Here is a 72,089-nt window from a genome sequence, read left to right on the forward strand (position 1 = left end):
CATGCTGTAAAGAAGAAAACTGTTGGATAGGGCTGGTTGCTTATGATCAAGGTGATAAGTGTCCTGTTTTCACAGTCCTGGGCCAGCCAAAATGATGGACACAAGTAGTCTTAAATGGTTTGGTGGGGGGAAGAGCTTCTCTGGAAAGGAAGATGATGCAGAATTATCAGAGTCTTATTACATGTGAAAAATGTTTTGTTCTTATTTAGTGACTTCTCTGTTTTTTTTAAGTTTTAGTTGAGGGCTTAAACAACAGTTTTATTCTGCTTTCCTCCTGAGAATGGTAATACTCTGCATTGGTTTTCTACAATTTAACCTCTAAAAGTTGACAGTTCTTTGGTGTAGGTTGTGAGAGGGGGGTACAGACTGTTCAACCCCATCCAAGGCTCAAACCATTTTTCTTAGCTGGGATCAGAATGAAAATGAGAGACTTGTTCATTCTTAAATCAAACTTCTGGGGGAAGCTGCTGAGAGGAATCAGAGGGCTGCCTATCCATACTAACCAGTCTGCAGACGTGTTTTAAGCCAACATTGCAAACTTGCATTAAACCTGTATTTTTGCAGCTGAATTGCAATTTATGTTCATTGACTGTTGTGGCTGCATTGAATTCTCTTGTACCATTTTTTTTTTTAAAAGGGAAAACACACAACCCAAGCCAAAATCAATACATTAGAGTAAACAGCCCTATTATCCAGGATGTTTGGCAATAGGGTGGTTCTCTAGATAACTCTGAACTGTTCTATGGCTTATCACCTTTTCTAAGGAATTAAGCCTAAGGGTTATTAAACAGGTTTATGTGATATGCAAATCTAACAAGGGAATTATAATTAATAACCGATCAATGAAAATTCTGAAGATTTGAGGCCAAGGGCATATAAGACAATCCAGTAATGACTAGGCAGCTACAGAGAAATCCTCTGCAGTTGATAGTCTATGGGAGAGAAAGTTGAAGAGTGAGTTCAAAGGAAGGTGGAAGAAGCAGGGCTTTCAAGCAGAGATTACTCTAGTTCAGCTTCAGACAAGGAAACTAGAAAAAGAAAACTGCAAATGAAGAGGTTGTTTTACAAAGAAAGCAGGAGATTTATAGGGGTAACATTGAAGCTTTTGGTACAGCAAAGAAAGTGAGACTAAATTCAAGCAAGAACAGCTTCCATATATATTACACATTACGCAGCAAGGCAAAATCAAACATTTAGAGCATGGTTTCTAAAATTTATGTCAAAAGCTACTGCAAGTCAGTTGGAGAACAAAGAAAGGGGAAGTCAGAAATAAAATATTTATCTGTATTGTTTTTAAGGATGTTTTTCTCTTTTTTTCCTTTCCTTCCCTTTCTTTTTTCCTTTTCCTTTTCTTTTTAATATTTATAAACAGTAACATAGCGGAGACTTTGTTACTAAGCTCAACATTCCTATATCTTTTTTCTTTTTTAATATTATGAAAACAAGACAAAGTACTTTGCTTGGTATCTTTTATTAATGTTATATTAAGCATCAGTTGTACAATCATATCATAGGAACTATCTATCCATCTGTAGATATTATTTCTTTTGAAAATATATTTCTTTTAAATTAAAAAAAATGAAATGTGAGCATTCAAACATACACCTAGGTGCTAAAGAAGGTACTTGAGGACACCACATAACACACCTTAATTTGGGATTAGAGAAACAAAAGAGGAAACTGGATTTTGGGTGAGAAAGGGAAAAGGGTTTCTGCTCCAAGAGGGAAAGAAATATGTGCACTCACAGAATTACTTTTCTGGGCAGCCCTTGGCTGCTTTTGCTGACTTTGCCAATAGATCATGGCTTAGTTTCTTTTGGAGAAAGAGAAGGGGGAAAGAGACAAAGGGAAGAGTTGCTCAACTGAGCAGGAATCCCTCTTCCCGTTTGCTTGGATGGTTGAGGGCCAATGGTATGTTTTTTAAAAGGTAATTTAGCAATTTAAGAGAAAACAAAATACTTTGGGATTTGGGAAATCATCAGTCAGATGTCAGACAGAAAGAAGGGAAAATGCTTTTTTTCTTCTCTCTCCTGGACTGAAAGGGAGAGCAAAAGAGGCAATAGATTCTTTAGCATTATGATCGATGATAGAAAGGATATTGTCAACCATTATCCCAAACAACTAACCTGAATTACACATTGTTCCATTGTTTCAATGCTTCTTTCACATTTAACATCAGGACACTGTAAGAATTCTGTCCGTTGATATATACACACAAACATACATTCACAATCCCAGCATCTCCCTCCCTTGTACCTCAATTAGGAAGGCTCAAATCACCATGGATCTTTGATAACTATTTCTAGGCTCTTAGGCAATATTTGTAATTTTACCCATGTTAATCAGAGGGTGAAAAGCAATAAAAGGGCTTGTGGGGTAGGGGAAGGGAATGCTAGCAGACCCTCATCTTTGTTTTTGATACAGCAGATCAAAGCTCTTCTACCCCTCTCACCTTCTCCTATAGTTACTTACATGCCAAACTTTTGCAGCTAGCCAACTGCACAAGGAAGCCTACTAGTCTCCCAGCAGTCAGCAGTCACACTGCCATCAAGGCTAATAGCCATTGATCCCCATGACTTCTAGACAATTGGAGTTCCCAAGGCTGTTATGGTGACTTCCTAGGTAACTTCAACTTCCATGCCTTGGGAAGGGTTTTAGTGTAGTTTATGAATGCATGGCCTCCATGGACTTCACAAGAAATTTTAGTCCCAATTCACATGGGAGGGTACACACTAGATATGATTTTTACTTCAGAGCAGATGAGATGTGACCTGAAGTTGGAGGATTTTAACATACAGTATATCCTTTGCCATGGTCAGATCACTTCCTTGTCAAATTGCAGATCATGGACACTCTGAACCCCTGCAATAGCAGAGGACCAATTAAAATGCTCTGCCCCAGATGCCTACAATTTCCAGAGAGTGCTTTTTCCTGACTCTTTTGTGGGTGACCCTGGTTGAACAGTCGAATACAGAAACAGCCAGGCTACCTGATGAGCTTGCTCTGGCAGGGCCTCTTTCCAAGCCGGTTTACTGAGGAGCTTAAGGAAATAAAGCATCTGAAAAGATGCCTAGAGTAGTAATGTTGATGAAAGAACAAACGTGGACGTAAAAACTCGTGTTTGAGCCTACACAGTGGTGATAAGAATGGCAAAGCATAATTTCTTCTCTATGCTTATTGACTCCACAGATTTCCCCCTTAACATCTCTGTTCAGGATTATCCAGGTCCTTTCAGAAAAATATGGGTGGAATAAAATGCCTGCAAACATGCCAGATGAGTTCAGGGATATCTTTGCTTATAAAGTCACTTGTATCCACTCAGAGTTGGATGAGAATTAGATACAGCCCACTATGGTGACTGAGGTAATATCCTATGTAGTAATCTGACCTTATTTTGAGCTTGTAGAATCCAAGGGAGTGGATAAGGTTCAGTGTGGCTTGAACTCCACCAAAATTGACTTGATTTATGTCCATCTTTGTCTCTTTCAGGCAGCCAGACAAGACATAATATGGTGATCTATGACTGTAATAAAGATTGATTTGATTTGATTTGACAAGGCTTAAATAGTTGGTTCCGAGACATCATCAGTGCTTCTTTGAGGGCGAGCATTATTTTGCCTTCCTTGAAGCAAGCAGTGATCTGCCCTATTTTGAAGAAGCCTTCTCTAGATCCAACTGTTTCAGATAACTTTTGTTTAGTCTCCTGTCTTCCTTTTTAAGTAAACTTGTTGAGAAAGTGATGAGGAATCAACTGCAGAGGATTGTAAATGAATGGAATCTTTGGATCATTTTAAATTGGGATTCAGGGCAACTCACGGGAGAGATATGGTGTTGGTTGCTCTGGCTGATTATCTTCATTGGAACCTAGACAGAGGCAATGTGCCCCAATTGCTCATATTAGATCTCTTGATAGCATTCAGTACCATTGACCATGGTATTCTTCTGGCCTACCTATGAGAGTTGGGGCACATTACTGCTATGTGGTCTATGTGGGGCTGCCTTTGGAGATGACCCAGAACCTATAGCTTTTACAAAATGTAGCAACTAGAGGGCTGGCAGGTCAGTCCCACCAGTGCAGAATAGCACTTGTTTTGAAGTTACTGCATTGGTTACCAGTAGACTTCTACATGGTTTGGCTCCAATGTACCTTAGGAACCATCTTCTCCAAGTGGAATCTGCCCAGTCCATGTATGCCCATGCAGATAAAAGGCTCAGGCTCCAGGAGAATGGGGGCCTGAAGACAACCTTTCTCCATAGCGGCTCTGCGACTCAGAACAACCTCCCACTGGAGCTGCATCCTGCTTTCCTCCTAGTATTTTGCAAGGCAGTCAAGACTGCAGTATTTGATTGGGTATTTGGTGGATGATTTTCATAGTTTTTCTTTACTCATGAATGGGCTGCCATATTATTTATTGCTGAGTTTGGGCTCGGAATGATTTATTTCTATATTTTTAATCTTATTATTGTGAACTGCACAAAGGTGTATGAGCTGGGTAGTATATACTGTACATATATTAAAATAAATAAAATCAATAAGTGAAACTTCCTATAGCTGCATATAATACAACAACACAGTAAAATTAACTAGCCTGGACTAGAAATAGCTTCTGGTCTAGTAAAATTCACTTTTAACAGAAATAAAGAGAAAGGGGGACTGTTCTGTTGTATCCCAATGCTCCTTTTGTCTTTAAAAAAGTGCATCTGATCTACTGGGTTTTGTTTGTACAATCTGTTGCAGATATCCCAGGATCTGTTCCGATGGAGGGTGCATGAACCTAAAACATAAAACACAGAAGACAAACTGTTACTTCTTTATTTTATTTATTTATTCATTTATATATCACATTTACATAGCCACCCATCTCACACAAAGTGACTCTGGGCAGAGTACAATGATATATAGGGAGAGGTTTCATATAATTCCTCTGCCTATTGATCCATACTTCTGTTGTCATTTTTTTCCTTTGGGAAAAACATTTTGATTTTTCACCACCCTTCCAATTGTTTCCCTCCCCCAAGGCCACTTTGTTAATGTTCAAGTGCTATTTTTGTCTCTCATGGTAGGATAGAAAAGGAATCTTGGACACCAAAGTTCCCAATGGATTTCCATTATGGCACTTAAGCATGTGCCTCACTCTCCCAGCAAAACTGGTGGGTTCTTAAAGGGTTAACTCTGAGTGCATTTTTCCTCCCAGATATTTTTACAGGTATATCTCAGTGTTTTCTTTCCAGCAAATTGGCTCAAATGAATTATAGTGTGCACTCCTGTATTTGGTTTAGTTTATAGGTACAATTGTACAAATTCAGCATTTATTAAGAGGAAAGAGGCTGAGCCTGCTATTCTGAAAGGAGGAAATGCATATACATAGAAAATGCCATAGGTGTAATTTGGCACTGTGATGCAGAAAACTGAAATGAAATGTGACCAGAATGCTCATCTCGATTGCAGTGCCTTACTTGAGTTCTGGAGTGAGGAAGGGAAAATGTAAGACCCCTTACAAGGCTCACCACTTGACTCACTCCACTCCAGACCACCTTCTCCCCTTACACCTCTTCATGTATGGTAACAGCAGATTTCTCGTGCTTCTCTTTGGAGAGAATTTACTGTAGGCCAGGATGAGCCTTCAGACCTAGAATCTTCCACAGACCAATCATTTTGGAGGAGTCCTGAACTCAGACTAATATTGTAGCCTTTGAAGGGAAGTTCTAGATTCAGAACTTTCTGTGCTTGGGTCCTCCTCGGTGGGTTTGGAGCCTGTAGCAGAGCCTGGTCCAAGCTAATGTTCAGTCCCCCCCAAAAAGGCATCCTCAGAAGTAAAAGCTTACAAGACCTTACTCACAAGTAGGAATAACTTCTAGATACTTCGGCTGATATGGGGGGCTGGGTTTTGTAAGCCCTTATTCCTAAAAGCAAGCATGGAAACAAGGTTTCTGGGTTGGTCTCTTTCACTGCCCTTGGTTTTCTGGGCACAATTGAACCTCTGCATCTTGACATCTAGATTTTTCTAGCACTTCACCTTGGAACCTGATCCTTCTTAATGCCTTGCTTCTGTTTGGGAGCCCTTGTTTGGCCTTTGGCTGGGCCTCTCACCTTTGAAAGCTTGGCTACCTTGCAGCCTCTTCTGCAATCCTGACATTTTAGACTTTGGGAAGAACACAGGAAAAAAAAAAAGTGTGTGTGTGTGTGTGTGTGTGTGTAAATGGGCTGGGTATCACTGATCTCTCTTGCTCCTACTTTAAAACAATTTAAACTCTGCTGACATGAGAAATATTGCAGTGCCAACTGACTTGACCTGAAAATGTTGTGTACAAGAGCAACCCCATTGTGATCACTCATGGCCTACCAAGAAGCAGCCCATCCAATCTTTGTAGCTTTGGGACCTGGGCTCATGGAAGCTGAGACCTTTCCACTGGAACAAGAAATGTTTATATTTTAATGCCAGGATCACACAGTTGCAGTGCACCCACAAATACCTCTTTATCACCCTTCTTTTCCTTATTATATGCTTCTCTACATATTCTGCACTTTTATTTCCTGCACTTTTATTTGCCTCACCACACAACGGATGCTGTCTTTAATCACATGGATTTTGCTTTTTGGATCAAAGCTCTTTCTGTGGATTCTTCGGCAAAAATCCATCAATGAAGTGATGCTCTGATAAAGTAAACCCCTAGAGTGCTTCTTGCAGCGCACTGCAGACACGGCATGAATTGTGAGCAAATAAACACGAGCTGGAGATTGTTGGGAGCATAAAAGGGCTGTAATGGTTTTGGGGGGATATATATTGTCCATAGGGAACAAGAGCCTCCCCCTCACCTGGCCACATCACCAAATCATGCCCAGATAACCGATTCCCAAGGAATAATCGTCCAACTTCCCCCTAATACAGAAGTTATTCTCTGGCTCTGCTTCTGCAAGAATAAGATGTGCTGCAGCATGAATATTCCCATCAGCAGTTAGCAAAATCTGTTATCATCTCAGAAAGATTTCAGTCTTCCTGTTCTTAAGAACAGCTGGACTGCTGCTAATGGGCACCTAGGATGATTGTAAGGCTTACAGGGCACTATATCTAAGCACTGCTTTTGAAGGCGCTCTTTCAGCTTCCCTTTTATTTACATGTTTCTGAAGCAGAAAGAAAACAAGACCAACATTAAGCAAGCTTTCTGTTTCATATGCTTCTTTTCTCAAGGTGCCTCGGACCCAAGAAGTTTTTAAACCCAGTATGCACATATGTAGGGTGCAAATGAGGAGGACTGGTGAATGGATTCAGTTGGATGTTGGGTTTCTTAGGCAGCCCGGGCAGATCGTAAGCCCTGCTGCACCCTTCTCCCTTCCTTGGAGCCAGCTACAAATTCTGCCATTCTTCAGTAGGGGGAGAGCGTGAGTCATCAGCTGCCTTTGGCGGCTTGTTTTGACAGAGTCCACCGAAGTGGTTTGCTTAGGATCTCAGACTGATGAATTTTCAGATACTCTCTCAGATCTTTAATTTTCCCCTGGGATACACAGTCTGCTTTGCTGGAAACATATGGGGGTTGACAGGAAATAGTTCTTTTTGAGGCTGCCACTTTTAGAACGTTCTGTAGCTGGATTTGTTTTTAATCATCTATTGACAACTGGAGAGAAAAACGCAGCAAGAAGGCATTTTCTTCTCAAACTGAAGAAGTCTTCCAAAAGTATAAACAAAGTGCTCTGCTGACAATGCCAGTGGGCCAATCCTGGATAGCTGAGCACCCCTAAAGAATACAACATGGAATGTCTTATATTAAGTTTATATAACCTGTGCTTTCCTTTCCAAAAATATGTGTTGTAGTACTCCAAATGCTTGAAGGTCTCCTTTTCCTCCCTCCCTCCCTCCCTTCCTCTCCTCCGCCTCCTTTTGTAGTTTCAGACAGACAGATACAACCAAAAGTTCATTCTGGTGGACCACCATACTGGCAGATTGTACTCTGCTTAGGGTCAGTAGTCACCAGATGTAAAAAACAGGATGAAGAAAGATGGCCAGCTCCAGTTTAAAATTGTCTCCAGAATTCACTCACATATTTTGTATATGGTTTTCATTTAATTAACAACAGCTGACTTTAATGGTTGTCCTCTTTTACCGAGTTTCTGAAAAGAAGCAAGGAATATTATCTGGACTGTGGAGACAACATAACTCTAATTCAGCCTTGCCCACCTTGGCACCCTCAATATACAACATACAACAGCTCTCATCAAGCCTGAGTAGCATAACCATGAAGGCTAGGGTAATGAGGTTGTAATCCAGAAGGCCAGAAGGCCCTAAGAAGGGAAACCTGTTCCAATTCATAGATTAAGTTTGCATAATCCCAGATAAGCAAATCCACAAAAAGACTGGCAATCTCTCTGATCAGACCCCCTCTCCTCCATGCATTCATTGCACAGGAGTAGGACATCCAGATTCTGCACAAAAGTTGAGATGGCAAGGTTAAGAAAGCCTCGCCAGTCACTGACATCTTTCATAATTTCCCAGTGCTATTCTAGTGCTCAGAATTTCTTCTCTTTGCCCTATAGCAGTGTTGTCCAAACTTGGCCACTGCCCTATAGTATATGGCTAACGTGTGGCACATGTTCATGAGCCTTCTGCTGGGGCAATTATAGCCACCTAACAAAGATTCTTTTGTTTTGTTTTTTAGTGAAGTGGTAGCACATACACTGTAGATGTTTTTGCCATTTCTTTCTCTTGTTCAAGGACTAAATTCCCCCTCCAATGCAACTCAGTCTTTCCCCTCATGCCTAACTTCTTCCAAGTGAGACTTCACACCACGCAAACCCAGACTGAAAAGCCCTCGGAAGAGATGCTCAGATTTTTAACATTTCTGGCAAAGATTTCTCTACTCTGGTCAATGCTATTAAGCAGCAATCAGCCTTTGGTGCACTTTTGGCAAAGCAGGGGTAGGGCAGATGTTGGAAACAATGAGACACTGTTGGAAAGCTTAGGCTTGTCTGCAGGGTCATGTTACTGCTCAGTTCTTGGAAGTGCCATACTGAGGGGGGAAGAGACTCCAGGAATTTGGGGACTGCATGCAGTGTTGCAGCTAATGTGATAAAAGCAAGGGAGAGGGGTGATTGTATTTAGGGGTTCACTGGGCTGCTAGACTTTTAATACGCCAGTGCAAGCGATGTCATTTGCCTTTTAGATTATATACTTTAGGGCAAAGTCTGTCTTGCTTGTAATTGATCTGGGAGCCTTTTTACCTAAAGAGCAAGGTAGAAATGATTCAGATAAAGAAATAAAAAACAACTGTTCTCTATGAACATATGTCAATCCATTTACAACTAACATTTTTGCTATGCTACTGACAACAACCTCAATTGTTATCAGGCTGTAAAGCAACATGTTACCCTATTTGTGCAAGTTTTAAGTAAACTAGTAGAAGCTTAATTACTCATATTAGTGATTTGTGTGTCTCTCCCCCACTCCCCTGTCACCCACATCTCAGACTTCCATGCTTCACAAATTATCTTTTCATATTATAATTAACAATAAGGGAGTGGAATTAGTAAACCAAATAATTTGCCTGTGATTCTCTGATGAATTCTGGTTGCTAAGAAGCAGTTCAGCCCCTTATGTCTGGATGGAGCATCACACCACTAGAGAAGGCCATAGGAATTCCTTACTGCAATCCAATGGTAACCAAGTCTCCAGTGGTAATTTGATTACCACAGTAAGGGAGTGCACAATTTGGATGACCTTCGTAGGACTCAGCAGGTTACCATGCCTTCCATATGTACATATCTAGCCCACAAATTGGGAAGATCTTAAAGCCAAAATTACACACAAGGCTGGCCAACAAAGCTCCCTTTTTGGGGCCCTTTCCCACATAAGTTCATTCTTCTGGCTCTGGGCTTACTGAGCATTAGCCGCAGGAAATGATGAGCGGCCATTTTAAATTCATCTCCGTGCAGCATCCCTCTGATGCATTATGGGAAATATAAACAGCCACTGCAGACACAATTCCCTGGCTTGAGGGGCCCATTGAAAGACTTTCAGCTTCTGTCTGAAGATGCCAGTATTGATAGTAGTCCTAAAAAGGCATTTTTAAAAAGTTGATAAATACACCAGCTTTTTCGATACCTCCCTCTATCTTCCCTTCCCCTTCCGCTTCCCCTTCCTCCTTCCCTCCCTTTTGATCGAAGAAAAATGACAAATCGTACAAGAACCAAGAAAACGCTAAGTACTGTTTGTCACTTTTAGGCACTCAGTTGAATTTTTTGCATTTGAATTGTTAACAGCTTTAGTATTTACTGCATTTTAGAACTATCAACCCTCCCTTCCCCCCAAGGAAACGGTGATCAAGATAGCAACAGTTCAAGTATATTAGTATAGCAAGGGCAACAGTTAGATAAAACAATCTCTGTAATGCAAAATCAATTGGATTATTTTATAATACCATAGCAAACACTCATTGTCAAGGCACATATTCAATATATAACAATATTTCTACAGTAGCTGCTTATGTCCCATAGCCATACAACATTAATAATGCAATCCATCATACAGTAAGATCTATTTGTACAATGTGCTGAAGAAGAATCCAGGCATGCCAAAAGTGAATTATGCAGCTAGTTATAACAGTTATACTTGTCTTCGCTCTTGCGATACCTTCAGGACATGAATCCACATTGGGCTCTGTTCCAGCTTTGATGAACTATGTGGATATCACAACGGCAGCAAACAATGTCACCTGTAAAAAGCAGGATGAAATCGTGGGACAGAATTGCCACTGCTCTCCAGTTTTTTACTTTTATGCGTAATTACGGTTTTTGCTTCCTTGGCAGAAAATGCCAAACACAGACTGCAATCAACAATTGATCCAGGATGCCACTGGAAATGATCTGGTATCGGCTAGCTGAAGCATGCAATTCCAGTGTTTCTCCTTCTAATCTTTCTTGACTACTTATTTCTTGCCAAAGGCTATGCAAGATGTTCATTCTTACCTTTAAAACCTCAGACTGTTGCAATTAAGAACAATCTCAAAGATTGTTTTCTCCCTTACACTTTCTCTGTACTTCAGATTAAGAGCAGAGATCTGCTCAGTCATGTTGCTGGCTACAATTTTCTAATACAGCGGGGCCTTTTTGGCTGTGACACCCTTGTTATGCTTTTTGCCAGGTTAAAATGTATTTCTTTTAAGATATTTTGGCGAAATACCTTAAATGGATGCATTTTCTTCTTACTGTTATGACTGGAAGTCAGCTCCCTTTCTTTCCGAACATTTTGATTATGTTGAAATATTATGTTTGATAATAGTCATGCTGGCTGGAAATGGAAGGAACAAAATAATAGACAAGACTGGGTCAATAGGTAGAGGAATATTCTCTCACTGAAATTTCCTAGAGATGAATTACTCTCAGAAAGAACAAATGAATGTTGAACTATTCTCAGCATATCTATCGTGCCTTGAGGGCCTTCCCAAACTCATTTGAGATCCCACAGGGAGCAAAATGTTGGACTAGATATATTTTTGGTCTTATCCTGCTGGACTCTTCTTGCATTCTTTTGCACGCACAGCCACTTACAATGGAGCTATTGGCCAGTGTGGACAATTATAGTGTTAACATAGTTGGATATCTAATTCATGCAAAATAATGCATTATAGTCCCAATTCTGTGCAATAGGTCAAACCAAAAGTCTATACAGTTTTTCCTAGTAACCGCTCTGGCAGAGGTCTAAATTTTAACATAAGGGTAATCTGAGAACAATTGACTTGAACCTTTCCCCTTAGTCAACAATGAAACATGGTTTGTAGTAAGTAACATGTGGCCAGAGTTCATACACTGACCCTGATCTTCCGTCAGACTGGTGATTTTCTAAAAGTGGGGGGAAGCAGTGGGAGGAGGTATGTCTTCCTTGCTTGGTGCCATCAAATAAATGTGTCTCGTAGCACAGTATTTAGGTGGCTACACTTAGCTTCAGGAATTACTCTGAATAAAATATTTCTCTAGTTCTCTAACTGAACTTAAACTACTCAGCAGGAGAGACAGGTGCAATTACTTTCCACTTCTACCTCCCTACCCATTCTCTCTCAGACACTTTCTTTTTACCCTTTGGGAAAGCATCTGAAATTGCCACTAATGTGCTTCCTGGAGCAAAGAGAGCAGAGTCTGACGGACCTTACATGTACCCTGTAGTAACTGAGATTCTTGAATGACTGGATTAGAAGACTGACTGCTGTGATTTGAAACAGACCTCATTTGAGCAGCTGGCCTAAAACTCACACTAAGCAGGGCAGAGTGAAAGAGCCCAAAAAACAGATTATTGCTGCCCTTATGATTGATAGCAAAGATATCATGAGAAATCTCATAATGGGCCCAAACTGCATCTGTTGCCTATGGGTCCATTGGAAGAGCCTTCAGGCACAGGATCAGGTATGTTCAGAGACAAAACTCATACGCCAGCTGCAAAGATGAAGACAGTTGTTGCAGATCACAGAGCAATGAAATTAAAGGGAAGAATTTCATTAGGTGACAGATTTCATTAGGTGACACATATCATAGAAATCTAGCTGTTATGAACATAACTCCTCATGCTAGACTGTTAATCCACACTCCAAGGGACAGCCACACCTAATTCCAGACTGTCAATACACTTCCCCATTGGAGGGCACACTAGGTCACTTGCTAGAGGGAGTGAAGAGGATGACCTTGACAGAGAGAGAGATCCATTAACAAAGCAACAAAAAGCAAAGCATGACTTGAGTCCAAATCAAGAAGAAGGTATGCATAAATGTCTCAGAGACAAACCCCCCAAAGTCACATGAGTACAAGAAAGGGAGAAGGTAAAGCATAATTAGATATGCAAGATTCTGTTACAATAGTCCATCTTAATAAAAATAGCTTCCCTGGAGTTTGTTTCTTGGCCTGGTCTACATGGTGGGGCTGACACTTAGCCCAGCCCCTTGCTCTGCTGAAGAAAGAAGACTTTTGGCTGTTTTAAAACTAGGGATAAAGTTAGGGCAGGACTCTGGAAAATCTGGGGAAAGAGGCTGGGTAAGAAATAACAACTTCTAACTCCCAAAAAACTCTGAAGAAGGCTTGGAAGCCCCAAGAAGTTGGAGCAATCCAGGAACTTCGATGCAGAGGTCCATTTTGCTTTAGGAAGTCTTCTATTTCAGGAGAAATAGGCAAAAATCTTGCCAGGAACTTGTATTACGTTACTGATTTATTTTTCTATGTTGTGCAAGCCTAATGTTCTTATTTCTGTGCACAAATTATGACATTGTTTGGGAAAACTTAGCCTTTATCCATACATCAGGATGTAGATGAAGGTATGAAATTTTCACTAGATTTTAAAAAACAATCCATAATATTAATTTGAAATATCTAACCAATCTCTTTTTTTATGGAGGTTTTGGGGCAAAAAACAAATCATTTGCAGAAGATCATTACCATCTTGTCTTCTCAGAGCATTGTGTTTTCTTTTCGAATATTCCTTTAAAGCCTCTGTTTTTCTGAGATCAGAACAGCTTTTGCAATTTATCTCCTTCAACTTGGAAAATCTCCATTTTAATATTTAAAGTTTATCCCTTCATTTTAAATAAAGTTTGATTTTGTTTATCTCTTATGAGATTGAATTATCTCTCAATAGGAAAGGGGAAAAAAGGCTGATTCCTCTACCTTCAGGCCTTGTGGTTAGAAGATGGCATTATCAAGAGACGTTATTTCACTTTTTTAACCTTTTATCACCAAAATGGCTATACATTTTGTAAGATCCCTATTCCTTTCACACAGCAGGATTGGGGGAGGACATCAGGTGAGGTCTCTTATTGTAGATAATGGTAGCAGCAAGTGAATTAAGGTATTTAAAAAATCCTTTTTGGAATACCTGTGAATGATTCAGGCTTTTTTGTCTATTTATGGTTGACTGCTTTGGAAATCAAGACACTATGGACACAATTATGTCTGTATGTTAATGTTTGCTCTTTTTGGCCAATAGCTGAGCACAGAAAACTTTTAAGCAATCAGTGTTAACTTACTCTGATTTCAAGCTGAACCCCTTGGATTTAGTGGGGTCCTTCTCCCTGTTTGCAAAAATAAAAATAAATTGCATTTCTCCCTCCTATTTTCCATGTAGCTATGCTTGTGTATTTGTGAATATTTGTCCTCTGTTTTGCCTAAATAAATAAATCCATAAGGGTTTTGAAGGGAAGCAGTGCAATGGGGAAATCAGTTGGTAAATAGTACAGATTATTGCGCTGAAAATAGTAAAAAACTTCACAAATGCCCCAGCAGCAAGGCCCTATTGACTTTGAAATCTGTGTGACTTTAAATGTTGACATACCAGCAATACTGCATTGGGGCATCTTTTCCTAATCATGGCAGCACATTACTATGAACAAAGCCTAGAGGTTTCGAGGCTGGGCAAGGCAAGGCAAGAAACCCCGCCAGTGCGATATACTAGACTGCACCTTGACATTCCTGTTTCTAAAGCAACATTCAAAAGATATTTATCCATTCGGGGAAACAATGGCAGTGGCGCAAGGTTAGATCTTCTTCTAACAATATGTGATGATGGGGTTGTGTGTGTGTCCATATTATTCCAATGCAAGGATTTCACTGCCCTCCAGAAGCCCCCCAGTGTTAGCCATTACATCACATCACCTTTAAAACGGCGGTAGAATTCCTTGCCATGCCAGACAAGTGGCACAAGGTATCCTGACTCTCTGGCACACACCAGCTTCACCCCTCTCTGCCCACATGGCCAAAAAAGGTTTGCTCGCAGCCCATTTTGCAGAGACCAGCTGGAAAGGAGCCTTCCTTTCCTGGGGGCCTACGGCTTAATAAACCTTCTCCATTGTTACAAAGGGCAGCTTTAATGCATGGCAAAACCTGTGGTGCTTAGCGCTGAGGACAGCAGGAGATGATGCATTTGCTTAAGCAGGCAGGAAATGCTCTCCCACTGAAACACACACTTTCACACAGTTAATCTGTAGATAGAAAACTAAGTGATCCATCCACAAAGGAAATTAAAACAAGCAGCAGAGCCAGCCTCCTGAATATTTAACAGCCAGGAACATGCTGTGAAGGGCACAGGGGCCGTCCAGCCACGCAGAGTGCATGGTTACCATTTAAACCTGGTCTGCATTCAGAGGAGACTTTGGCAAGGGCTTAGAAGAGAACGCGAGGGGAGCTGAGCGGAGGATGGGAGGGGCTGTGCAGTTTTGCAGACAAAGGATGGGTTTACCTTTTGCGCCAAGGCATGACTTCGTTAACCAATCATTTGCTGGGTTTACATGTTGTGCTATGTGATAAAATGTGGCTTACAAACCACAATAGCTGCTTCAAATAATGTACTAAGCCAGCCTTCCCCAATCTGGTTGCCTTCAAGATTTGTGAATTTTAACTCCCAGAGTTCTTGAACAAGCAAGACCATTGGACATTCTGGGAATTGAAGTCTATACAGTATATCTGGCAGTAGCCGGGTTAGGGAAGAATCCACATACTGGCTCAGTGCAGTGTGAACTCAGTCTGTAAAATATTTGTCAAAGGACATCAGTCACACATAACTAGTAAACATTGCTTGTATTCAAATTTGGGGCAATAGGTGAATCTCTGTGTGTGTGTAAAAGAGAGAGAGAAAGGGAGACAGCTGATGTTTTAGAATCTGAACAAAGCTTTTCTGACTGCAGTTTAGATTGCTGGAGAGTCTAGAAAAGGTGGCAGCCATGGTCAAGAGACCCCTTGCAAAATACATCTTGTGTACCCTTTTCTGGATCAGGAGGCACTGCTTGTGGTCACTCATGCCTCAGTCACCTCCAGATTGGACTATTGCAATGTGATCTGCATGGAACTGTCCTTGAAGAGCATTTGGAAGCTGCAGCTGGCATGGGCAGTGATGGGCTCATCGCAGTATGCTGGGATAACACCATTGCTCCATGAGCTGCACTGGCTTCCAGTTGGCTCCTGGGTGCAGTTCAAGGTGGTGGTTGTCTCCTTTGAAAGTCCTACATGGCATGGGGTCAATTACTTGCAGGACCACCTATCTTCAATGGTATCTGCCTGTCCCATTAGATCTGGTGGTGTGTGGGGGGGCATACTCCAGGTCCCCTCAGTGAAACACGGTCACCAGGTGGGGCCTCAGAAGTGTGCCTTCTTAGTCATGGCACCTGCCTTGTGGAACAACCTGTCACCAGAGATATGGATGACCCCAACCCTGTGGGCCTTCAGGGAAGCAGTAAAGACTGGGCTTTTCCCCCATGTACTGGGGCCAGGATGTTGATGGTTGATTTATGGGTGCAAGTTTTATTGGAGCTTCAATTATGGGTGGGTTTTTTTGGTTTTTTGTTTTTTGTTTTAAATGGTTTTTGCTTTAATTGTATTGTGTTTTTATTCTTGTTCACTGCCTAGGATTCCTTCTGGTAGATGGGTGGCCATGTAAGTTTGAGAAAGGGAGGGAGGGAGGGAGGGACTGGAGCTGTATTTGTGCAGAGTTATATATAAAACCCTATCTTCTGCCTACACTCATCCTCAAAACAATCAATTACAGAGATATTACTGTTTGCATTTAATCAGATAATCATAAATGTGCATCAAATGCATTATATTTAGTCTAATGTATGATCCAGTTGAAGACCTGAAATACTAGGTCAGAGATAGATCATCATGGAGAAAACGTATGTGGTCGCTGAGTCAATACTAACCTGATGGCATGTATAAACAATAATCAATTAATGATTCAGTCATTGCACTAAATCATGGTTTGGTTTAACTGTGGTTTGCTAATAAGCCACAGTGACCAAGGTCACTCAAAACCATGATTTACAAACTGCAAAACCTAGATTCATGTAACACACCAAGCAAAGTACCTTCTGGCTTAGCATGATGTGTCTACTTGTCCACAGTCCATTAATACAGCCTAGCTGCTCCAAATTCAGGGAACTGATGAAAGCACTTTTCCAAAGGGCAGACCGTCACATTGCATTTAGAAACCTTTATTCGAAAGCAAGAAAGAGCTGCCACAAATCAGACAGCAGACCTTCTTCATCTTAGCACCGTTCAACATGGCACCATCCCTCAGCCCTTTATAAATCTCTAACCCCACCACAATGCAACAGTGCCAACCTATCCTATCCAGGCACTGACTTCAACCACTCAGTCAAGTCATTGTGCTTCTTTGTGCTACTATATAACTTATTTTGTGGCATTCTAGCTGATTCCAATAAAGATAATTACTGTGATTTTGGGATTCTTAGCTGATCAAGCTGGCTATCTCTAGAGGGGAAAGAGTTGCCAGCAAGAGTTGAATGCTAAGGGCAAGGACACTAGTTTAAGGAGGCATTTGTGGGAAACATCTTCTGGATCCTTAAGGAAAGCCAGGGGTTTAGTCTATTTGTGCACAGGACACAGTATTGATAATGTACAGTTTACTACATTGCCATAACCACATTAGCAGTATTGCAGATTCCCTTAACCCTGAGAGTCCTGGAATTACTCAGTAAATGGGTGTTCTGCCAGGAAAATCAGATATTAAGCAAAGAAAAACCAAAAGATCAAGATCAAACAAAAATGATACAAATGTTCCCTAGAGCTACATCCTCCTCTTCTTCCCTTGTTTTGTATGCAGTCATGCAGCTAATGGAGCAAACCAATATTCCCTGGGACTCTGACCCAGGGCCATAGGATTATTGACTTCCCTCTTCATGGCTGGAGTCAAAGCATCAACCTTGGAGGAGGAATCTGGCATGTGATCCCATCCTGTGCCTACCTGCCTCCATCCTTAGAAAGGCCCAAGGAGGAGAGGGGGCAGCACAATAGGAGCTGAGGATGTAGAATATATTAAATTACCCAATTTTCAACTATGTTTCTGTCCTTGGGAGGAGGGTTAAACTAGCTACTTAGCCTGCAACAAGAAGAAAAGATTGAAAACTGAAGCTAGGAGGGAAAGACACAAACTTCTCTTGCTATTCTTTTCAGCCTGTTTCACTATAGCCAGTTAAGACTTGGGAGAAGTTGGAGCCAATATTGGTGTACTCTGATTTCCAGATAAAATTACTTTGTCCATCATTTAAAGTATGCATCCTATTCAAGCAGTTCTAACTTTAAAAAACAATAAAACAATAAAAAACAGGGTAATGGTGTGTTATTGTTTACTACATGATACACCATTTTAAAAAATTGTCAAAGTACTTGAAGTAGTTTACTGTTTAAAATGATGAAGTACAAAGATGCTGTAAGAGTATTACTAAAAAAATACTGCCTAGAAAGTAGATTTTTGTGAAGCAAAGAAGGAAGCAAGGAGTTTTGGCAGCAAGGAGTTTCTGGCACATCAACTTTAATGAGAGACATGGAAGACATATTGCCAAAGCGTACTATGGTTGTCAAAAAGGGAAAGAAAGAAATGTCACATCAGCCTTGGGTGAACAAACATAAAGCTACAGTGAGCATCCAATTGACTTGGCCTTGTCAAGAAGCGCAGCTGAAGAATGGATGGCTTCAAATCAGAGATTTCCTGATCCATTTCAATGAGTAATTAATTTCAGAAGGTGGGGTAATATTGAAAGATGCACTCACTGATGGAGGCACACTTTGTTCCTCTAGAAGGATTTGAAGATAAATGTGACATACAGGCTACATGGAACAAACTCCTCTCCCTGTTCCAACATGGCGGTTTCTTCCAAAGAACTAGGACATGAATGGAAGCTATTGATCCTATTCCAGAAAGCTGCTATTCTATGCAATGGTAAAATGATTTGAGGGAAATCTCTATTTTTTGCTACAGGATTTGTCTTGGACTTGCTTCAGTATTAGAGATCTGCAAATGGTATAATTAGGTTTGCATCCCAATTCAATGAGCTGGAAAACAGATCAGTTCTGAGTGCTTTCTGTCACTCCCATGTAACAAAGGACTTATGATTTGTCATTGCTGCTTACTGGCTATTATTACTGGAAATAAACCAGTATTTAATATTCTTTGTTATTATCTTGAATGAAATATATGGGTATAATGGTATCTTGGGAAGGACTGAAGACAACTAATTTTTAAACAAATTAATACAAAGTTTTGGTCCAGGGCACCTACATTTTGATTTCAAAGCGAAAAAAAAAACCTGTTTGCTTTTCAAACATTCTTTGGAAGAATTGCATTAACTCCATAGACCGTTAACCCTTTCCAGGAGATCAGTCCTTCCAAATTTCAGATTAATAGATTCAAGGATTTTGTCCAAGACTACCATTTACTCTTTGCTATTTCAAGTGCAGGTGTTGTAGGATTAGGAGGAATGAAAAACACTTCATTGGGTTCTGCCTCATTTATTTAAAATACTTATATACCACCTGTCAGGTGGACTATCTTCTGCAGACAAAGTACAGGTAGTCCCCAGTTTAAGAAGGAGTTCTGTTCCCAAGGTCTGTCTTTAAGTCAAATTTGTATGTAAGCCAAAACAGTATTATTGTATAATACTGTGTAAGTAGTATTGTGTAGTTAACTTGAACCATTGTGCATTTAACTCGAATCACTGTGTATTTAATTCAAATTTTGCTACAATAGGCTCTGTTCTTAACTATGGTTTGTCTGTAAACCAGGTGTTCTTAACCTGGGGACTACCTGTAATGTTCCCTTTGCAGGTCATCATCTGTTGGAAATCAGCTATACTAAAATTGTGAACAGAGGCAGTAGACAGAGACCTGTTATATAGGCAACATTCTTCTTTTTCTTACTTTAGTCTCCAAGATTGTAAGGGAATGTATCAGAAAACCAGAGAGCAAGACTGCATAACATGTATTGTTTTGCTGTTAGTTTTTCCAACAGAAAAGGGTTGTTCATGAACCAGCTTGGCACAGGTATTTACAGTCCCCCGGATGAGGGCCTGCAAGGATTCTTGTTTCCCTGCTCAGCTGCTGTCACTACCAACCCCTCTTCTAACAGTCAGCTGGTCTCAAGCGTTGGCCTCAACCCCTCATACTGTTTCCTGTGGAGCTGCCTCTTCACCTCAGGCAAGGACTGCAATTCCTCTGCATCTCTCAAAAATGAACTCCGCATTCTTCTTCATAATAAAGTTAGTTTGCCTAGTTCTCTGTCCAGTGCCTCCACCTAGGTAATTCTTCATTAATTTCCTTGTAGTTATCTGCTCTACACACAGTCTTTCGCCTACTTTCCTTATCTTTTTTCCCCTCATGTTATCACTTAGTAACATATAACCTGTGCCTTACAATCTGCCTTACTGTTCTTTTTCAGTTAGCATGGATAAGAGCTCAGTTAGCCTTTGCCGACTCTTCTCATTCTCTTTTGCTCCTGTTGATCATTTCTGGTAATCTTTTCTAAGGCTGCCAATGTCCCAGTCTTTAACTGGATTGCCCAATAATAGGTGGTCAACATCACTAATATGAGATTACTACTTCAGTACTTTATCACAACATCACAACATCATCTATTACAACATCAGTACTTCTATGAGATTAATCCCTATGAGATCCACCCCCCCCCATAAATATGAACTGCTTAAAGCGCCATGTAAGAAAACATTCACAGCAAGCTGAATTGACCCTGAGTGGTGACAGGGAGAAGACTTAATCAAATTGTGAATATTCTCTGTAAACCAAATTGTGAATATTCACTGACCATATCTCAGAGATAGTATGGCTAGTATGCTGACTTAGTAGGAAGGGATAAATAATAATAATGAGGTCACATGGATGGGTTTATCTCAAACATTCCAGTGTCATGCTGTAATTTCCACTGTGTTGGCCTTTTTCCTTTGTCTTGTCTTTGCAATATAGTAGGCCAAAGATATATAAGCTCTGGTTAGGCTTTTGCTCATGGCTGCTCAGCGAAGCGCCAAAGCTTTGCTGGGGGCCCAGTATATACTGTATGCATGCTAATAAAATTATGAAGTATCTTCAAAGGGATTTTTTTTGCTTTAGGTGAGCCAGATTTTGGCCACAACAGCATGTACATGCATACAACATGTACTTATTTGATTTGATTTTTCTAGAGATGGGTTGGAGAGAAGAATTCTCAGCAGTAGAATTTAGAACCTCCCCAGGCAGTGAGATAGCCTGGAATGCTCAGATGAAGATTATTCTGGAATGGAAGTCTGCCAGTAATTCTTTTGGGGTGGGACTTTTTGAATGTCCATTTGTAGAAAAGGTAAGCCCTCTTTGTATATCACTACCAGTTTTAAAAGAGGAAACAGGAGGGGGAATACAAAATATTATACCCCTTTTATGTCTATTCTGATAAACTATATAGTAGAACTGTTATTGATTGTACTAACAAACAGCTCCAGATGTTGCTGAATTACAGCTCCCAGCAATCTCAACCAATTCAGCCAGTGGTAAGGGAAGCTAGGAACTGCACTTCAGCAGCATCTGAATGGCCAGATGTTCCCTAGATAAGAATTTGAAATGTACAGTATCTGCAAATAGTAAATGTACGGTTGCAAAAGTCTGAAACCAGGCATGTTTTACAGCTGGATCTACACACATTCCTGCTTTGATCACTGCAGCAACTTCAAGCTAAAGATTTTAACCTAGCCCAGGTTTTCCTACCTGTTCCCTCTAGATAATTTGCACTAAAATTGCCACAGCCCCTGAATATTAACCGTGCTAGTGGGGCATATGGAAATTTGATCATCGGGTTGGGGGAAGCTGCTGGGCTAATCTCTAATACATTGTAGAAATAGCTAAGGGTTTGTAAATCACTTTACAAGCACAGGGATCCACACAGGGATTAGATCAGACAAAGAAATAATCTGGTGCCATTTTGTCAAAGGGCTTTTTTGCACTGCAGCCTTAGGCAGAGGGCAGCAGCCAGGGATTGGAGGGAGGGGGTGTTCTCATGTACTGAGTCACATATGGCTGCCAACTGGTGTGGCAGGGGTCCTTACAAGGAGTTGAAGTGAGGCAGCAAAGCAGACAGCACGGCTTGAGCCAGTGCAAGGTGGAAAACTACTTTTGATGTGGAGCCAGAAAACACTGGTGAAGGTTGTGAATATATGCATTCCTACCTCTCCAGAAATGGTGGGTGGCTTGTGCTCATGCTGGGGTAAGTTGGAAGTGTGGATCTGAGTATTAATTTGAGTGACTCACCGATCCAACTACATGCAGCCAGCCATGATAGGATCATCTTGTTTGTCTGTTGAAGCAAAAATAAAAGAATTTTGTTTCGCTTATGGAATAATCAGGAAAAAAAAGTACTGAGTCACATATGGCTGCCCACCTAGTCACTTGTCACAGCTCTGATAACAGTAAATGGTTAGTCTGTAAAATTGCTGTGTCCTTTGTTTGTTTCCTCCTACAAACCAATAAACTGAAATCAATATATATAGAAATCCTTCCATGGGTAGCACCAAGATGTTCTCATTCATTTCACTGGGATTTCCACAAGAGAACTGCACTGTGCGCTTGTACTCATGTGTGCAAATAGCACCTAGACATTCTTTGTGGTTACCAAGTGATTAACACCCCCATCTTTCTCTTCACCCTTTGCAGTCATATGATGCTTCCATCCACGGTCTGCAGTAGCATTGTTAGCAGTTGTGTTTCCAGCATCACTTCTTGAGACACTATCCAGACCTCTCAATTTTCTCTTTTAACCTTGAGCTAAAAGGGAAATGAGGGGGCAACAGCCTGGCTTGACTGACAGCTAATTAAAAAGCACATTTACCTCTACTCTTCTGGTTTCAAGACACCCACATCCAGCACTGAAAGCTCTGCTACACACTGTGGCTGGTTTCCACAGCACAGACTCACAGAGACAATTTGCAGCAAGCACATTGGAAGTGGACAAAGTGGTCAAGCTGGTGGTCACAGTTCCTCCAGTGATGGGGATGAAGTTCAACCTGGGGGAGTTTAGAAGAGCAATTCCACATAGGAAGGCCTTTTCCTATTGGTTTCTACTGGGATTCATCCACTTGATCACTTCAGATTTTCAATCAGTTCTCTTCCCCTCCCTTCCACCCTCCCTGATCCTGATTTCCTTTCAAATTTATGTGGTTATGTGACAGTAACCACAGTGGTAGCATCAGCATCAGGTCACTCTGGCCATTCTTTTGCCCCAGAAGCCCTGGGCTACATGGCAGCATCCCTCACAGGGCACCAGCAAGAGGAAAGACAAGAGAGCACTGATGGCTATTGCTGTAACGTTTGCCCCAGAGAAGGCAACAGGGCAAATTTGGAAAGCAGATGGCCCAATGTCTGCATTTTTGATACTCTTTCTTATAAAATGCCAAGATGCTTTGGGGATGGGAGGATGTATCCACTTCCATTTTGTTCTCTATTTCACTTTTGTGACTTTCAAAAAATGTGTGTTTCTTTCAATAACACTTTGTTTGGTGTGCTTTCTGTAATAAAAAATGTTTGTCCAAATAATTTCCCTAATATAATAGGAGTTTGTTTGCATTTTATACCTACTATACACTTCACTAAGTGTATATTTCTCAGTGCTCCCTTATCACAATATTTTAAAAAGTGTGGATCCAGCAGACCTGGGAAGGCTGCATGTCCTATAACAGGTCAAGCAACCTATGACTTAGATTGTTTGCATCTCCAGCCTTAATTTATGGCCCCCAGAGCCAGTCAAGATGGGGCCACCAAAATGTAGTGGCAAATCATCAAATTAGAGCAGCATGTTTTCACACTGTTTCATGTTTGATATCATCCTCGCCAACGCACACTTATAGGACTGTAAAGCTTCAAATATTGAGAGATACTATAAATAATATAATATTATATTACTATTTCCTGCTGTTCCAGTGATACCAGGACATCACTGCCATGCTGCCTGTGACTCATGGAAGCTGAAAAAAAAAATGGGGCAAAAGATGAATCTCTTGATTGCATAAAGCCTTCTTCTACAAGTTTGGGAGAACAATTTTATTTGGGAGACATTTGTACAATTCTATAAAAATTCAGTAAGAACAGTTTTCTCATTAATCCCTATTGCAGCCTGTCGATGAAAAAGAAACTGATGACACACAAAAGGAGTTTCCCCTCCTATAACTATGACTCAATGCAACTCTGTGAGAATTGGCATAGTGAATACGGTGCAACCTTACTCAGGTAGGGAGAATAGCTTGGTGCTTTTCATCCAATGAATCTAAAATGATTTTTTAAATTAACTGTCAACCAAGTGAAACAAGCAGGGAAAAATGATATAAAAGTGATTTATGATTTATGATATAATTAAATATATTGAGAGACAATACAAAAAATGGGAGATTAAATAGTACAGTTAATAAAATTCAGAGTTGACTAAAGGGAGGAAGAGAAGCCACAGCAAGTTAGAAGGATGTCTTAAGTTTTCCACCTTTCCTTTTGCTGCTTTTTACACATACATTTTTAATTATTATAAAAATAGCTATAAAGCAGATAGACAGGTGGAGGAAATATAAAATAAAGATGTTACAGGTTGCTAACATGTTCATAATTATGCAAAGCAAAAAGAAGTAAAAAGGCATCAGTTTCAACTTTATGCCATCAACAAAGAAATACACTATCTGCCTACTTTCATTTGCGGAAGAATACTCCTCTTTATGCCTGGCTCCAAATATCAAGTGAGAACGTAATTTCCAACTAGTCTAGAATTCAAATGGGGATGACTTGTATATAAACAGAAGTTCAAATGAAAAGAAGAAAAGAGAATGAAGGAATTAGGAATTGCGACTATTGCATCAACAAAGAGCACTGTTAGTTCTGGTCCACAGAAATCCATGCCAACAAACATAGAGTATGGAAAACCTGAAAGTTTATCCATTTTTCCATGGATGCTGTATTAATCTGAAAAATAAAGAAACCCTACAAATTCAGTTATTACATTCCTCCATCACAAGGTCACTTTAGAGAAAATAATAGAGGGGCCATCTGGGATAAATCCAGAAAAGTAGAGCAAATGCAAATGATCTAATGTCTAGAGTAATTCTAATACAAGCAGAAGAGATACTTCCATTGATCCAAGATATACTATTTGCTAAGAAGGATCTTGCCCCCTGCAGTTTAATCTGATACATGTATTAGCATTCTGAAAGTGAATTCACTCCACATCTGTTTGCATTTTTTTCATTTTCATTTTACTCTGCTAGCTTTGTGCTCCCCGCCCCCATGAATACATGTGAAACCTAAGCTCTCTCCCCTCTTCCCAAACTACCTTGTTATTATATTTTTCCCCATGGGCATCTTAGCTTAACAGAGTCTTGGAATTCAGAACTACACTTTGAGATACCCTAACAATAAACAGTCAAAGTTTCCACATTAAACGATCAGTTCTTCCTTTCCCTCTCTTCTCTTCACACTTGTTTGAGCAAATTCCCAATAACCCAGATGTTCCTCTTGGGAGGAAGCATGTCGTGATGTTCCATGTGGGCCTGTAAATCCAACATAGCTCACATCTTTACCTGATTTGAAAACCACAACCTCAAGTGAGGGGAGGCTTCCCCAGAGTTCTTCAGTAGAAGCCACAGATCTTTCATCTTTGGCCTCATAATCTGGAGGGTGGATTAGCAGCAGAGTTCTCAAGCAGATGCTAAGAAAGCATAGGCTTTTTTAAAAAAGAAAAGTAAGAGATGGCCCCTTTTGAAACATTTAAGACTACCCTGAACCCCCTGTAGCTGTAGCTTCCAAAAAGCACTTCAAAAGTGAATAGCCTCAAGGCACCACATTTGCTGGCAAGAGATCTAACAGTGTGAACTATGAAGTAGGGGGAATGTCATGTTCCTGCTGTTGAGAGTGTCACAGTGCATTCCAATCTTGTCAGTGATCAGGGGAAGGCAAATGGTGACACAATGCAGAGCTGGAAAAAAATTCAGAAAAACAGATTTCAACTCATGAGCTCAAGGCCATAAAAGGAGTGAGTCCCCAAAATGACAAGGTCCATATTGGCATTCAAGTCAAGGCTTTTCTTTTATGAGAGAAATCCAATCTGGCAATGCTAACATCCGACCAAATTCAACTTTAATGGGTTCCAAAATAATTTAATATTTATTTAGATCCAACCTTTTCGCATGTAAAAAAAAAATTATTATGTTTTCAATATATTAGCTACTTTTACAATAGCCCTCAGGAAAGGAGAGGGATTGTTTTTTGACGATGACTTGGAAGTGATTTTTTAAAAAGCCCTCTGGCCCATTGGAACCTTCTACAAGTCCAACATACTAATTGAATGCTTTTGCATTATAAATTCAACACGGTTCATCACTTCCTGTAGATCCAGCCAGAAAGTAACTGATGCATTTACTTCTTGAAGAATCTCTAGAGTACCCAGATTCTCCAGGGATCCCAAGAAATGAGAAGGTTTGGTTTTAATAGTTCATCATGAATAATGGATTCCACTGCATTAAAAATGTCTGTGTTCAAGACATCCATAGCTAGATTAAGAATATCCTATAACAGCCTTCTCCAAGTTGGTACTGTTGCAGAGTAGGTTCTATAATTGTGCTGTAGCAATTAATAAAGGATTGAGTCAATAGTCTGTAAATGGCATTCTACTTAGTAAAAGGTAGCTTGGACAGGTGTAACAAACTTGGTAAAAAGGCAAGTCCCAGAACAAACATACATGCAGGCATATAGGAAGGGTGTAGCTCCAAGAAATGGAAAAAATAGCTTTCTTTCCCTACCCCCGTTTCTGGTATAACAGTGCCACCCAGTGACCTTGCTACCTTATGGCCATTTCATCATAATTTGCGTATTCCAACAGATATCCTGCAGATGTCTTGGACTACAATTCCCAGAATTCCTAGCAGGCTGAAATCCACTCTAGTCTTCCCTACCCCCAACTAGTTTCTGTGACAAGTCAAGTTGATAAACAGCACTCTTGGCTGCTGAACTAACCATTTCCCCCAAAGAGTTTGGATAATCCCTGTGGTTTTGAATTGGCTTAGAAGGGGATCAGTGCTTCTCCTCCTAATGCAGGCATAGCATCTCCCAGGGCTGAGACTGCCATTGCTGCAAACCTCCTCTTTTGCCCAGCAATATCCACACCTCCGGAGCTCAGCCACCTGGCAAGCATATAATCCAATTAGTTTCCCTTAGTTCTGCTAACTTACTATGAGTGTATAATATAGCATGTCATTTGTCCACCACACAGATAGAGCCTATTATGCAATCACATTTCGTGTACAAGGTTATTCCTCTTCGTTCCACTAAGAAGCTGACATCTGCAATAATCATAGCTGTCAAGAGTACAACTGGAGCACCCATGCTATGAAAGGTGTCACTCCCTGCTTTAACTTGTGTATTTTTTTTTAACCTATAAAACCTACACAATGATCTAGAATACATTATTTCTGCCAGGAATTGTTTTTCAAGGGAAGTTCAGGGTTGTCCTCTCTCCCACATGATCACTGAATTGCATTTAGCTGTACTGAACAATGTTTGATTGAGTTTATAAGGTGTCTCAGAATAAGCAGACTGAATCATTCAGTTAAGAACTTGGCCAACTTTATTCACCAAATCCAAAGGAGTAAAAACAAGTCCCAGACACAATGAACAAACATCAAATAGCATATGCTAACATCTTGTCATATAGTATATACATGATAAACCCAGTAAACCCAGCAAATCTTTCTTAGCCCCCACACCATCAATTTGCTAGGCAACATACTCTTAGTTCTGCAACCTGAATAAATTGAACTACCTTAAAGAGAAACTAATACTTATTCTTACTATCATTTCCTGCCATCACTATTCCAAGAAAGTCCCATTTACTGAATGTTTACATGCATTCATACATACTCTATATTCCTGTGTTATACTTTTGATAATGATGCCAGAACTGCATATTTAATTTCCCTGTTCCTTTTCCTGCTACTTAGAATAACTTACCTAGCCCTGGTTACATGGCATCATATATTTTGTTTTTCCTCACAACTTTTGCTGCCATTGCTGGAGACTGAAATTTGCTGAGTGCCATAATGTTAGCATTCCTAGATATTAGAGAGAAGAGAATCAAATGTGCGCCTGCTATTTTCAGCAAGAAAAACAGAGGCAACACAGCATACAGTTTTACCTAGCCCTGAAACAACTTTATATATAAGTTATGATGACATTGCTCCACTTCCAAACAATTGGTTTTGATAAGTGAGGGAGGATCAATGGGCACAAGATTTGGCTTGAACTCAGGACTTAATTTTTTTTAAATGGATAACATCATCATTATCATCATCATCATCATCATCATCATCATCATCATCATGACTTAATTGATCAGTTTAACTGGCCTACCTTGCCAATAATTTACTGTCAGGGACAAACCTGTTAACTCTCTGTTGGCTTTTCAGAACTCCTTTCATTTTACAATTGACTTTGGATTACTCTCTGTAGATTTTTGTGAAAGGGAGAACATTGTACACGAACAACAGTGAGAATACTGGATTGGATCACATAAGTTTCCCTATGTTAGTTTACCATTGTAACAGATCCTATGAGATGATGCTAATAGTAATAATCTTTCTAAAAAATAATTATGCTAAACTATAATTCCAAGAGCAGTATGATGCCTGTCAGTTCTAAATTAGAGTTCCAACCCTATTCTAGCTGGCTCAGAGGTTTTAGAGTCCTGGAGAGGAGTTTGTATTATATTTTAAACATTAGGGCAATGTACTTTTGTACCCCAAGACATTTGATTGATGTATATTACAAGATTGCTTAAAAAAAAACACACATAGACAAACACACACTGAAAATAAGGCTATCATTTATCAGTGCTAATTCATATTTGTGAACGTTATTTATCAATTTTACTTGCTTTATTAGTGTATTGCAGAGGTTTTTCTGTTAGTCTGAATTATAAAGAGACCTGGTGAACTCTAGACTATCATTCTAAAACATAAATAAATACACAACATTGCAAGAGCTGGCCTGGACACCCAGATAGGTTTCAGGATCTTCAGCACACTGACTTCAGGGTAATGCATTAAAAAGAAATATGGGACATGTCTGTAGGTTTACTTTAGTTATTAGTTTAGTGTTTGTAGGAGGAGAGCCATGTTAGTTTATGGTGACAAAAAATCAGAAGTCTAATAATATATTTTCCAACTAACAGATTTCAAGAGGAATGTGTAAGAAGAGAAACCTGCTTTGAATCTCACAAGTCTCTTACACAGCTAATGGACAAAACCTTTAGTCTCTAGGAAATTCATGGTAGAAACCTCTTTCCAACTCAAAGAAGTCCACCTTCTAAACTTGTTGCACTGTGACACTAAAAAGTTTTGCCAGCTTTGGACTGAAACTGGAGCTTCAATGGTGATTAACTCAAAAAGCACTTGTTCCCCCTAACATGCTCTAGGTCTGTACTATATGTATTTTTCCAAGACTGAGTGCTTTCTATAAACTGAATGATATAATAAACAATAATTGAAAGAAGAGTGGTCATGGCTAGGTAGAATCACATTAAGAGATAATTTATCCTTACCACCATTGAATGCATAGTGCCAGTAGTCATCCAGGTTGGAAGCCTACTTAGCTGTTCTACTTATATGTCTCCTAGGAAATGGGTGGAGCTGGGCTGAGCTGGTGTAATCTTAGTTTTAATGTGTCAGGAGCCTATGGTGACCAAATGATGTCATAGCCAAGAGCTTATTATTGCAATCAATTCCAGTGTATCTCAGGGTTTTTCCCCACTTATGCTTAACAATGACATAAACATGCCCTGGCAACATCTTTTTTTCCCGCCGTGTTCCCATGGTGTTTCTTCAACTTGTCCCCAGCCTATGGGTGAGAGAGACTTAAGTGGTCTTTAGCTGTACCTTTATTAAAGCAATGTTTTCTCTCTTAACTGAAAGCATCCAAAAGTAGTTACAAAGTGTGTAAAGTCTATTAGGTTTTATTACTCATTACACTGGAAGGAAATCAGGTGACTGCAGTGACTTGAAATGGAAGCAATAGAGGCAGGTTAGTGATTGGCAATGAGAACAGAAAATTTCATGCCAGTATAGTTTCCTCCCACTAAAGGATGGACAGAGAGCGTCAATTCAGCATCAGGAAAAGAACCTAAGTGGTTTCCTTCAGCAGAAAAAGGCCATTCCAAAGTAAGAAATGGGAAGAGAGAAGGATGCCCAAACTACTTGGAGTGTTAAAATGTTGTCTGCAAGGAGATATTTTGTTCCTGGGAACACACAGGACAGTCATAAAACAGCCTGGAGACAGGAGATCTCTCTGCTTTGATAGGGGAAGAGAAGTATTGACTTACCTGATACTGCTCTTTACAAGCAAAGGGAATGCATCCAGAGAAACTTCTGGAAAGTAAGGAAACCCAAAAGATACTATAGGGGTTGCGTTTCCTCTCTCAGCAGTATTTTCCCCATGGCAGAGAGGGAGGGGAGCACCCTCCCCCTCTATTAGCAGAGGGTGTTACCTTTCACTCATCCAGGCCTGCCCAAGTCTCTTGTCCTAAATTAGAAAATAGTCTAAATAGTTGGGATCAATTTTGTAAGTTTTAAAATGGATACAGAACAATTGGGAGAGAGAAAGGCTGGTCATCTGGAACTGATATTTGACTTGGATTTCTTGGCAGAATAGTCTACCGAGTCGACTATCTATTTACTCCATATTGCTATCACACTGTTTACTTTTAAATCAAATAAGTGTGCCATGTTTTAACTCACTGGATTCAGTTTGCTTATTCAAATTCAGTCATTTTAGGGTGAACCCAATGGATCTCACTGCCAGATAACTCATTAAGTACAGCAGTTTTAAAAGATGATGCTTAAAGGATTGTTTTCAATACTTCTCCTTGTTTAAACACCAAGGTGCCATGAAGGCTGTTAATCATTCTTAATTCTCTGGTCCCTATCCCTAAATATCTATAGGTTTACGTGTAGTAGCAAAGTGGCATACAGAAGTGGCACACATTCTAGCTTCAACTCCTGCCTTGGTGTATCAGTCTGGTGGTTTCTATTACTACTGCCGGGTAAAGATACCAGGGGGGTACCTCTACCTGGCATCCTTCCCCTAACCCTGGCATTTGAAAGAGGTAAGGCCTTAATAGCCTATGTGCCTTGAGAGAGAGAGAGGAGACAATAATCATAGAGTCAATAAATTAAAATAAATACACATGCTGTTAAAATATAAAGTAATCTCATGAGATATTGTTATCTAAATTTATTACTTCTTCCTTAAATGATGTGATGTCTGAGTCCTCTTGCTTGTTTCTGTGGACTTCCCCGCCCCCCACCCCAGCTTTTTGTGGATTTTATCTTTTTGATCAGAGACTAAAGAGATACCTTCCCAGCCTCCACACAGATTTCTTGCTACTTTTCTCCCAGAAATCTGACAGCAGTTTTCAGCTTTTCTCCATGAAAGGGGAAGGCTGTGGGATATGCCTTTTTGCTATGCACTAAAGGAAGCACCTCTCCCTCAGTAAGGTGTTGAGTCAATGGCTGGAGCTGGCATGCAGGGTAGGAGAATAATTGTGAGGGTGGAAGTTGTGTGCCTATTCACTATAGTATGTGAGGGAGAACTAGGTTATTTCATTACAAAACGTGGTGTATCCTGGTTTAATATCATACCTGATCTCCTGTTGCATAATCATATCATTATACAAGACTAAAGCCCTTCTCTTGCAGTCTTCTCCAAATTACCATTCCCACAGAGCCTTGATCCATCAATTTATTCCATCAAGATGTAGAAGTCAGTGATGGCAGATAAAATATGAGTCCTCTCACTCTCATCTCTCAAGACCCCAAATCCTAATGAGAAATTGAATACTGAAGTCAAAGTGTCCTTGATGATTGTATGTTCAACCATATCTACTCCCATCAATAGTTCTCTCTCATTACCCAGAGGTAGCTATCTATAATCTAATATTCATACACATTCATTCAGTTGTGTGCTGAAATGAGGGGATTCACCCTCATTTCAGCACACAATTGAATCATGAGCAAAAACCTATGGTGCAGTTGAAGACATTGGCAAAAGGAAAGCTGTGGGTCTTCAGCATTGGATAGTATGATAATGTAGCTGGGGATTGGATTTATGGCATGTGTCCAAGTTATTCTCCTTGCTGACAATTTGCTAACTATCTCCTAATTGATGTTAACCCCAAGAGAGACTTTCATGAGTAATTGCAAATAAAGGAATTAATGAGAGAAATCTCAGCCTACAAGCTGACAATAGGAGAAAGCAAAACATTGGTCAAAAGAGTTATTTATTCCACATCTCAGGGAAACAAATCTGCTAAATTGTAGAAGAGTCTGATATTTTGCTGGTCAGGAGAAGATGAACAATATGAGGAAGGTATTGTTTTCCTGCAATTAGCTGCTCTGTTGTATTGTTTATGCTCTATCACAATATCTTAGTCTCTGTAGTTTTAATATTAAAAGTAAATACCATATTATAACTAACTATATGCAGAGCAGCATAAGTTAAATGAGAAACAACAAAATTGACTTAAAACAGTCATCTAATCAAACCATCTAGGAAGGATACCATACCTTGAATGTGTTACTTGAAATACGTGGAATGTATTTTTTTGCCTAATTATATTTTGTGTATATAGAAAAGTAAGATGTGAGAAGAAAAAAAACCCCAAAGAACTTTTTCATATGTATGTATCTACATCAACAGAAGTTAAGATTCTATTTTTTTCCCCTGATTTGTCTTTCTGAAATTTGCTTTGAAAGCCATGTGGTAGGAAAGTAGCTTCTACAGGTATATGCAAATCAAAAGCCAATCTAGGACTTCTATATGATTCAGAAGGATTTCAGAAGAGCACCTTGAATTGGCTCTGGCTTTGGGACATTCAAGACTAAATTCCTGTTCGGTCATAACATTCACTGGATAGTGTGGCTAAATCAAGGATTCAGTGAAGAAGATATGGCTTTGTTTTTTAAGTGGTGCATGATTTAAAAAAAGTGCAATCAAAATGGAAATAAGTACAATGGTGGCTAATTCCTGACTATAACCAAATTATACTCAGGGACATATCTGCCCACAAATTTTGTGTAGGTGATTTGTAAGCTAATGGAAATCACTGCAAAGTACATCTGTATTCTTTCATGGATTCATTTCCCTGTGGCATTGTAGACAAAGGGACAGGGAGAAAATAGAGTTGAAATTGTGAAGGAAGTCTCAGAATGAATATCTCCAAGAAGGTTAAAGTGCATTTATCCAAAAAATTCTATCCATGGGTAGCCTCAGGAACATTAACAAATGTGTTTGCTCTAAAAGTTTTTATTCAGGTTTTAAGGTATCCAGCCAGTATGCAAGAGAAAGGGACAACTTTACATAATCCCCTGAGACAATGGAAACAATGAAGGAATTCATGGATATATTGGGGAGATTAAATTAGAATAGAAATTAAATTAGAACATTGTTTTGGATAGGAGTCTACATCAAAGCCAACAGATTTAGGCTGCAGTTTCTTGGCAGTAAGCCTGGCTGAAAATAATGGGATGGGTTTGTGATTAAATGTGCTATAACTCTGTTCAATAGATATATTAATCACATGAAACTGTCATTGATTAGTAGGGATAATTTTAATTGGTGAGGATAGATTTCAGTTGTAGAGTACAATTCAAGGATACCTTTATTTTACATTGCTTTTTAACACTAATCTAACGCATTAATATGAGGAATTATTAATGTTAACTTTTCAACAATGAACAGTAGTTGCAAATTATTTGAAATTATTTCTCATATATTGAGATTTTGATAAATCTGATTAAATGTGGAAAGTAATCAGATAAAATTAACCAACCAGTGTTATTAGTTGATTGATCACTCAAATGAGTACTCCTTTTGATTTGTAATTCATGTGAAATTCATTAACATATATAGTGTATCCTAATGGACTTTTGGCATAGCATCAGTGTGAGTATTTCTACTGAAATCACAATAGAACTTTTAAAAAATGGTCAGAAATTCATGAAGAAAATTGAGTTACTAACGAACAGATGGTTTGCCCGTCTACCAAAAGCTACAAAAGCTAACTCTTGTATAATCCTGACAAACAAAACACACAGAAATAAGCATTTCAATATAATGAAATTGAAATCTAAAATTTATTTGGAGTATTCATTTCATTTCAGCTGGAAGGAAAGTTGTATTTATTTATTTATTTCACTAAATTTAGATGCCACCTGACTCTAAAGTGACTTGGGGTGGCTCACAATTTACTATAAAATAAAACAAGCCTTAAAGGCCTTGAAGGGCACCCAGAATCCAGCTGGCTTCCAGTGCAATTCAAGGTGCTTATTATTGCCTTTAAACCCTATATGACATAGGACTAGGTTATTTGAGGGACTGCCTTCTCCCCTTGGTATCTTCCCTCCCCACATGCTCTGATGGGGAGGGCACACTCCAGGTTCCTTCATTGAACCAATGCCATCTTGTGGGACCCAAGAGGCACTTTCTTGGTGGTGGCCCCTATTTTATGGAACAATCTTCCTCCTGACATATGGTTGGCCCCAATCCTGCTGGCCTTTAGAAAGGCTGTCAAGACTTGACTCTCCTTGGGCCTTTTATTGATTGATTGATTGATTGATTGATTGATTGATCAAATTTATATGCTGCCCATCTCACTGTATAATGACTCTAGGCAGCTTACAAGTAAAAAGGAATGTTATAAAAAACTTTACAAAAATATACAAAGTTAAAAGAGAGAGAGCATCCTCAAACCACCAACCACCCCCAGTGCTGCGAACCCCCATTGGATACGCATGCTAGTAAGCAGAGCCAGGTCTTGATGCTCTTCCAGAAGGCCAGAAGAGTGAGGGCCAACCTCGCCTCAGGGGGCAAGAAATTCCACGGGGACAGGGGATAATGGCAGAAAAGGCTCTTCTTCTAAACCCCACAAGCCGAAATTCTCTAGCTGATGGGGTCTGTAGCATGTCCTTTCTCCTGCACCAGGTGGGACAGGTCAGTGTAATCAGAATGAGATGGTTCCTCAAGGCCCATGCCACGAAGGGCTTTAAAGTCATAACCAATACGTTGAATTGGACCCAGAAGCAAACCGGCACCTAATGCAGCTAATGCAGCAGAGGTGTTACCCGTGCAGCCCTAGAGGTGCCCATAACTGCCTGCGCCACTACATTCTGCACCAGCTGCAGTTTCCAGATACTTTTCAAGGGTAGCCCCATGTAGACCGTGTTGCAGTAGCCCATACGGGAGAGGACCAGGGCATGAGTGACAGAGAGAAGGGCGTCCCGATCCAGGAGAGGGCACAACTGGTGCACAACACGAAGTTGAGCAAAGGCTCCCCTAGCCATGACTGCCACCTGCTCCTCGAGTAGGAATCATGAGTCCAGGAGGACCCCCAGGTTATGCAGGACCAGTCTATCTGGGGCAGTGCAATCCCATCCAGGACCAAAGATGGTAAGCCCCCAGATGCAGATCAGCCCTGCACCCACAGCCACTCCATCTTACCAGGGTTCAGTTGAAGCCTATTGTTCCCCATGTAGACCCCCACAGCCTCCAAGCACCACAAAAGAACATCCACAGCATCACTTAGTTCACCCAAGACAGAGATGTACAATTGAGTATCATCTGCATACTAATGATACTTCACCCCTTGGTGATGGATAATCTCACCCAGCAGCTTCATGTAGATGTTAAAAAGGAGTGGAGAGAGCTGAGCTCTGTGGCACTTCACAAAGCAGGGACCACAGGCTGAACCTTTCACTCCCTGTCAGCACCAATTGGGGCCAGCCTCAGAGGAAGGAGGGGAACCAGCACAAAACTGCACCCCCCACTCCCAACTCCCATAGCTGACCCAAAAGGATACCATGTTCAATGGTACTGAAATCTGCCACGAGGTCAAGAAGAGCCAGGATGGATGCACTACCCACATCCCACTCCCACCAGAGATCACCTAAAATCGCAATCAATGCTGTTTCTGCCCCATATCCGGGCCTGAAACCTGACTGGAAAGGGTCCAGATAATCCATTTCATCCAGGATCCTCTGGAGCTGCAGCGTCGCCACTTTTTATACCATCTTCCCCAAAAAGGAGAGGTGAGAGACTGGACAAAAATTGTCCAGGACAGTGGGGTCCAGCAACTGCTTCCTGAAGAGAGGGTGAACCAGCACCTCTTTAAAAGGAGCCAGAAACATCCCCTCCCTCAAGGGTGAATTGACCATTGCTTGTCACCTCCCAGGTAGCCTGGACCAACCAAGAGGGGCATGGATCTAATACACAGGTGGCTACACTTACAGACCTGAGGACCCTGTCCACTTCCTCAGGCCCAACAGGATCAAACTGTTCTCAGATAACTGGGTAAGTCCACTTCCCAAGCATCTCCAAAGGACCTGCAACACACTTGGCATCCAACTGGGAATGAATCCAAGCACATTTATCCACCAGATGCACAGCAAATTCCTCTGCACAGCCCAGAAAGTAAAACTCTGAGCCCCCCTTGCCCAGGAGGGGCCAGATAACCCTAAACAGGGTCGCCAGGTGGCACTCTCCAGATGCAATAAGAGGAGAGAAATAACGGCAGGGTACAAGGTAGGCCTTAATAGCAGCTCTAACTCATGCCTGGTTGGATTCATCCCTCGTCTTCCTCCAGCAGTGCTCTAGATGTCTCTTGATCCTTTTCAGTTCCCTTAACTCCTCCATAACCCACAGGGAGTAATGGGAATGATGGGCCAAGAGGTTGCATGGGCACGATCCTATCGAAGGCGTCATCCACCTTCCTATTCCAGGCAGCAGCCAACACCTCAGCGGGACTGTGCAGCAGAACCTCAGGAACAACCCCCAGTTTCCTTTGGAACCCCAATAGGTCCATCAGTTGCCGGGGGTGGACCAATCGAATAGTTCCTGCCTCCCTGCGCAGGGGGCGGCATAAGAGAATCTCAGAGTCACCAGGGCATGATCTGAGCATGATAAAGGGAGCAAAGATAGCTCCCCCATCAGATCACATTTGGTCTTGGGTTTTGATGCATTGGAGCCCCGACTGGGTGAGGGTATTACAACTGTTTGGACTGCCATTTTGTTGTTTTTTTGTTTCATTACTGTTTGTTGCTGTAAGTGTTGCAGTTCTGTAATTTTTTTTCATTAGGTTTCATTGCATTTTCTTTTTGTGAGCTGCCCAGTGTCACCTTGGTTGGGTTGGGTGGCTGTATAAATGTTTTAAATAAATAAATAACCAAAAAACAAAATACAATGTATACCCCCCCAAAAAAAAATAAATAAAATCAACAGCCATCCAGGTGCTTTCTCTTATATTCATTGACTAACAGCAATAGTTCATTCTCAGATTTGAGTTACTTTTTTTGCTGCAACTGGGGTGGAACAGGATATGCCAGAGGTGTCCTGGAGGTGGGGGGCGGGAGGGCAAAAAGCCAAGACAGTGGTTGTGATGGCATGATCAAAGCCCCGTTGCTTTCTGATATATATCAGGAACGAAGCATATAAAAAAGGAGGAGGGCTTCAGTCAGTTACAATTGCTGTTTTGACCTTTTGACCCCCCCTGGCAGACACACCTGGGGGACGCCACAAAGAGTTTCTTTTAATTAAAAAAATCAGCCACCTCTGAACTGGATGTTACAAATGGATGCTTTTCTCCATTTGCAAATAGCCAGGTGGATGGATGATGTGCTGACAGTGTCCCAGGACTTGAGATGAGCCCATTGATTATGTCGTCTGAGAAGGGCATGGAAAAGTGAGCAAGTGCCAATTTGCTCATCTGGGCAATGACTTGCTTTGCACTGCTAATGACAGGAAGTGGTGGCCTATTTGACAAGAATGCATTAGAAAGTGATGATCAGAATTTATGGTCTTGAATGAAAACGGTCAATTTATCCAATCATTTCAAATACTGAACTGGCTTTAGATGAGCTTGCCCCCATATGAGGGCCCCTGGGCAATTGCTGCCATCCTAGAAAAGACCAGCAATGCCACTGTCATAGCCCAAAACAACAACAACAAGAACTTTGACAATGATCAATATCTACAGGGTACTTCCCACTATCAAACGTCCATGAGAAAGAAAACATTTTCTGTGGAAAAGGTTATTGTGGGTCCTTCACATAGCACATGTAGATAAGCACACGTACATAGGTACTCACTTTAAAAGCAGGGTTGATGAACCAGTGCATTACTCATAAAGACTATCCAGTAGGTTCTGCAGCAGACATAGCTAAACGTACATAGCATTATGAAAATAGCACTGGTCACTGTCACAGGCCACTCACAAAATAGATATTGGTGATAACACATATATTCTTGCTTTGCCGAGCTGCTTAACACATGACACATTAATGAGCTGACTAGGCACAATGTTTAGAGCTGAATTTCCTGATAAATGCAGCTGCTTTGTTTCATGTTGAAATCTGACTTTGAGGAGACTTTGTTCAAGAAGGGCCAAGACAAAATGTCTTAGAAGGCTGAAGCTTCCCCATCCCCATCTCATTTCCCAATATTGCCATTTCTGATGTCAGAATTATCCATAGATTCTCTTGCCCAGAGATTGTCCTGTTTATCTTTGTCAAGTGCAGCAGAATATTGATGGCATTCTCACACTGGAAAGTAGACAGGTATATGAAGTCTAATGTTATTAAGCTCTACAAGAATATTGCTAGAGGAGATATGAGGTCAGAGTTGGCATCTGGGTAACCATAAGATCCAATTCCTGGGTCTGCTTTTCTGTGTCGGGATCAGCCATTGTTCTAAAAAACTGCTTTTGGTTAGACAGTTCTCCATATGCGAGTATAAGCCTACTACCCAAGGCTGGTGAAAAGAGAGATCATTGCACAATCAAACAATAATATGCAAGGCACGAACTCATCCTGAAAATATTTATTTCCAACAACTGCACCCTGCACCTAGCAAAACAGCTGTAATATGTAATGTTGGGGCACGGGGTCTTTTTCCACAGCAAGCAAATAGAACACCATGCTGATCACAGGGGCAGCCCATCTCCCCTCTTCCCAACCATCACGTCATGAACAGATCTTTTAAGAGAAATGCTGTGCACTGTGAAAAAAATACTTCACTCCCTCCCAGCTTTGCACATCCTTGTTTTTTTTCAACAAGCTACTAAGAGCATTATTTATTGTGGCACTCAAAAATCATTCCCCCATCATTATTTGTTAGGAGAAAGGAATGAGCATACTGTATATCTTAGTTTACCATGTATCTTGTTAGGGCAAACCCTGGGACTCCTTCCTTGGCTTTTTGCAGGTTTATCCTTATTCCACTACCAATTAATCTCATTGCTATATGTTCTCCCTCTTTTCCTCCTCCTCTCCCCAGATGATTGATTATTTATTGTTATTCTCATATGCCAAAATAAAAATCTGTCTAGCTTTGATACTCTCAAAGCTTTCTACTTTTTCAGGGTTGAGTAGGGGGTACCATTTATTCCCTTGCTTCAAGCTATGAAATGCTGTGAGCTAAGCTGGTCAGAAGTTATCAGGATTGGCTATATAATTTGGGTATTGCCACAATAAGGTACTGAGAATGGCTCATCATGTAGATGTTTGTTCCTAATCATTAGGAGGCCAATGTGATGAAACTTGCATGGTGAAATCACAATACAAGTTCCTCTCTGCATCACTATGTCTCATACAAGTATAGTACATAAGGGGTGGAGTCTGTATTGCAATGTCACAATATACATTTTGTCACTTGGCCTCCCTGCCCCCTCCCCTCTGATCCCTATGGCTCATCATCATCACAGACTTTGCTGTCCATTATATTTTGCCAGACAACTTTCAAATACCAAATGTCAGAATGACCCTGGGGATGGGGGTGGGCTGTGGAACATATACTTATTTAAAAGAAGTGCCTTGATACACACATGATATATATATCTGGAGGAAAAGAGTATAAATTAACCCTTGGCTTTGTCTTTCCAAACTGATATTTCTCCTGGTCTTGTCTCAATATATTGTTACTCCAAAAATAAGGTCTTCCAATTATTTTTGGCTTGCTGTGTACCAAGGCCAAATCTGCTTCAGGCAAAATAAGGCAGCCACCTTAGGTAGCAGATGTATTATAAATAGCAGCAAATTGCTAAGCATTTATTCTATGTATTATTATTCCCCTATGCCAAAATAACAATCTGTCTACCTCTGGTATTCCTATTTCATCTACTTTTCCAGGGACAAGTAGGGGGTGCCATTTGCTCCTCTGCCTCTGGCTGTGAAATGCTATGAGCTTAGCCTGTCACAAGCCATCAGGATGGCCATGTAATTTAGCAGTCTGTGGCAGCCACTTCAGGAAATGCTCATCTTTTACTTCATTGCTATTGACTTTTCCTGCCAGGCTGGAGAGTGGCACTTGTGGGATGGTCTGCCTCACATGCCAGAATATCTTGGCTGGCTTCGGTTCCTATGTTCCTTGACTTGGAGAAGCTGTCATTTGCTGCTGTGCCTCAAGCAGTAAAACGTTTGGGGACAGCCTAGGGGGCAAAGCACCGTAAATACTTTTAATGCACTTGAAATATTAATTATAGCCTTCTCTTTTCTCGAATCCAACACATCTCCAGATGTTAGTGAAATGAAGCATTCTGAATAATTTCTTAGAGCAGTAGAATTATACAATGGAGGGAAGGAGAGGGAAAGCACAGGACTAGTAATTATTTGGTAGTATTGAATAGGACTACACAATATCTCTTATTAATGACCACTTTGGTGGAAGCTAATTACTGGCAGACTGCAGTGAGAGACGTTCAACTCGGAAGCTTCCTGAATCTCCCAAGGGAGTAATTATGCAATTATGTGAAGCAGAACCATTGTCATGCAATCCCAAAAATGCATATTATGAAGAGGATCATTATTCTTAAAATTGCTGGTAGCTTCCAATAGATTTGGCAATTCATATGGCAACCCTATCTCCACAAAAAGATGGAATGAATAATTGTTTAATTGATTAATGATGCAGAGACAGTCCAAGGTTTTCAAAATGAGAACAAGCCAAAATGTATACATGTGTTGCGGATGCCTGAAGAAAATAGGCTGTCTTGCTTTTCCAGATGCGGTTTGGGACATACATATAACCAAAGCAGAATAAAGGGGAAATGTCCCCCTAGTTCAGTGTTGTCCAAACTTGGCCACGTTAAGATGAGTGGACTTCAACTCCCAGAATTCCCCAGCCCTAGTTGGTATGCATCTTCTCGTGACCCTACCTTGGTCAGAACTCTGAGTTGATGGTGACATAACTTTCTGTTGAAAGGATGCGGATCTGGGATGGATGATAGCTACTCTACCTAATTAGAGCTCATTTTGGAGCTGTTCAGAAAATGTTAGATTTTGTGATCATAAAGTTACCCTTAAAAAACTAGCAATAAACAAACAAGACAAGGCAAAAAGGCAAGTGTTCAGGGTTTATTGAGGATTAAAGTATGAGCACCAAAAGACTACTTTCTTAGATTAACTTTTGTGGGAATTGTAATTCAGCAGGTTGGCAATGAGTGCAAATTTGCTGCTGTTTCCATGCAAGAACATGTAAAAAAAAATGAGACAGTGGGCTGAAGGAATATTTTACATGCTTATCCTCAAGGAGATGAGGATAGGAATGTAAAGTCCAGGTGGAGGTTAATTTTAGGACTATGTGAAGTATAATAATTTTTATACCTGGGCCAAGTTTAGATATAAAGGCATTCCTTATGTAACCTTGACTTTTTAAATAAACCACAGTTGGCTGGCTTCACTTATCATGTCGAGTCATAAACCATGATCTACCATAGCATTAATTGTCTTTGCAGGCTACTAGCATTTTTAGACACACCTCGTCATCCATCTAATCAATTTTCTGTTGAAGAGCTAGCTTTCTAAAAATGCTAAGTTTCATCACTGAAACCTTTATTTAATTTATTGGATTATGCAATTGCCTGCAATTTTTTTTTTACCTTGAACAAAAAAAGATCATCAAGAGCAATCCCACAAAGCTAAGACATTTGTTGCAAAAAATGACAGTAGGGATGGGTTTGGTTAACCTTTTCTACTCAACCTGTCATTCACCCCTAGCTTCATTTCCACCAGACTATTAGGGAAGAGCACAAATAGTCAGACCACAAATATTGGATCTCCAAAGCCTTGACATCATTCCTCCAAGATCCTCATTGGAGTATGGGGTGGTGCCCATGCATCCTGAAGCTTTCTCCATAAATCAGTTACTGAGATTCCTCCTCAACTGCCCAAAGTTTCTCCAAATACATTATGAATTTTTTCTTTGTGTTCTTGAACAAAAGTAGAACATTTTTAATTAAAGCTGCATTTCAAAGCCAGTGAGACTTCATAAGCAAACCAAATGCTAATCCTGTATTAGCACAGCAGCATGTGTCGATAGCATATTAGAGAATGATGCCAGCCGGTGCTAGGCTGAGCCTCATTCTCAAGGACTGAGCTCAGAGCACAGATGTCTTCCCAGTAATGGATTTCTGAAAATCAAAAGGTTTCTTTAATGTTTTAAGACAGCCTGGCAATATTTGATCGCAATTTACTTCCTCAGTTTCAGTAGGACATAATTAGATGGGAAAGTGTCCTAGCAATTTAAAGTATCCACTGTCACATAATATAAATAATCTTGTGTCAATGGAAGCTTGTTTCTTATACAGATAAGCTGGGTAGATTGAAAATCCAAATTTGTTGCAGCAGATTACTATACAGAACTAGTTTATTTAATTGCAAGCTCTCTCTCCACCACCACCTCTTCATGTAGGACTAAAGATCCATTTACCTTGGTTCACAGACAGATATTGTAATGAAGGGTGATCTCAGAATTGCCTATACTATATAGCTAGTCAGAAATATTGAACAGTAAACTGCTGATCTGCAGGAACAATCTGCTTCCCTGTTCCTTTGATCGATTCATTCCATCAGCAGAATCTTTGTACCATGTTCAGGATGAAAGCATGCCTAGCAGAAGTCTAAGAAATAGCTGTTTGTCTAATGTGTACAGGACTGGAAGATGGGAGATTCACATTCAGTGGTTTTCCCCTAATTCTGAAGACAGAAATAAAAATAATGACTGACTAGGATTCTCAATTAACCTGTTACTTTTAGATTTAGACTCTGAATACAATTTGAATGAGGATAATAAAGAATAATAACTAATTAAATGTATTCTACCTAAAACTATGCTACAAGCATCTTAATACTTTTGCTGTTCATCCTCATTTAGGCATTATTTGATTCAATGCAAATACTCAAAGATCTACTATTGATTTTCTGGAGGTGTGCAGAGGTAGATTATGGGACTTAGTGTATGTATATATGTATATGTACAGCTCCAGAGCAGAGCTTCCTAGAGACCAGGAATTTAAAATTCAATCTGAAACCCCTTGTCCAAATTTTAAAGCATTAGATCTCTCTTTCTTTAATGTCTGTGAGTTACTAAGCTTGCAGCCCAGGATAAACATCAAAAAGAAGCATTGCATATTTTTTTTAATAGAGAAGCATTGCATACTTTTTTTTTTTTAGTAGAGAATGGTGATACCCCAAAATAGAATTGTTCATTAATTACTGAGGCAAGCTGTCATAAAACATATTCCTGCAAATCCATTGCTTTCTTGTAAGTTTACTCTCTTCAGCGTTATTCCTCAAGTTCCCCTTTTAAATAGAACTTGGCACAATGGCCTTCTGAAATTCTTCATCAAATTTGTGAGCAGGGAAAAAGATGATTTCTTGGAATTTCTCCAGAAGAAGTAGAAAGTATCTTACTGTTTTGGAAGAGCAGTACTCCCACCATGGACAGTAATAGCAGTGCTCCAGAAAAAATCCAGTGGGAAGAGTCCCCCTTGTGAAACTTTTCTTGGGATTTAACTGAAATGGAGGAAGCCAAGGAAACTGCAAACTGCTAGAAAGATGATTATGTGATGAAAAACAAGATACTCATAAACAGTTTCCATATCTCAACTTAATCTCTTTTCTGAGGGTGTAGACACTAACACTGGAACTGCTCTAACATCTTTATTTTTGCTTTGTTGTCCTATGACAACAGGTACCTAAGTTCTGCCTTTGTAACAGTTGTATCTGGGGGAGGGGGGTAAAGTGAAGACCTCCAAAAGGATATCTCCAGTTTTGAGGAATAAATGTTAATATAGCAAAAGTAGTTCAGTATAGAGCAGTGTGAACTGATGTACTGTACGCTTGAGCAAAAAGGATAACATCTACATGAGACCTGTATGAGGCAGCCACAATTCACCTTGACTAGCTTTGCGCCAAGGAAGCAAAACTATTTGTCTCATCGAGGCAAAGCAATGATATGATTGGCTTAATGAAGGCATTTTTGTGGGGTTCTGACAACTTCTTCCTATATTTCCAGTCGGAAAAAGGATTGGATGCATTAATGGAGGGCAGGTCTATAAAGGTTGTTAGTCTTGAAGACTCAGTAGAGTCTCTGGGTTGGGGGAAGCATAGCAACTGCAGGAGAAGAGCGGTAGGAGATGGGATGTCCTCACCTTCTGCTGGTGAGCATTGCAAAGGCGTCTGTTTGGCCTCTGTGAGAAACGCATTTTAGAAAAAAATGAGCCTCAGCCTGATGCAACAGGGCTATTCTTATGATCTTATATAGATATAAAAAACTTCTGCATCACCGACACAAGGCATTCTTTTGAAATTTTGCACAGTCCAACATATTCTGATGGAGCCTGGGCTAGAGATGTAATTGCCAGGGAAAATATAATAGAGTTGTTGTGAATAATTTGTCTAAAAAGTTTACTCAGAATGCAGATACAGAGAAAGGCTAATTTGACAGTGGGGATTATTAGGAATGAATGAATGGGTGAATAACTAATGAAATAAATAAACATATCTGCCAAGATCAGAATGTCTTAATTCATACAGTATTATGTATAGTGCAACCACACTAGCAAGCACAGTTCTGGTCACTATATTTCAAAGAGGAAATAATGGCATTAGAAAACATGCAAAAAGGAACAGATAACATGATAAGGGGCCAAACCAAAGGTAACCAACTTTTAAAGAATTGACTTCAATTCTCATCAGTCCCAACCATCACAGTCAACAGAAAGGGACTACGCCAGTTGTCTAGCCCAAATCAGAGATCTGGATGGGTCTCACCTTGATGACGTTCAGGAAGCTATTAAAGACCTGGCTATTCCTGGAGCAGAGTGAAGGTTGAGCCCCTGCTGTTGAGTTTTCATTCACTATATGTTGTTTCTGGGGACGTTCATGATTCTTTTTTGTGTTTTGTATTTTTTTATTCTAATTAGAAGTTGCCTGGAGTCAGGCAGCCTATAAATTGTATGTATAATAAATAAAGGGATGGCGTATTCAGAATGTTTAGCTTGGAGGACACATAGGACGGAACAAATATATAAACCTTTGGCTGTACAGGAAAGGTGGATAGGGATGAAGAAGAAAGCAGTCTCTCAAAATACTAGAACCGGAAGTTATCAAACGATACTGAAAGGTGGGAGAGAAGTAGCAGTAGGGAAGGGGCAGTGTGCTGTTAGCCTATGAAATTTGTTATAAGATGTAAGATGGCTGGCAACTTGGATGGCTTTGTAAGTGGATTTAGTAGATTCTCAGAAAATTACACTGTCAAAAACTAGTGGCCATAATTGCTGTCCATTGTCTCCTGTGCCTCTTAATGGCTGGGGAACATTAACTGGGGCTAATATTGGACTCTTGTTGAGCTTTCTGTCAGTTTTTGGTTGACAACTGGGGGAACTGAACGCTGGACTGAATAAATTGTTGGGCTCATCTAGCAGGAGCCTCCTCATGTTTTTAAGTACTTGAGGTTCACTAGGCCCAAGAAGCTCTGAAAGGAAGCTGCACTCCTGGAATTTCTATGAAGTTATTGAACTATTGTGCTCCAGATCTGCAGAACTGCTTGTTATACCAAATACTTTGGGGGTAGCAACAACAAATTACCTTTTCTGGAGGACGGAAGTTCCCTCATTCAGCCCTCCTCCCAATCCTGGCTGAGTCATCGGTCTGAGAAATATGCGAAGGTGGTGGCAGCAAAACCTCTCAGCAGCTGCTAGTGCATCACAAAGGCAGCACACAGCCACATGAGTAATCTCCAGTGTTATACATCAAGGATTGCCTTGCACTGTTAAAGGCCAGTGAAATGTATGTTGGATTTAGCTGCCCTGTTTTCTTTGCACTCGGTGACTCTGCACAATACTACAATTTATATTTATGAGATTATGGAGAGATTTTAAAAGGTATTAAAAACTTACTACAAAAATTTATTTTTCTGGGTTTACTGTGAGAAGAGGGAAAATAAATAAATGTGGAGAGAGTGCTTTTTAAGTTCTGGATAGTGACATAATGTGACTATAGTCACTGATTAAAAGGAACAACCCCTCTCAAACCAACTTCGGTGGCTATGTAGTCAGTTCTCCTGCAACCCCACACTATATTTCAAGGAAAAAGCAACTCCCTGGTAGTATCGAGTTCCAAGGAAAACATACCATGATGCAGTCATGCTCAAAACCATCATATTCACACCTGGTGAATGGCACCCACTAGATATTAGGAGCTCCGTGTTGTTTTGATTTCAGCCTAGAAAGCTAAAATAATGGAACTGTAGAGTTGGAATGGTCACCCAGCTCAATGCAGAGTCCAAATTAATGCATTTTGATGACTAATATCCACTTGATCACACCAATGAAGGGGAGCCCACCATCTCTCTTGGTAACTGGTTCCACTGATGAACTGATCTTTCAGTTAAGAAGGTTTTTCTAACGTCAACTCCACAGTTCTGGGCAACCTGTCTATAGTCCTCCTGCGACTAGCTGTCTTTCCATCTCTTACATGTCTCCTTTTTTCCTGTTTTCAGATCTCCACTAAGCTGTTTGTTGAGACAGAGTGGCTTCTCCTCCTCCTCATTATAATTGTTAGTTCATTTGCTTTTAATATCACGCTCTTTAGGAATTCCCATCCATCTTGTGCCCCTTTTCCTATTGCTTTTTCCTGCCATGGGATGCTATTATACTTGTTTCGAGTTTATTAAAATCTGCTTTTTAAAACTCCTAGGTACATATTTGACTATACTCAATTTTAGTTACCTTTAAAATCAAGAACTCCAGCATTGCAGCATTACTTTCCCCCAATGTTCCTGCTACTTCCACTTGTTCAACTACAGACTTTTCCCCATGGGAATTAAAGAACATTTTTTTAAGTACACGTTAAGCATATTTATGGTTCATGGATTAAGAATTGGAAAACCCAATAACAGTATGTCAATGTATGAAAAATCCTAAATTTGCTTCCGTGGCTATAAAATTAAAACTGATCCATTAAAAGACTTTATTTTGAGTTTACTGGACACCACCAAAGAATGTATTCAAAAGGATGGACCTTAGATTTTCTCTATGTTGAGGGGTCATTAACTCACATGATGTAGTCTTGTAAATCATTGACACCTCCCCCTGCGGACACTGCTGCATCCACATCTATCACTGGCTGGGATCTTTGGAGTTCCTTTCCAAGGTCATGGCGAGTTCTGTCCACAGTGGAGGAAGCCCAGTCCTTTATCCCCTGTCAGCCTCTTAAGCCACTTTCTAGACTCTGGAAATCCTCAGGTCAGGATGTGGGCAAAAAGCGTATGGCAGGTATGAACACAAGCATGCAAGCAGGGGCTGAGGATCTGCTGAATCTAAAGGTCTTCCAGCTTCTACCATGTCTCTGATCTACAGAGTTAGTTCAAGCAACCCTTAAATTAGTTGGTATAAATAGAACAGGGAAGGAAGGAAGGAAGGAAGGAAGGAAGGAAGGAAGGAAGGAAGGAAGGAAGGAAGGAAGGAAGGAAGGAAGGAAGGAAGGAAGCTTCCTTTCAGGACAGAAATGCACAAAAGTCTTTCATCACTTACCCTCTTCCAGTCTGTCAGCAGCACAGCCAAAAAAATTTGGAGCCTCTAATGTTAGAGCATTTCAAGGACTGCATTGCTAATCTGTTTGTGTGTCTGTATTTACTTTTTATTTTATTCCTTCAGTAAACCACCCTGGCAAATTGATTACAGAACGATATAAAAATACATATGGCACATAAATAAATAACAAGCTGTTTCATTTCCTTCTCCAAATCCAATTCAGGCTAAAATGTCTAAAGCTTTCAATAAAGGCTGCAAGCACCTGGCAACTCCCAGAACCAAAGCATGACACTTCTGAGCTGTGCTTGCCTTCACTGAAAACGTTACAGCAGACATCTTGACAGACTAGGCCAAAGCCTGCTGTGATTAATACAGAAAAAAACCTGGGCAGCTACAGCTCTCCTGATACTTGGATGACACATTCTGGATCCCTCAAAATTTACAGACTGAAGAGTATTTTTCTGCCATAAAAAAGAGCCTCCCTTCAAACTGATAATTCAAGGAGAATGAAGAGTCCAGAAAGTCTTCTAAAGTGGGATGAAGCAGAGAGTCAACAAGTGCCTAGCAGTGACTATGACTGCCTGAAGGCCAGGCTGTGTTAGCCTTTCCCAAATTCCAGAATTTCTAACTTGCTCTGGAGAGCACAAGGTTGGGGAAGGCTGCTTGGTGCTAACAGGGAAATGCTGGTGTTCTAAGATAAGACGATCTAGTGAATGTAGGCATTAACTCCATACTTCATCTTTCCAGGACCAGAGACCACTGTGACTATGAGAAATAGTGTGGAAAAATAAAGGTCAGCAAGGAGGGGCCAAACCTTGGCCCCCAGAAGGTAGAAGCTCTACAAAAGCATCACATTTCTCTATTACAGTAGCCAAACAGCATGATAAGGGCCTGCAAGCCTGTTTACATTATTGAGGGAACTGAGTCATGAAGATGCCAGTATTACAACAGGCAAAAGAAGGAAGAAGCAGCCTTCTCCAAAACAAAGGTTTTAGAAATAAAAGGTATGTCATGGATGGCCTTCCCATCATCTCAGAACATTATGGTCTGAGAATGGCTAATGGAGATTGGATGGGAGTTGCGGAGTTCTGTCTGTGTTTGATAGAATTAGCAGGAGTCAGATCATTTGCTCCTAATTCATTAATACATTTTTATCTTCTTTTTTCTACTTTATTGTTAATATCTTGTTTTAAGGCCCAGTCAGTCCCACATAGGACTCAAGGGAGCCTATTAAAATTAGATGTGTCCATATACTTTCATGGCTGCTTAAGAACAAGGATAATTTCACCCATTAAAAATTCCCATGGAGCAAGCATATACCCCAGTGCTCTGATCCATATAAATGATTCTGGATCACAGCAGATTCCCAAAGAAAACTTATCCCATCCTATTGCTTGGAGATAGCTTATATTGTATTAATCTCTGTGCCTTTTTTTTTTCACTGTTTAATGCTTTCCAGCTATTCTTGATCCAGAAGAAAATTATATTGGCATGACATTTGTTCTTTCTCTATTAATGCCAGTCCCAATCCAAACTTTGTTTCAAGTCACTACAGTCATCTGACTCCCCTGCAAGGTAACGGGTGATGAACTCTAACAGATTTTAAACCTCTTTGGACCCCTGTGGACTTTAGAATAAAGAGGAAGACACTACTTTAACAGCCAAAGAGGACTTAACCCTGTGTTCCTTGTGTGGATGAGATGAAGACAATGTCATAAAGCCACAGCAGAAAAAAAAAATATTGCTGGGGCATATTAAGTGCAAGTTGAAAATAGCCTTCTGTTTTCCTTCCATTGACATTCTCAGGCCTCACTTTTGTGCTGTCCTGGGCCAAATGATTTCTACTTTTGTCTCTTTCTGCAAGTCCTACATATATTTATCCTATGCATATCATTCTTTTATTCCTTGTTTAATGTTAAAGGTCCCTCTGCCACCTTTCAATTCACTGCCTGCTCTTCTGAAACTTTGCTTCTTATAGCTGTTACGCATTTAACCAAATAATCAAGAACCCCATATTCACCTAATAATACATCAATTTTATACTAAGCCATATATTTGATTGCTTAATCTTTGCTTGATTATTTCTTTGCTTTTCTTCATTGGATTACTCCAGTGCTTGTTATAGTCAACTATGATGTTGTATTAAGACTCCAATGCACGGCATTTGAGTATGTTTGAACTACTTATATATGTGTGGGTATGAACAATTATTAGGGTCATTTACTTTGGTTCTTTTCTTAAGATAGACATCATAGGATCTAAAGTAGACTATGTTTTTACTTGAACCAATTGTGTTGGTAGAATATTCAAAACAGTATTCTTCAGTCTTCCAAGAAGTAAGCTGAATGAGAAAGGATTCTACAAGATTCAAAAGCTTTTCTGCTATATTCTACCCACATCACAGGCCTATCTAAATCATTTTTCATCTGGTGCAATTTCCTTATCCCCATCATCACCCCCACCACAAACCAAGAACAACTACTATGTTGTTAACATCCCTTGTTAGGTTTATAGACATGCAACAGAAAATGCCATTTTATTACCAGTTGAGATTCCCATGCAGTATCTTCCTGCAGTCATGATAAGCTGTTAATTAAGTGCCACCATAACATACACAGTGGGGTTAATTCATGTGGTACTCACAACATAAATATTTTGTTCATCTCCCAAATATTCCTAGCATTTAATCATGGGAGAATAGATAGGTCCAAGACAACATCTGCAGCAGTGATAGGTCAGATGTGTGACACAGATTGTCAATTAGTCAGGTTAATAACAAATAATGACTAATATGCATTTTGTATGTGATCCAGTTAGCTGAAAGATGCAGCTGCAGCCACAAATCAGTTGGGGTTTTCTTCCTCCCACCACTCTTCCACTGTAACTTCCAAAGCCATCCACCTCATCCAGATTAGCAGAATCCAACCTGGGATTTGTGTTGTTGAGGGCAGTGGTGCTGGAAAGTCAGTTGGGAGATAGAACATCTAACTGTACTAATGGGGGAAGGAGGAAGAGGAGGAAAATTAAGTGAAAAGCAAGATTATAAAACAATTATGCTTAAGTTATTCTTGTAAAGTTCGTTTTGCTCACCCTGTAATAGTATTTGCCAACTATAGCAAATACTATGGCTGGTGTGGGTCTTCCGGGCTGTGTGGCTGTGTTCTGGAAGTTTTGTTTCCTAACGTTTCACCAGCATCTGTGACCGGCATCTTCAGAGAGCAGGAGCACAGACAGGAGCAGTTCTCTCTGTGCCCAGGATGATGTAACCCTTTTGTGGGTATTTATAGAGATCTGAAGGGGGGGGGGGGATTGGAGGTATGTGGTGGGGGGGTTGGGGGGTAGGGTGTGTGTGTGGGGGTGTGGGGTTGGGTTAACAAGTGGCTGCTTGTTTTGGTGTCAGAATACGTGTGTATCTTCCTGGGGATTAGGCAGGGTTTTTCCTTCTATTGAGTTGTTAACGAGTGGCTGCTGGGGGTGATTAGTTTGTTCATTGTGTGAACTGTTCACAAGTCCTGGTGGTTGAGCTGAGTTCATTGACCTTTTGCAGGCTGTATTTTTCAGGATTGGTAGCCAGGTTTTGTTGATTTTTAGACTCTCCTCTTTTTTATTGAAGCTGTGCTGGTGTTTGTGAATCCCCCTAACCCCCCCCACCACACACCCCCAATCCCCCTCCCCCCTTCAGATCTCTCTAAATACCCACAAAAGGGTCACATCATCCTGGGCACAGAGAGAACTGCTCCTGTCTGTGCTCCTGCACTCTGAAGATGCCGGTCACAGATGCTGGTGAAACGTTAGGAAACAAAACTTCCAGAACACGGCCACACAGCCCGGAAGACCCACACCAGCCATCGTATTCCGGCCGTGAAAGCCTTCGACAATACATTATAGCAAATACTATTTTTTCGTTGGAGCAAATGGATCTACACAAAATAATAGCTTCACATGTGGATGGTTGCAAATCAATTTTCTACAAAAAGCACAGGAAGAACTCAGTTTGCTTTCCTTGCTCTTCTCCTGTTAAGTTAGTAACTGTATATTTTAAAACTATTTTAGCAATCTATACAACTCCAACAAAGTTGTACATACATATCTTGACTTTTTGATCTCCACACACCCCCACGCCCCAAATGCTGCTGCATGGCTTTGTGGAAGTATCTTATTCCAGGCTTCTTAATTGTGGATGTCTGTCTATCCATCTACCTGTCCAAGTGGATTACTGCTTAGGTCCACACCACCATCTTCAAGCAGAGTCTGCCCACCCTGGGAGGTACTCTGAGTTTTCTTTACCCAGGATGTCCGAATCCTGGAAGTCAGAAACAGGCTTTTTCTTTGGGGGCTCCATCACTTTGAAACACTGTATCCTCCCAATCCAGATGGCTCCACACTTTTAAAACTGAAGAAGAGAATAATGATTTGATTGTATTGCCAGGCATATGGCACTTGAAACGTCAGCTATGTTATGATGTTTTAATGCTTGTTGTTTTTTAATTGATTGATGATTTTATGATATCTTTAATTATATTTTTGACGTTAATGTGAGCTGTTGGGAGTATGTGAAATTGGGTGGGATATAAAATAGATAGATAGATATGCCATCAAGTCAGTGTTGAGTCTTAGTAGCCACATAGATATACCTTCTCCAGGATGATCTGTTGCCAACATGGCCCTTCTGGTCTTCCAACAGTGCACCCATTGCTGGTGTAATTGAACCCATCCACCTTGCTGCTTGTCATCCTCTTCTCTTTCCTTTTATTTTCATGGCATTATGGATTTCTCAAGGGAGATGGATCTTCACATATTATATCCAAAACATGATAATTTGAGCTTTGGCATTTGTGCCTATGTGAGAATTCTGATTTATTTGTTCTATAATCCATTTGTTTATTTTCCTTGCCATCCATGTTATCCTCAAGAGTCTTCTCTAACGCCAACATTCAAAAGCATCAACACGCATTCTATCCTTCTTCTTCAAAGCCCAACTTCTACTTCCTTAAAATATCACAGGGAAAACCATTGCCTTCATGATTCTGATCATATGATACACCATCTGAATATTTTTTCTAAGGCTTCATTACTGTACTACCAAGTGGTAGTCTGGAATGCATTTTTTGATTGTTGGTTCTTTACTGTTGATAGTCCTAAAAGGCAGAAGCTATCCACCACATCAGTATCTTCACTGTCAGTTCTAAAGCTGGTTGCTATACCTGTTGTCATTAGTTTAGTTCTCATACAATTTTTTTCACTGTGCTCCTTGACTTTCATTACTAGAGCTTGCAGATCATTTGCATTTTCAACTATCAGAGTTGTGTCAGCAGCATAGTACGTATTATTAATGTTTCTTCCTCCAGTTTTAAAACCATTCCAATCTTCTTTCAATCCAGTCTCCCACAATATATGTTCAGCATATAGATTGAATAAATGGAGAGAGTATACATCCTTGTCTCATTCCTTTGCCAATCTGCAGTCAGTCTGTTTTGCTGTGTTCCACCCAGACTGTGGCTTCCTCTCCTGTGTATAGGTTTTCCATTAGGATAATGAGATATTCTGGAGTTCCCATTTTCCTAAGGACATTCCACAGCTTTACATAGATGACACATTCAAAAGCCTTTCTATAGTCAGTGAAGCCATATTGACTTCTTTTTGGTATTCTTTTGCTTTCTCAATTATCCAGCATGCATCAGCAAGTGTCTCTTTTTCCTCAGTCTTTTCTAAGGCCAGCTTGAATATCTGGTATCTCCCTTTTCATACAGGGCTCTAATTTGCACTGGATGATCCAAAATATTTTGCTAGCAAGTGAAAATCAGAATATTGTGCAATAGTTTGTGTGCTCTCCTTTCTTAATATTGGTAAGTAGACCTCTTCCAATCTGTTGACCACTATATCAAATTTGTTGGAATACTTTGGCTAGATCCTTTACTGATTCTTTTTTCCATTGTTTGCTATATTTATGTAGATATTCTATCATTCCTATAGCCTTCTCACTTTGTAATGACCAAAGTGTCGATCTAATTTCATGTTCCAGTACTAGAATGTACAAGTACAGAATGTCTTCTAAGGTATCTTGGATGTTGACATCTCCACTGTAAAGAATGTTCAGTATACTCATTCCATCTCTTTGATCCTCTTCAAATCAGTTATTATCTGTCTGTCAGTGTCCTTCAGCATGCCAGTTCAAAGTTGGACCCTCCTTCTGAGTTCAGAGATCTTTTGGAAAACTTTCCCTCTTTTTCCATGTTTGTTTCCATCCTCAGTGTTTTTTTACTGATGTTGTCATATATCTTGTCTCTTCTAGCAGCTCTCTGAATTTCTTTAAGTTTCTTTCTGGGATCTTTGTCTTTCCTGGCTTTGGCTTCCCTCCTTGGCAATTTCCACCATTTGTTCTGACATCCAGGTTACTTTCTTCCGTTTCTAGGTCTTTGGGAGTCTCTTTTAAATTCATCCTTGATAACATCTTTAATTTCATTCTACAGATCCTCTGATTCCCTATCAGTGGAGTTCAAGATTAGCGATTGCTAATCTTCTTGAAAATGGTTGGTACATGCTCAGTTTTATACTGTAGAAACTGGCTGACTTTGTTTTCCTGCTTTAGCTTGACTTGGAACTTCCACACCAGAAGTTCTTAATCTGTTCTGCAGTCAGCTCCTGGCCATGGCTTTGGTCCTTGTACCAATAATATACTCAGTATGATTTTTGTATGCTCTGTCCAGTGATGTCCATGTATATAAGCATCATTTTGGTGGTTTGAATTCTGTGTTAGCAATGAAGAAATCTTTGGATTGGCAGAAACTGATAGGATATTCTGCTTCATTTCTGTTTCCTAGGCCATGCAGTCCAACTACATGTTCCTCCTTAACATTTCCAAATCTGGCATTCCAGTCTGTTGCTTGCAAGATTCTGATTGAATCTGACCATCAAACTTGGCAACCGCCTCTTCTGCATCAGTGGTTGGACATAAATTTGGATAACCATCATTTAAAGGGTTGTCTCTAAAGTCTAGTTGATATTTTTTGGTCATTTCTTTCTATCCAAGAACTGTCTTTGCTATAAAAGTGCTATATCACACTTAGGTATAAGCATATACTAAATAAAAATACTATGGCTAGTCAGCTGGGCTGACTAGTTATTACGCAAAAAAATAATTGAATATTTTTTTCTGCTGATTCAGGAGGGGTAGGTAGTGGTCTAGATTCAAAGCCAAGGAGGTGCTTTGGAGTGGGGGTGGGCACGTGCGCTACCTATCTGTGGCTCTGTAAAGAAGCTCAGTCTTTCCTGAGCTTGCACAGGAGCCATGTGATCCCAGGAAAATGAACATTTGAGTTAATAAATTGCTGACAGAGTATGACAAGGTGCTTCCAAGTACGTGAGGGTGAGCTGCTGTCTCTTCATTTTGCATTTCTCTCTCCACATATGACTCTGTTCTTCTTTGTAAGCTCTTAAACAAAACCCCTTGTTTGTGGAATTAATGAAATGGTTTGGGAATTTATGCATTCTCCAGCATTTACTTTTTTTGGAACAGCTATATGTTTTAATTTTATCCAAGTTCTAGGCCACACAGTCCTGTCTAATATTTGTTGACGAGAGCAGTTAACATTTTCATTGACTGTTCTCCTGAATTTTTAAACAAGTTAATGAGTATTTTAACTATTCTTGGTTGTTTTCCTATTGGACAGCTGGTCTATTGCCTGTGGAACCCACTTTGTAGAGGAATTGGTTTTGAATATATTCTCTCTCTTCAGATATTTAGATCTTTAGATCTTGTATCTAAAGTTTCAGTATAATGCTTTCATATTCCTTTAATCTCATTGACCTCTGTCAAATTGCTTTCCTAATTACTTTTGAGTATTCCTATGTTAACTGGATATTTTAAAGAAATATTTCATATTCATCCATTTGCTCATATTCTTGACTGGATTTTCATTCCTTGTCCTTTCTTACATGACTTCCAAAGTGCATTCACTTGTCTTACATCCTTGTTACCCAAGGATTTTATCCATCTCTCTTTCCCTAGCTATTAACTTAGCTTGTTCAAAAGCAATTTAGATTATTTTTCTCCTTGAAATTTTGGATTTTTTTCCCGTTTTGGTTTTTTTGCACCTAGTTCCTCAACTTCATTTTGGATAAGTTAAGCACTGTAAATTTCTTCCTTACATCAATCTTATATTCTGACAGTATATTTTCCAGGTGAGATCTTGTTGGCACACCTATTGTCTTTCACTTTTTAAGATTAACCTGTGTATTTGACACCAATAATTCATACTTTCTTTCATAATCTGCACCAGGAAGGGTCCTGGCTGGCTGAAGTGTACTTCTTCATTTTCTGTTTTCTATTATGCACCATTGATAACCCAGTATTATCCAGGAATAGTGTCTGCGTTTATGTTGCTTGAAGCAGGTGTTAGAATAAAGGAAGGTTTCATTTTGTGAACCTCTATTGGCCAATCTGTTATGTTATAGCCTGGAGCAGGGGACAAATGCTTGATGTGTGTTGTAATGTTGCAACAAAAACTCTTTCTTACTTGCATTAGGATGTTCCACATAAGTCTGTAAAGGGTGGAGCTTGCATTCTGACATCACTATACACATTTCATTGTTTTGATGAAATCATAGTTTGTACCAGATACTTCTGTTTACCCAATCCAAGCATGCTAGGTTTCTCTGTTTCTCCTTTTTTGCATTCCAATTATCCACTATAGAATCTCATCATTTCTAGATGTTGCGTTTAGCACCTCTTCAGTTCCTTAATGTACTGTAGTGGGTACGTATTCTTGTATAATGCTGATTTTTCTTGGCTATCCACTAATTGTAATAGATGTGATCCTATAGTTTATTGGATTATAGCCAATCACATATGGACTCATGTATGCATATCATCTGATTTAAAGTGACCCATTCCAGTCCACTTAACTTCCCTTATTCCAAAGATATCCAATTTGCTATGTTTCATTTTGGCTTTGGCAAATTTCAAGTTTTCCTTGTTTGTTGTTTTTCACATTCCATATTTTGACTGCATGTGTCCTTGTAAAAGGAGGAATTCCTCTTTTCAGAAAGGATGACCAGATCAAATTTTTTTGTGGCCACATCATCGCCTCCCAAGCTATTTGTGAAAGTCCAGTGCTCTTCTCTAGTAACAAGAGACAAGTCTTCTGAACCGATGTGTGTGTGTGTGTGTGTGTGTGTATGTCATCATCTGATGCCCTAATTTGTGTACATGTTCCAGTTGTCTTGGCAACACTCCAGAGGGGGTTTGCCATTGCTTTCTTCCAGGTTTTATTTTAGAATTCTTTCTCTTAGTCAGTTGGCTTCCCTCACATCTCCAAAGTCCCATATGCCCTCACGATCACTGTGGATCACTCTTAGCTTCTCCTCTCTCATTTTGACCTTACCAGTGAGGGTGATTGTACTAGAAGTTCTTGGTCCTACTCTTGCCTCTGCCATTGTCACAGTCATTAGAGCTACTATGTTTTCCCCTCCTGGGCCAATTGCTTATATTGATGTAATACACATACTAAGATATATGTATGTTAAGGAAAGTTACATCTGAATATAAATGCAATTTTTCTTGGGGTTTAATTAATTTATTTAATGTGTAGCATGGTGCCAGGATTTGATGGAATGAATCTATGATTGAATATTATGCAAAACTGTCACAGACTAGATAGAGAGCAATTTGCACATCCCTATGTCAGAGCATGCCCAGAACTGTGGCCTTAAGAGTTCTAATTATAGATACAAAACACTTCTGATTGAGCCCAGGACTTTTAATGAAGTAAGTTAATTGGGTATGAATTTGTTTTGACTCTTCTCAGTCAGGAAAGATGCTTCCCTTCTGTTTTGTGTCAGCTGTTCCCTCCACAGTTTCTGATGTCTGTTAATTGTCTTGACTTTCAAGTGTCACTTAGCATCCTAGGAGGGGCTGAGCAAACTCTTGGGCCAGAACTCATTCTACAGGAGTTTGAGCACAGTCATAACTTAGCTCATTACTGACTCACTTTTCAGGCATACTGATGGAGAAGAAACTCTACCCATTGACACTTCATTCCCCCAGCAAAAATTAGGAAACCTCTTGGCTCATTCTTTGCTTCCCAATCCAATAAGGAACAAGAGTAAAGATTGAGGAGCCAGATTTTTAAAAAGCTCCCAGAATACATGAAAGTTACAGTGAGGATGTTCTGTTCCATGTTCTCCCTGCCAGCCATGTCCTCTCATGCTGTGCTCAACAGATCTATCCTTCAGTTGCTACATTTCATCCTCAGGATCATCCAAGTACATTTATTCCATTTTTGTCCATTTGGAAACAATATTGGGAGGCATGTTTACATTCCACACAAGGACAATTTTAAAATCTTGAAAGAGACTTTGAATCCAGTTCAACAAAAAAACTTGTGCAATAATAAATGTTAATATAATGGCAGAAAGTGAAGAAGAACTAAAGAGCCTCTTGATGAGGGTGAAAGAGGAGAGTGCAAAAGCTGGCTTGAAACTCAACATTAAAAAAACTAAGATCATGGCATCTGGACCCATCAATTCCTGGCAAATAGAAGGGGTAGAAATGGAAGCAGTAACAGACTTCATTTATTTGGGCTCCAAGATCACCGCAGATGGAGACTGCAGCCATGAAATTAAAAGACGCTTGCTCCTTGGGAGGAAAGCTATGGCAAGCCTAGATAGCATATTAAAAAGCAGAGACGTCACCTTGCCGACAAAGATCCACATAGTCAAAGCTATGGTTTTTCCAGTAGTAATGTATGGCTGTGAGAGCTGGACCATAAAGAAGGCCGAGCGCCGAAGAATTGATGCCTTTGAACTGTGGTGCTGGAGAAGACTCTTGAGAGTCCCCTGGACTGCTAGGAGGTCAAACCAGTCAATCTTAAAGGAAATCAACCCTGATTGCTCATTGGAAGGATCGATAATGAAGCTCAAGCTCAGATACTTTGGTCACCTAATGCGAAGAGAGATCTCTTTGGAGAAGACCCTGATGCTGGGAAAGATTGAAGGCAAAAGGAGAAGAGGACGGCAGAGGATGAGATGGTTAGATAGCATCACTGAAGCAATGAGCGTGAAACTGAGCAAACTCAGGGAGGCAGTGAAGGACAGGAAGGCCTGGCGCAATATGGTTCATGGGGTCACGAAGAGTCGGACACGACTTAACGACTAAACAACAACAACAAATGTTAATAATGATAATGAAGAGAAAGAACTGGAGAAAATCACAAAATATAAAGACCTGCAAATGGAAGTAGAATGACTGTGGCAAAAGAAAGCAAAGATAGTGCCAATAGTAATAGGCGCCTTAGGTGCAATCCCAAAACATCTGGAGCACCACTTGAACACTATCGGCATTGACAAAATCACCATCAGTCAATTGCAAAAGGCAGCTTTACTTGGAACAGCTTATATCCTGTGGCGATACCTTTAACACCATCAAACAACAACATCTGCCTATCCCAGGTCCTTGGGAAGAACTCAATAAGTGCATAAAAATGCCAAATCCAGTCTAAACATCTGGCTGACTATGCAACCAATCATGAGAATGGAATAGCAGAGTAAAGCTTTGCATCAAGACATAAACAAAGCTTGCTTCCTTCCTTCTTATTTCATACATTTTTCTCTTCTCAGGTGATATGTAAGTAGCCCCCATTGTTCTCTCAGCTGAGCCAGTATTCACTACTTAGGAAACAGGCCAGTTTATAATTTGAATTACATATGAAAAAAGAACGGGGGATTTCTGGCTGGAGTTCAGTATTGCTGGCATATACTTTCACAGGGAAACACCCATAAATCTGATTTTATTTATTTATTTATTTATCAAATTTTTATACAATTGCTCATCTCACAAAAAGTGACTGATGTAGGCTTAATAGATTTGCAGGCTCTGGTAAAGATGGCTCTTGGATTCTACAGGCCATATAGATTAGTAATTTAAATATTAACGACACACTCTAAATCCCTGGTGCTCTCTCTTTACTCTCCCCTGCCCCTAGAATACATACAATGCATATATGAAATTCACAAAACATAGCAACGTGTGTTATAATAATAACACTGATAGAGATGTGCTTCCCTTAGATTTCCAAACATCTTCAGTTTGTCTGAGATCAAGTTTTTTGTTCAGCAGCTAGTTTCCAGGTTGTCTACAAAGCTTCAGGCTGAGCTTTGGATTTAGTATGATCACCTCTAACTGAAGCTTTAGTTTGGGGATAGGCATGGGTAGTCTTTAGTGGGATTTATGTGCAATTAGTGAACCTTCTTTGTGTCCTTTTTGGAGAGAGCCGTGAACACTGATATGGAAACGAGCAAGCAGAGAAGCAGTTTTAAATATTTATTCACCTGAACTTATTAAGGCTGAGCATAAAGAAGCTTGGATCCATTTGAGCAATTCAGAAACAGTTTCATTTGCTTTAGACTAATGTAGAGGTCCCCTGGGTATACCTGGAGCCTGTAACTCAATCTCAGTTTGAAAATCCAAATCTCTGGATAGCCTATTGACCTTCATCAGTGAATAAATGATTAACCTTTTTTTTCTGTTTGAAAAAGTGGCTGAAATATTTAGGTATAGCAAATCTTCATAAGGAAATGAAGGGTATAAAATTTCAGGTAAATAGGAGAAGGCTTTTCATATTAGGCACTTCTACAGAATTTTCTTAAAGTAAATTAAAAATAACTTTATGCCTTGCAAGAATTGGATACTTTTTCAGGCTGTACTGCTCCTCCCAGGAATGCTTGCCAGGTGTTAAATGAATAGATGTTAGGACATTTGCGTGACAGCAGGCTTTAAGGTTTACAGACTTTAGGGACTTCTAAAACCAAATTATTTTTCACCTTAAGTTCTTTGCAGGTGACTATTATGACAAAGACATCCAGCAAAGTATGGCCCTGGCTCTGAAACCTGCATAATAACATATTTTTGATGGGAGGGGAATCTTCAAATGGAGGTCTTCACTTCCCCTTCTCCCTGTATGTTTTATTGGAAAGAGGCAAAATGCATTTTTTTTAAAAAATCCATCACAGACTTTGAGATCTGGGAAAGCAAAATGTTAAGATAGGTGTTGGGGCAGTGGACTTATAGAAATGAAAAACAATTTGAAGCTTCCGGTTGGTTGACTGATTAACAGTGCTTATAGACCATCCCAATCTATATAATATACATGAGTAAGCCAATAGAAAATGAATATTTCTAGCCTTAAAAAAACTTCCGAGTCCAGATTATCCTAAGGAACAGCACCCAAAAAAGTAAGAACAGTTGTGCTGAACAGAAGGTGATGGGGGCTAATCTTAGCTCAGGCAACATCTTCTAGAAAGTACTTAGCATGAAATTACAGAAAGAACTCTAGGACAAGGCTGATGGAGCAAATGGTAATAGAGAGAGAATAATATGAACTTTTAATATTTATTTTTTATGTAAACACCCAGTCCTAAACCCTCCCAAATTTTGCTGACTCCACTAAAATATTTGGTTTTGCTTCCAGAGGAGAGAACCAGAAAGAACTGAAGCCATCTTACATTCTGACTGAAGACATCTGGTAAAACATCATGATTAGAAATTAGAGTTATCAGTCAAAAAGATACTCTTCTTCCCCTGCAACATTTTTCTTAACATTTTTCTTATGGAGACAGTATAGGGTAAATGTATGTGTTTTTTGCCAATATACCATGTGTGGGCCAATTTATCAAATGTCATCCCTTTGCTCTGTTTCTTTTTTTCAAGTTACTCAAAACAATAATAGAGAACTATCTGAATATATGGAAGATGCTAAACCATTGGCTGCAATCACACACTGCAGTAAGCCATGGGCTGCTTACTTATGGTTTGTTGAATAATCCACATCAGGCTGGGAGTGTAAATTGTGCTAAAATCCCTTCTCTTAAGGAAGCTTAATTTAAAAATTCTTAAAAATTAAAAAAAACAAGTTTTTTTAGAAGCTTCCTAAAATATCACAGAAGCCTGTAGCCCATACATAGGAATCTTTCTCAACTTTTAGATTAGGGTTGTCTCATACTTACAAAATGAATTGTACTATTACATTAATGTCCAATCTTAGGAACAATCTTAGGGGCAGATATGGAAGGAAGGATTTGCATTCATTTTATCCCTGCATCAACAATTCTGTGAGTTGTTAGGCTAAAAGGCAGCAATAAGCCCAAGGCCATCCATTGAACCTCATGATCAAGTAAGGATGTGAACCTCTACATCACACTGCCCTGGCTTTTTTCTTTTCTTCTGGTGCTTGTGAAACATGTATGGAATACATAAAAGGCAGACATATTCCATACATCTCTACCCCCCTCCTCTTTTAACATGGGCATTTAAATTACATTTCAACCATTGAGATGCACCAGATGAATCTTAAAAATGTTACAATATGCTGAAGCTAAGCAGATCCATTCACCCCATGATGTGCATAGGGAGTAAAAGGGCCATCTGTTTTTGGGGAAGCACAGTTATTGAACAGCTTTAACTTGACTGTATCAGCCAAAATTAGTCACATGCAAACTGCACATTTCAAGATGGGAGTGATTCCTCCAGTGGAAAGTGGATGCATTAATGTCTACAGAAGTCCTCTCTCCAAAATATCTTGGCTTTCCCCCTAAAGTTGTAGCCTTTGCTGAATGGAAGGTGGCTTAGAGAGGAGAAGCTATTCCTTGGTGGATGAACAGATTGCTGCTCCTTGCAACATCACAGCAGAGATGGATGGAATTCAGGGCCAATTTACAACTTGTACTACATATGCATTTTGGCACTGCATTCCAATTCTTGTTTTAAATAAATAGTGATAAAGGGGGAAAGTGCAATCAGAATAAGGACTGCAGCAAAACAGAAAGGCTTTTAACCCATATTTTCTGTGTGCTGTACTCTTGATGAAAATCACTTTGTGTTTCCCTGCCAATTTATCCAAGTGCTTCCTGCGCCAAGGCCTTCTTCAACATATTACTGATGGAGCTCTTTTCTGTGCAATTTGCAGGGAATTAGCAGAGCACATGCTACCCTAGAATTTCTTACGCACTGATTCACTAGAAGTGCCCAGACAGAAGGGCACCTTGGTTGTAAATAAGGAAATCATGAGGAAATGCTTCAAACTGTGTGCAAGAGAGACATTTAATTAAGATTTCATTTTGACAAAAGAGAAGTGAGAGTTGTTCACAGGAGACACTGATGGATCTGTTGCAAAAGCATAGTATAAACTGCTACATAAGGACTGTCCCTTTAGACTCGGTGTATGCCAGTTAAATATGTAGTTTCCAAAATGTCTCTTTTGGGAAAGCATAGGATCATAGGAATTTGAAGGGACCACAAGTTTCATCAAGGCCAACCCTCTGCAATGTGCAGGAAAAGCAATTATTATTATTATATCCCACTTTTATTTTTTTACAACTCAAGGTGGCATATGCAATGCTCCCACCTCCTATTTCCCCACAACAACCACCTTATGAGGGGGGTTGGGCTGAGAGAGAGAGAGTGACTGGCCCAAGGGTGCCCAGCTGGCTTTATGCCCAAGTGTCAGCCCCTAGATGTAGATCACACCAAGAAATCAACTCCAGATTAAGACTACTTTTATTAAGATTGGCTAACAGAATCTTGGAAGTCTGATTATGCTTTACCTCCTCCCTCTCTTATGCTTATGTGAATTAGGGGGGTGACACTTATGCATATCTTCTTCATTGTTTGGGCTTAAGCAATGTTTCCCTTGTTGTTGCTTTGGTAAAAGATCTCCCCTCTCTCCATCGAGGTCATTTTCTTTATTCTCTACACGAAGGGAGAAATAGAATTCATAGCATCCTAGTTTCTAATCTAGCATCCTGACTACTACACCAAACTGCCCCCCAAACCATCTGTAAGAGATGGCCATCCAGCTATTCTTAAAAATCTCCAGAGATGAGAAGTCACAACCTCTATAGGCAGACTGTACTGATTTTACTGTCAGGAAGTTTGCCTTTTGCAAATCAATTAGCCTGCTGAGGACACCTTCTAGGTCAGATACAAATCACCCTGAGCCATCTGACTATCTCCCCACAGAAGACCTGAGTGCCTATGGCTGTTCAGATGTTGCTGAACTCTAATTACAATAATCCCTGACCACATTGTGCTTGATGATAAGAATTTGAGTCTAACCATGTCTAGAGCCCACAGGTGTACTGTAACACCGAATATCCCAAACCTTCTGCTATGAGGGAAAACATTATTTGACTTCCATTTTTAAGTGAATCAACTTAATTCTCATTTCCCAGGTTTATAGTATATGCAGATTGGAACACATCTTTCAGGCTGTGCATTACCGGAATGCTATAATATTGAATTTTTAGTTCAAATATCACAAAATATTATTGATTAGGAGAAACCTAGTTGATTTTGGCTGACTTCAAAATGCTAAGCAGGGTCAGTAATGATTAGGAGAAGGTTGAATGGAATGTTGTTACACATTGTACCCAATAGTTGATTAACTTTATGTTGAGTTTACATTTATTTCTATGGCTTTTATGTTGATTTTATACCCTTTAGATTTTAACACTACAGAAAGGCAGTGGCAAATGAATTGTATACTATTGCCAAGAAAAGCAGGTAGACATATTCTTGAAGTCATCAAAAGACAAACTCAACTCAAAGGAGACTTATTAGGAGAAATCATGTACAAGAACCACCAGGAAGGGACAATCTAAGAACTTGGTTTTTGGTTTTAAGAGATGGCCAACAGAAGCTAGATATATGTAGGAATGAATGTCTGCAAAACTGGCACAGCTGGAAATAGTCTGATTTTTCCATTCCCTAGGCATGCCAAAGAGGGCAAACTGTTCTTCAAACTTGTCTTTCATTAGCAAATGCCAGGGTCACTAAAACACAGTCCAGGATCTTTCACCACTGCTTTTCTGTTTCTGTCAGGTTAACAATGGCCTGCAAGATGTGTTTGTAGCAGTGTTTACCTTCTCCTCTCTAATTCACTCCCCAACCCTGCTCCAATTTCTTCCCTTGGCTTCCTGGCAGGCCTAGACCTTTTTCAGGGGAGATGCCAACCAAGAGAGGGCTGACTCCCTGATGCAGCAGTTTTGTTCTTTGGGGATAGGCTGCTACCCCTTTGATATAGTTAGGGCTTTCCTTCTCCCTGGGCAAAAGAAGAATACTTTTCCTCTTTTTATTTTTCAGTTGTGATGCGGCTGAAAAAAACAAACAGCTAGGCTTAGGCAGTGATGTGACACCTCAAGGGACTAGTGCTCAGTGAGCAGATCACTCAAGCATACCAAACTATTATTTTAATGCATGAATGATTAGAGGCAAATATTAACTTAGTGAATAAACCATACATAAGTAACAGAAAAACCTTCTGTTTGCCTAACCACAGAGTTTGCTCTAGAGCAGTGTTTCTCAACCTCAGCAACTTGTGGACTTCAACTCCCAGAATTCCCCAGCCAGCTCAGCAAGCTCAACAGGAATTGATTGACTTTTTCATGTTGTACGAAGTAATCCCTCTACCAGCCTCTCCTTCCTCCTTCCAGAGTGTCCTAAGCTGAGCCACTTTGTGGATGGTTGCCAGCCACAACGTTGTCATGCAATGGAGAGTTTGCTCCCGGCTAACAGCTCCCCAGTGGGCTTCTTAAGTAGGCTCACAAAACCCAATCTTGGAGGCCTCAACTGCCCCAAAGTGGCTTTTATGTCAATGAGGCACCCAGTTACCTTTTCCTCTTCTGGGTTCTGTGTTTGGACTCTGCTCAGAGGGGTTATGTTTAGGGATACAGAGATATGTAGCTACTGTATGTACCACTGGCCTTTAAAAAAAAAAAAAATGTAAATGCACTTGAAATTTCTGAACGCAACATGCAGGAGAAACCAGATGACACAAAGTCATCTAAGAGGTCAGAGTGGAGGAGGGAAGGTTTTAAAAACAATATCCATGGAGCAGCAAGGCTGGAAGAGGCCCTGAATGAGTGAGGAATGGGATGACTTCTGCAGTCACACTAAGCCAAGGAGGTGCTGAGCTTCTCTGCAGGACTGATGCTCAGTTAAAATACACAGATCAAACCAGAAGTCAGCAGGGCAGAAGAAGGAAATCTGTTCTTCTTGCTTGTGATCCAAGAAAGGATTGACCTCAGTGCTTCACGACTGGTCAACGTGATGACACCAAAATATCTTGCCTCTCTTTTTTACTGTACAACTATGCAAATCTATGGATTACTTTTCTCAACTACATCTAAGTCCAATATACATTTTGAATTATGATAAGCTGTGCCTGTTGGCATAATAAAGGGACAATATTTTGCCCAAGATATGTCCTTAGTAATAATGAGATTTTCTGACGTCGAGTATCTTTAAACAGTTTGCACATGTGATGACTGACACTGCAGACCCTGTGTCTAATTCCAGCTTAACAGGGGTCATCCAAATAACTGACCTGTCCTTGCTGTCTGCATACTATATTTAAAGATTTGCTAGTCTGCTTGTGTCCTCAGTTAGGTAATTGCTAGCTTTTCAGCAGTGTGTGTGTTAGGAAAAAAAAATGTGTGGGCTCAGGTGAACTCATCTGATTTCGATAAACTGCTTGGCACTTTTTATTACATTTCCTTCAGTAAATCTCTTTAGAAGTGCAAGGTGGAGGATTTTGAAACCGTTTCCCACATATATAACATGTTCCTGGCACCTGAAGAGCAGGTCCTTCGTCCTGCCCTGGCCATTGTCTTGGGGACTTCTGCCAGTGCTTTAGCTCCCTTTACTTCAACTCTGGCCTGCAGTTCTGTGTCTCTAATGCCACTCCCACCACCATTCCCATTTCACAGCTCTTTTCCACTAATGTGTCCTGCAGTCAACCACCTCTATTGTATGTGTCTGGTCATTGCATCATCCACAGACAAATCTATGCCAAAGAGCATCACTGAAGTCACAGTGTTTGGCTGACTTTTGTAATTCAGTTGCAAGCAAGAAACAGATTCACTTTCCATTTGATTCCGCTTGTGAAATCTGTATTCTTCTGCTGTAACCAATAGTTTGGGTGTTGAGTGTTCTCACACAGCTTGTACCCTTTTTTTAGTGCTCTTAGAAGAAGCCCTCTCTGGCGTCTTTAGGCTGGAAATGTTTTCCTACCAATACACTCCTTACACTGAGTCATGCTGCCATATTTTTCTCTGGGGAGCATCTTTCAAAATACTGTTCAAGACTGGTGGGCCAGTCTTCCCTAGTCCCCCCCTCCAAACTCCCCCATTTCCAACATATGGAGCTACCAATTATTACAAGACTTACAGCGGTGAGGAGTCTTCTTTTAACCTTTCCTTTTAACTTTATAATCATAATATTTATTTTTAATTTTAGAGTATTTTTGTTGTTATTTTTTATGGTTTTATTGTACACCACCCAGAGTCATGTTTCTGTGAGGCGGGCAGCATATAAATATGACCAATACATAAATAAACTGCTTGTACCATTGCTGTGCTTTTCCAGGCTCTCTTTAATCCTGTCCTCATATTTAAATTAGGGGACAGCTGGTTCTGACAATAATTCAAGGGGCTCCCATCCTGCGAGAGTGGTTTGTGCTGCTCCTTTTGAGGGCAGAGGGCCTGGGGAGGAAGGCTGCAGGGGAAGGGCAATGTGTGGGGTAGCTCATGCAACCTAGCCCATGACCTCCATGGACCTCTATGGGCTAGAAAAAAGAGCAGGTGGAAAGTTTGAATTAGCATAATGAAGCACAGCTCAAGATCTGGGAATGCATATAACAGAATTGCTAAGTCTGCAAACATAGACTTACTTAAGCCTCATTCTACACAGTGGGATATACCTTTAGGTAAATACACTATAAATCAAGTTTATTTGTTTTTCTTATAATTTTTTTTTCTTTTTGGCTTTTTTAAGCTGAGAGAAATCTCTTTTAATCACAATTTTGCTTACATGACCAACTGCTGTACCGAACTCAGCATCAGCCCCCCTTGATAATGAACTCCCAGCCGGACGATAATTCTTCCATGATCCACTGCAGCCTCACTCGGTTTAATCTGGCTGCAGTTCAAAGTATGAATCTCAGTCAGCTTCACTTGTGCTTGCTGTCTCAGGAGTTCTGAGAAGTGCGATTTTTCAACATTATGTTCTGTTTCAGATGATTCCGGAATGTCACTCAAACGAATAGATTTGCAGAACTGACAGACCTAGCAATAGAGGAACACATTTGATTCAAAATGTTTGAAGCCCTCTGCAATGGTTTCCTGGATTTCAAGTAGTGGTTCAATTTATCTGAAGTCTGTTCAACGTTGCATAAAACGATGAAGAGTCTTCTGACTCGCACCTCTTTCTCTCACACGTCACTTTATCTTTGCTTTCATTCTCTCATCTAGAAATGGTTGGTATCATCCAATTAATAAGGTATTGTTTTTGAAAAATGAGATTAGGTTTGCAGAGAAAAACAAAGCAAACAAAAGCAATTTGTGAAAAACCTTGTGGTGATAAATTTTGAAGTCTCTTACTTGAAATCTAATCTTTTATTTTTAAAAGTAATATTTAAATGTGAACATCAACAAAACAAATCGTTAAGAGGGGGGAAAAAACCCACACACAAAGATCCATGAGGACAATCTGTGCTGGGCGTACGTCAGAGAATGTATCAGTCCTGCTCGTTGTGTCCTTACATGAACTTTCCTAGAGTTTATTTGTTGGTTTGCTCTGCTCACATTCACAGACCTAGAATGAGTTTAGCTTCCTGGTTTAATTAGATTCCTGAGTAGTGCTGTCCAATCATGCTTTAAACTGCTGGAAAAAAATAATTCTTCCATTCCAAAAGTATGACCTGAAATCAGGTACTCCGATTTTCTGTCCATTTATTTGGAACCAAGTCCTACTGAATTGAAACTGACTTCCTATTAACAAGACTATTTAAGATTGCAACTTGGAAAAGGTCTCTGTTCAGGTGTTTTCTTGTCCTTTGTTACTTTAAAAATTAGTTTTGATCAGAATAGCACTGTGGATGGATTCGATATTTCATTCTGTTCTCCCATGGAGCTTCTTTCCTGATCTAATTCCTTATCCAAAGTTGCTATTTGGCACAGGAGTGTATAATGCAGTGTGGGGAGAGGGGATGATACAAGTACTTGCAGGAGTAAGATTAACTGAGAGGGGAATGGTAACAATTTGGTCAGGAAAGTGGTAAAAGAGAATGGACTAAAGTCTTCACTGCTTTGATCTGGAATATTTGTTGAAAAGTACCACATGCACACACGATTTCACATAGGAAGGCTACCCATACACTGGCAATAAATAAATAAATGGTTTTGCATAATGTCATGCGACTTCATCAAGTATCTCTCGATTTGCCGTGCATCTGATCGAAGTGGACATGATCCTATGACAGGTGAGTTGCTTGTAAGCTGCCTTGGGAGAATCATTATCCTGAAAGGGAGGATATCAGTCATTATAAAACCCAAATTTATCAGTAACAATCAATGAGCAACTTTAAAGCCTTCCTTCTCTTCGTTTTGTTCTTAAAATAAACTTAGCTGGAGGAGTTTACTAGGGAGGGATTGCCTTCTGCAAAGAGGATTGTGAGGGGGACCCAAAGATCTCCTGCTCCCACTGTGTGGATGTTCTGCCTATATTAGAGGTGAACTAGTGCAAAGTATGGAGTTCACAGCCATCTGGTGAATTTTGGCTGCATCCTTCCACTGCTTTCAGAAGAAATCTGATTCATCCCTGCCCTCCATTAAGTGCTGCTTCTTTGGGATATGTTCTGCAGCTAGCATTTTCTGGACTCTCTCCTCCCTTTTCTTGCCAGAAGGATAGTGGGACTTTGATTAACTTTTGCTCAGATCTGTAGCATTCTTTTAAACCTCCTTGATTTCTCTTTCCCAGCACAATTCTGTTTGTTTACAGCAGATCTATGTGTCTTTCACATTCATTAGCACTTTGCCATCTGCTGCCTTAATAGAGAAATAAATTAGTGTATTGTGGTGAGTTCCCCGAGAGTGCCAAAAGTGGCATTTGCAAAAATATTTTTATTCATTTACTCTCACTCTTTTTTTACCTCCCCCCACCCATCCTTCTGGGTCCAATTTGAGAAAGGAAAGGAAAAAAGTTAGATGCAGGAAATTTCATCTGGGCATCTGCCTTATCACTGTGATCACTCCCCATTTCTTTGAGTAGAAAAAAGGGATATTAAAATAGTTATCTTCCCCCTTTCGATCACACCCATGTTGCTATTAGGGGAAGTTATACAAGGAGCGATGGCTTCTTGAAAAACAAGAGGAGGGAATCTTGTAGCTCTCTTGCCCCTAGTCCTACCAAGTGTATAAAAAAAGCATCTAAAGCAATTCCACTTTAAAATGCATTTGGGCTGAACTGTTATTACTGTTGATCCTTATAGCTCTTCCCAAATGCACACTCCTAGTAGCCTTCCGGAGGCAAGCAAAGCCACCAGATGGATGCTTGTTTTTCTGAGCAACTGCCTTGAAACAGAATGACTTACTTGAGTCGAGAGCAGGAAGGTGAGGGAAGGCATGAATGGGAGAACGGGCTGCCAAGATCAGCTTCTGGAAGACAACTGCTGGCTCAGCTTTCAACTCAGCAAGGCCTGGAGTTGATTTTGAGCTGGTGCAAAACTACCAATATGGAGGTACCCCTTTCTGCTGAAAAAGGATTTTCAAATAGGCCAATATACAATCCCTGGGGGTACCTTTTGGAAGCTAAAAGGTAAGCTAAAATAAACCCATAGGCATAAATTATAAGTCCTGGTGGGACAAGAGAAGAACTCCTCATCTCCTGTTTCCATCTTTCTGGGTTGTTCCAAGCATCTTGCTGCTACTGCAATGGCAAAAAATAGATACCACTAAAAGACCTTTGGCTAAAGAGACCAGGTAGCTCTATAAAGCCAAATTCCATCAATTCTCCAGGGCTCATTTTTCGTACCACAAAAGGGGAAAACTCTTCTCTTTTCTTTAGCTGTAGATACTTTGGCTTAGCCTGTTCTTCCATCACTCTCCCTCCACAAAGTAATTTTCACAGACAATGCTGAAAAAACACACCTGAGTTTCTTTTTTTAGTATTCTTCTCATAATATAAACCTGGGTAATACAGATAGAATATGGAAAAGAAATGCGTGTTCTTGACAATTCAGGATTCATCATCCCGCTGCAGTCCAATCTGAGTGCAAACCAATTTAAGCCTCATGTGTCCTTAGTCTCAAGAGGTATTTAAACTAGCTTTTAAAGAGTTCAGCTCCACTGACTAAAATGTGTGTTCAATTTTTAAATGGCTCTCCTCTACTTTCTGCCCTGCATTAGCAACAATCACAAGTAATGATTCTAAAAGCACTCTTGGCATCAGCTACAAAAAGTGCCCTACCGTTTGATCTGCTGCCTTCTGCAAAATTCCCACTCCAGTATTCAGAGCTGTCCATGAGATCCTGCGCGTGGGCTGGATTCTTTCTTCTGGAAAAAAGAAAAAGAAGGAAGGAAGGAAGGAAGGAAGGAAGGAAGGAAGGAAGGAAGGAAGGAAGGAAGGAAGGAAGGAAGGAAGGAAGGAAGGAAGGAATCAGCTAGTGGGAGGAAAGCCTTCTGTGAGGTTCCTGGCAAGTAATGCTCTGCCTGCTACAGTGGTCAGAAATCCAGATCTATTTTGAACTGACTAGAGACAGAGGACATGAAAGTAGAAACTCATTCGAGGCAGCTGAAGGACTAGGAGGAATTATTTATTATTTATTAAACCAATGTATACAGCCACCCATATCATCACAGGCAACTCTGGGCAGTGTACAACAAAGCTAAAAACAGTCAGTAAATATATTAAAAATATAAAAATAAAACAGAGAATAAAAGAATGTTAAAAATAAGGGAGCTGCCTCGCTAATTTTCCAATCCCCTGGGGTCCCCAAGGACTGACAGCACAACCAGGTCTTGAGGGACCTTCAGAAAATCAAAAGTGATAGAGTCAGCCTCACCTCAGGGGGAGGATATTCCACAATGCAGGTGCCACAGCAGAAAAGGCCTGCCGCCTGGGGCCCACTGAACATAGCTCCCCAGATGATGGAACGTGTAGCATGCCCCCTGGGCTGGATCTGGTGGGATGGGCAGATGTAATCGGGAAGAGGTGGTCCCTCAGATAACCAGGTCCCATGCCATGCAGGGCTTTAAAGGTCAAAACCAGCACCTTGAACTGGACCCAGAAACAAACTGGTAACCAGTGCAGTTCACGAAGCAGAGGAATAACATGTGCTTTACTAGAAATACACGTAACTGCTTGTGCTGCTGCATTTGCACCAACTGAAGTTTCCGGATACTCTTCAAGGGCAGCCCCATGTTGAGTGTATTGTGGTAATCTAACCTAGACTTCCTAGACCTGGAGTACTAAAGGGCCACATTGTTCAATGTTAAGTGGAAAACAGATTTTTTTTTTAAAAAATCAGCTTTCTCCAATGAGAGTTCCCTCCAGGTGTGTGGAGTTCAATGTCCAGGATTCCCAGC

At 40.2% G+C, this 72,089-nt stretch overlaps 1 long non-coding RNA gene across 1 annotated transcript; it reads right to left on the reverse strand.

The window, feature by feature from the left end:
- Positions 1–10,652: 10,652 nt before the first annotated feature.
- LOC148216620 (uncharacterized) lies at positions 10,653–25,485 on the reverse strand. Its single transcript, XR_015795046.1, has 4 exons — positions 25,348–25,485; positions 23,693–23,754; positions 22,046–22,091; positions 10,653–10,704 (listed from the first exon to the last, which is right to left on the reverse strand). It is a non-coding gene; the product is annotated as an uncharacterized LOC148216620 (long non-coding RNA).
- Between the last annotated feature and the right edge of the window lie 46,604 nt (positions 25,486–72,089).

This window comes from Python bivittatus, unplaced genomic scaffold (assembly GCF_059951505.1).
Source record: "Python bivittatus isolate LINGU-HERP-01145 unplaced genomic scaffold, Pbiv_v1 ctg000080_np1212, whole genome shotgun sequence".
NCBI classification, from domain to species: domain Eukaryota; kingdom Metazoa; phylum Chordata; class Lepidosauria; order Squamata; family Pythonidae; genus Python; species Python bivittatus.